Source organism: Sapajus apella, unplaced genomic scaffold (genome assembly GCF_009761245.1).
Source record: "Sapajus apella isolate SASKATOON/1434 unplaced genomic scaffold, GSC_monkey_1.0 scaffold228, whole genome shotgun sequence".
NCBI classification, from domain to species: domain Eukaryota; kingdom Metazoa; phylum Chordata; class Mammalia; order Primates; family Cebidae; genus Sapajus; species Sapajus apella.
This window is the reverse complement of record NW_022437168.1, coordinates 119148-191236: the sequence shown is the minus strand read 5'-3', so window position 1 is coordinate 191236 and position 72089 is coordinate 119148. Positions and strand designations below refer to the sequence as shown.

The following is a 72089-nucleotide window of genomic DNA, read 5'->3' as shown; positions in this document are numbered from 1 at the left end:
CCAAGGCAGGGAGGGGTGACGCTTCACCAAGAAAGTGCATCTGACTGGTAAGTCGGAGGCTCCCCCTCTGGCACTCCGGTCCAGATACAGCACTTCCCCAAAGCCTTAGCAATACACAGAACAGGGGATCTTTGCCAGTCAAGCACCAGAAAATACAAGTGCAGAGTTGAATGATAACCCAGGACGGTGTCCTGGATTGGTGCACAGATCTAAGCAAATGCATAAGGCCATAAGGCAGCCGGGAGAGCCTGCAGACCAAGCTATCGCCCCCTCCCCCTGCCCGGAGAGAGAGGGAGCTGAAAGGGGAAAGACAGACAGAGCAGCTGGGTGGTCCCCTCCCCCATGAACAGAGAAAGAGGGAGCTGAAATTGGGGAGACAGACAGTATGGCTGAGTGGGTCTCTACCCTTCCCTACAAACTCCAGAGGGTGGAAGCACTAACTCTAGTGGATTATGCAGCCAGTGCCTCAGTCTGAGCTGAACCCTGAATGATCCAGCCCTGGGGAGGAAAGACGCAACCCACCATTAAAGAGGAGGGACCAGACTTCATGTTTTAACAAAAAACACAGGAAGCCTACTTAGCAATGGGCGGTGTTCTTGACCACTCAGTAGTGCCTCCAGGTCATAGGATGAGGCAGACCTAACCTCCCAATGTAAACAAAAAAGACACAGGAAGCTTACCTAGCAACCTGAAGGAGTCCCTGGAAACCCAGTAGCACCTCTACAGGCAGACAAGGGAACTCATCAAGAAACTCCTTGAGATCATAACTAGATAAATCAACCAAGATGGGGAAAAAAACAGTGCAAAAAAGGTGAAACCATCAAGAACCAGAACACCTCTTCTCCTTCAAGGGATCACAACTCCTCATCAACATGGGAACACATATGACCAAGAAAGAGTGTGACAAATTGACAGAAACAGTCTTCAGAAGGTGGATAACACCAAACTTTCCTGAGCTAAAGGAACACATTCTAACTCAATGCAAAGAAGCTAAAAACCTTGAAAAAAGGTTAGACGAAATGCTGACTGGAATAACCAGCTTAGAGAAGAACATAAATGACTTGATGAAGTTGAAAAACACAGCACAAGAACTATGTGAAGCAAATATAAGTTTTAATAGCCAAATCGATCAAACAGAAGAAAGGATATTAGAGATTGAAGATCAACTCAATGAAATAAAAACGGAAGGCAAGACAAGAGAAAAAAGAGTGAAGAGAAATGAACAAAGTTCTCCAAGAAATATGGAATTAAGTGAAAAAGACCTAATCTACGCTTGATAGGTGTACCTGAAAAATGATGAGGAGAATGAATCCAAGCTGGAAAACATGCTCCAGGATATGATCCAGGAGAACTTCCCCAGCCTAGCAAGGCAGTCCAACATTCAAATCCAAGAAATATAGAGAACTCCACAAAGATATTCCTCAAGAAGAGCAACCCCAAGGCACATAATCATCAGATTCACCAGGGCTGAATGAAGGAAAAATGCCAAAGGCAACCAGAAGAAAGGTCAGGTCACCCACAGAAGGAAGCTAATCAGACTCACAGAGGATCTCTCGGCAGAAACCCTACAAGCCAGAAGGGAGTGGGGCCAATATTCAACATCCTTAAAGAAAAGAACTTTCAACCCAGAATCTCCTATCCAGTCAAACTAATTTTCATAAGTGAAGGAGAAATAAAATCCTTTACGGACAAGCAATTACTGAGAGATTTCATCACCACCAGACCTGCCTTACAAGAGCTCCTGAAAGAAACACTAAACACAGTAAGGAACAAGTACTAGCCACTGCAAAAGCACACCAAATGGCAAAGACCAAAAATGCAATGAAGAAAATGAGTCAACTAACAGACAAGAAAACCAACCAGTAACAAAATGGCAGGATCAGATTCACACATAACAATATTAACATTGAATGTAAACAGCCTAAATGCCCCAATCAAAAGACACAGGCTGGCAAACTGGATAAAAAGTTAAGACCCATCAGTGTGCTGTATTCAGGAAACCCATCTCACATACAAAGACACACACAGACTCAAAATAAAGGGATGGAAGAAGATTTACCAAGCAAACGGAGAACAAAAAAAGCAGGGGTTGCAATCCTAATCTCTGATAAAATGGACTTCAAACCAACCAAGCTCAAAAGGGACAAAGAAGGGCACTACATAATGGTAAAAGGATCAATCCAACAAGAAGAGCTAACTACCTTAAATATATATGCACCCAACACAGGAGAACCCAGATACATAAAGCAAGTTCTTAACAACCTAAAATGAGATTTAGACTCCCACACAATAATAGTGGGAGACTTCAACACTCCACTGTCAGTATTAGACAGATTGATGAGACAGAAAATTAACAAGGACATCCAGGACTTGAATACAGAGCTGGACCAAGTGGACCTAATAGACACATACAGAACACTCCACCCCAGATCCACAGAATATACATTTTTCTCAACACCACATTGCACGACTCTAAAATTGACCACATCATTGGAAGCAAATCACTCCTTAGCAAATGCAAAAGAATGGAAATCATAACAGTCTTTCAGACCACAGCGCAATCAGACTTGAACTCAGGATTAAGAAACACACTCAAACCTGCACAAACACTTGGAAACTGGACAACTTGCTTCTGAGTTTCGAATGGATAAACAATAAAATGAAGGCAGAAATAAAGATGTTCTTTGAAACCAATCAGAATGAAGACAAAACTTACCAGAATCTCTGGGACATCTTTAAAGCAGTGTCAAGAGGGAAATTTATAGAAATAAATGCCCACAAGAGAAATGAGGAAAGATCTAAAATTGACACCCTATCATCAAAATTGAAAGAGCTAGAGGAGGAAGACCAAAACAACTCAAAAGCTAGCAGAAGACAAGAAATAACTAAGATCAGAGCTGAATAAAGGAGATAGAGACACAAAAAAAAACCCTTCAAAAAATCAATAAACCCAGGAGCTGATTTTTTGAAAAAAGCAACAAAATAGACAGACCGATAGTCAGACTAATAAAAAAAGAAAAGAGAGAAGAATCAAATAGATGCAATAAAAAAGATAAAGGAGGTATAACCACTGATCCCACAGAAATACAAACTACCATCAGAGATTGCTACAAACAGCTCTATGCACATAAATCAGTAAACCAGGAAGAAATGGATAAATTCCTGTACACTTGTACTCTACCAAGACTAAACCAGGAGGAAACTGAAACCCTGAATAGACCAATAACAAGGGCTGAGGTTGAGGCAGCAATCAGTAGCCTACAAACCAAAAACAGTCCAGGTCCAGACGGGTTCACAGCCAAATTCTAACAGACGTACGAAGAGGAGCTGTTTCCATTCCTCTGAAACTATATCAAACAATACAAAAAGAGGGATTCCCCCCAAATATTTTTTATTATACAGATTTAGGGTGTACAAAAAGACATTTTGATATATATATACACATGGTGAAATGATTGCTACATGTACACAACTAAACATACCCATCATCTTCCATAGTTGTTACCTCTTTTGCATGTGAACGCATGTGTGTGTGTGTGTATGTGTGTGTGTGTGTGTGTGTGTGTGGTAACAGCACCTAAAATCTACTCTCAGCAAATTTTTAATATAAAATTTAATATTATTAACTGTAGTCCTCCTGCTGTACATTAAATCTCAAGACTTATTTATCTTACATAACTTCATGTTTGTATTCTTTGGCTTACATCTCCTCATTTTCTCCCCCTCCCTGCCCCTAGGAACTAACTACTGCTCTACTCTCTGTTTCTTTGTATTTGACTTAAAAATATTCCATATGTAAGTGAGATTATGCAGTATTTTTCTTTCTGCATCCGGCTAATTTCACTTAGCATAATGTCCTCTAGCTTCATTCAAGTTGTCACAAATGGCAGTATCTTTTTTTAAGGCTGAGTAATATTCTATTTTGTGTGTGCATGTGTGTCTATGAATCATTATTCATCCATCCACAGACACTATTTTCATATCTTGGTTATTGTGAATAATGCTTTAATAAATATAAAAGTGCAGATATCTCTTTGAGGTATTAATTTCATGTTCATAACCCAGAAAAGGAATTCTGAATTATATGGTAGTTCCATTTTTAAAGTTTTGAGAAACTGTAATACTTTTTTGCATAATGTTTGTCCAAATTATAGTCCCACAAGTAGTATACAAGGGTCTCCCTTTCTCCAAATCCTCGTCCCGAATTCTTTCATATTTTGGTAGTAGCCATCATAACAGATAGTGAAGTGACTTCTCATTGCAGTTCTGATTCCCATTTCTTCAATGATTAATAATATCAAGTACCTCTTCATATACTTGCAGGCCATTTTTATGTTTTCTTTGGAGAAATGTCTGTTCAGGTTCTTTGGCCATCTTAAAATTTGATTATTTGTTTTCTTGCTAGTGAGTAGCATGAGTTCCTTACATGTTTTGAATATTAGCCCTTTTCAGATATATGGTTCACAGATATTTTCTCCCAGTCCATAGGCTGCCTTTTTATTTTTTTTTATTTTTTATTTTTGCTGTGCAGAAGCTTTTTTAGTTTGCTGTAGTTTCACCTGTTTATTTTCATTTTTGTTGCCTGTGCTCTTAGTGTGATATCCAAACATATCATTGGCAAAGTCGGTATTAAGGGGCTTCCCCCTTTTGTTTTCTTCTAGGAGTTTTATGGTGTTCAGGTCTTACCTTTAGGACTTTAGACCATTTTGAGTTGATTTTTGTATATGATGCAAAATAAAGGCCCAGTTTCATTCTTCTGCATGTGGAGATCCAGTTTTCCTAAGACCATTTATAATAAGCTTCTGGTGAATATTTTCCACATAAAGATGAAATCAGCTCTTCTTTCCTCATCTCTTGAAAGCAGATCATCATGAGTGGAGTTTTCAGAACATCCTTATTATTTTCTATGTCACTAATTGTTTCCCTATAAGAGTTTGAAGGAAAGCCAGAAATTGTAGTTGTTTTGGGAAATATGCCATGTGGGAAAAGAGTGGCTCATTTGTGAGCAGATAGTGCAGAAATATTAAAGCTTTCTAAACTACTAATATTTTGTAACATTTTAAATATTGAATATCATAATCTCATTCAATATTTATAAAACTTTATAAGGTAGTTTTTTAAAAAAATTATCATCTTACAAATGAGGAAACTGAGGCTCATGGAAGTATAACTTCCTGAAGTTCACACAGTTAGAAAGTGTCTGGCCAAGGCTGTTAGCTCTGCAGTGTCGTCTCTCCTTCTGGCAAAGAGGCCTCAGACCTTTTCTCATTTTCATAAAGTAGGGGTGATGGCCTTCCCTTTGTACAGGTAAATCAGTTCTCCTTTCTCTGGCCCTAAAAATTTCCAGTATTTGAAAAACAATTTCTCCCAGTTTCTACCACCCTTCACTCTTCCCACTCTAACTCTCTCTCCCCTTAAAGAACACTTTTTTGTACCTCTACCAGTGTTTTTCTAGGTTGGGAGCTTCCACCTAACTGAATTCAGCAATTATTTGACTGTGCCATTCCTCCCAAGTAAATGTGGAGAACTGAGAGGACTCTTGGGGACTGCAAAAGTCCTAGCAAGGGAGATACACCTACTACCTGACTTCCTACACTCTTCTTTGAAGGACAAAGTCTTTGTTCCAGATGATAGGATTCAAATTTAAATATAAATGAATAGAAATATTTTTCCTCCTGGAGCACTTGTTTCAGGTGTTGTGACTGCCCTACTTCCTATAACTTCTCATTTCCTGTTTTCCTCTGAGAAAGCCTATCATGTTAGACAAGGAAACAGGCTCTACATCTTCATGAGGGTACAGCCTTTTCTAATACTTACTCTCTGTGTTTCCAGACCTTAGGAAAAGGTGAATATGAAGGACTATTATCTTCTCAGAAAACTGACATCATTACCTACATAGGGTCACTGAAAAGCATACTGAGAGTTAGTAAAAATGTTAACAATTTTCCTTTTGTTCAGTTCTAGGACAAAAGTTAGAGCAATTACCTCAGCTTGTTGAGCAGAGGTACCTTGAGGCAGTGGCTTTTATCCTCTATAGTTGTGTCTGGAGTTACCACCACATAGCCAGCACACCATTTTCTCTGAGGGCTGACAAAACTGCTTTCATTCATGTACAATTCCCAGTCTGCCTGTGCCCATGGTTGGTCCTACAGGTCCGGTCAACCAAAGTAGACTGTGTTCAGCACCTCTACACAGTCAGGTATCACAAGGTCCTTGAAACTGGGAGTGAGGTCGCTGGGTTTAGGGTATTACAAACTTCTATGGCTATGCATGAGTTTTTACACAGTAAGCCCTGGTACTTGATTAGTTTGGCATTTGTAAGTCAATGGTGGCCCTTTGCATTCATCCAGCTGACTATAGCATGGGGGTCTTTTATTTTTAAATTCTGTACTAGGGTTAGCTTGTCCACTTACTGTGCCAGCAGAGCAGTGGCTGCTATTGCCTGTAGGCACGGAGGCCATCCTTTAGATATTCCATCCAGTTGTTTGGACAGGTATGCCACCGGTCAAGGCCATGGGCCCATTGTCTGAGGACTCCCACTGCCATTTTTTCTCATTCAGACACATACAGGGTGAAAGGCTTTGCTAAGTTCAGCAGCCCAAGGGCTGGGCAGACATTGGTTTTTTGTTTTTTATTTTTTAACTTGAAGAAGGCCTGTTGTTACTCTGGGTTCCATTTAAGTCTTTTCACTACAACCACCCCCACCTCCCCACTTTTGTGGCCTCATACAGAAGTTTGGCTAGGATTGCAAAGTTAGGAATCCAGAGCCTACAAAAGCCTACCTCCCCCAAGAATTCTTATACCTGTCTCTGGGTCTTCAGTACTGGCAGACTGCTGATAATTTATTTTCTTTTTCTGGTCCTAGGATTCACTGTCCTTGCTAGATGGTAAATCGCAGATAATATACCTGTTGTTGGCAGATATGGACCTTTTTCTTGGAGATCTTGTACCCAACAAGTCTCCAGGTGTCGGAGTAATGTGTCAGTTCCCAGGTACATCCAACTGCTGCCGGGTGTCCCAGCAAAAGATCTTTTTTTTTTTAAATGAAATCCAACAATTTTATTTTAATGCGCTGTATTGTCTAAATTTTTTTTTCCTGTTTTCATACAGTAAAGAAAACAAAACACGGCACATTCACATTTTTCCCGAGGAACTGTAAAGATTATCTCTACAGGGATAAACGTTGTAAAGCCTGAAGCTCAATCAATTGATGTTGAAAACTCTCAAAGGGAGTAAAGGCTTGATCTGAATGGTCTAGAACATGTACTGTAATTTAATAGAAGAGATGGTCGTCTTAATATTTAATGATTTAAAAGAACTTCCCAGTCCATGCGAAGAGTACAATCCAAGAATAAATCAAAGTTCTGAACGCATTTTATGCTACATATGTGTATACTTTGTGATCCTCAGGTGTTCATGCCAAATATTCTCTCACAGTAAGTCCTTCAATAGTTTCTTAATAACAACTGGACTTGGTAAGAGTCAAGGCTTCAACTGCTGAGTTACCTCCGCTACTAGAACGTTGTGCTGCATCTTCTTTCTAGATTTCATTATCCAAAAGATCATTTATATACTGAAGCAACACACAGCCTAGGTCTTTGGCAGGAAAGCTGTGGAAGTCTCAGAGTAGTGCTTTCCCAAAAATGGTTGGGGAATTTTAAAATCCCCGGGGAAGCTGAGTCCAGGTGCACTGAGTGGTTACACCTGACCCCGGATCTTTCCAGTGAAATACAAACAGTTTCTGGCTCTCAGGGGCTAGCTGGATACTGAAGAAAGCATCTTTTAGGTTCAAGTAAGTGAATCAGCTATCTTCAGCTGGCAGCAGTTCTAGCAACATATAGGGATTGGGCACCATTGGGTGTAAAGTTACTGTTGCTTGGTTGACCAGATGCAAATCCTGCGCTGGTTGATAGTCCTTGGTGCCTGGCTTGGGTATGGGCAGAAAAGCTGTATTCCAAGGAGACTTACAAAGAACTATGATTCTGAAGGCTTTCAAATGCCTGAGATGGACCTGGATGCCTTCAAGGGCTTCCCTCAGGACTGAGTACTGTCTTTGCTTAACTGGCTGTGCCCTGGCTTCACTTCTATAACTACCAGGGCCTGGTTTACAGTCAGCCCCATGGGGGTGTTTTCTACCCAAATCCGTGTGGCCATTGCTTAGCCAGGGCAGATCTTATTTCCTGGTCTGGTTGAATCAGGAAAAGTCTCTACTTCTCTTCTCTTGGGACCTTGAGAGCCATTATGACTCCTGTTTGAGGCAGTTTCAACTGCAAGGAACCCTGGTTTGTGAAAATGATGGTGGCTTTTAACTTACTTAACAGGTCCCTCCCCAATAGAGGCAGTAGGCGTCTGACATGTACAAGAATGTCCCCATAGAGAGCAGATTCATGGTAAGGAGAAGGCCTGTTTTTCTGAAACTCTGGTTGCTTTAATTATGTCTATTGTTCTGCTGGACAAAGGGTCTATTGGCTGAGTCACTGCCAAATGCTCAGCCCCAGTATTGACAAGGAAATTAATGTCTCTGCCCCCTACTGTCATCCTGACTGTGGACTCCTTGGGGTTGGACAAGCCTAGTCCCCTTCAGTCCAGCAACCCTTTTGCCAGGTTGAACATGGCTACATTTTTCTTTTTCAAGGCCCCTTGCTCTGAGCTTCCCTGCTTTTTCTTCAACTGAGGGCACTTATTTTTCCAGTGTCCTATCTCCTTGCAATAGGCACACTGGTTCTTCTGCAGAGGCAAGTGACTCAGCTGAGTCTTCTTACTTGGGCTCCCCTTCCCATGGCTGTGGCCAACAAGTTGGCATTCTGTTTGGCTTGCCACTCGTTGTCTCTACAGTTTTCCCTGCAACTCACAGTGTGTCTATTCAGAAAAACTTGGTGTGCTATCTCAAGCATTTGGGAGGTGTTTACACCTCCAAACACAGCTTGTTTCTGAAGCTCCCAGCAAAGCTGATCTTTCTCACCTGCTGGGTTCCACTCAAGCTATGAGCATTTTGCAATAAGCTGCCAGACAGGGCGGCAGTGTTTTTTTCTTTTTTATTTTATCTGCACTTTTTCTCTTTTTTCTTTTTGATTAAGTTTGCCATTTCACTTGCTGGTACACTAGTTTAGTAGCTTATTGTTACACTGTTTGCCCTATCTTAGCAGCTGAGCCTGGCAACTCTCACACACAGCTGCACAGCCAGCTCTCCTTTGTCTTTAGGGTTAGCAGTTTAACTTTTTCTATTCCTGATTTTCCTTTTCACATTTTTCTTTGCCACTAGCACTGCTGCAGCTTGTTCTCTCAACCACTGCGGGGGGTTTAACATTAGCTGCAGCCAGCTATCTATGTACTGGAACTGTTCTAGATGTCCTGGTTTGCCTGTAACCTTATGCCATGTTTTACAAACTAAAGACCTGTCTAGATTTATTTCTGCTGGCCACCCTACCTCTAAAGCAGGCCAATCTATTTCACATAGGGTACGTAATTTCCCTGTAGTCATAGAGACTCTATAGTTACCACTGTACCCTTTATTGAAATTCTTTAGCATGGTTCCTAGCAGGGTGGGTTTCCCTTATGCACCACCCATCTACCTCCCTCCAACCAAGTTAAAACAAAATCAAGACCAAGGTGCTGAGACCAGCACACTATGGGTAATTAGGCCATACTTCCATTCAGTTGAAGTGGAAGTTCCCAGAATCAATCCTACCAATGGGGGCCTGCTGGATCTCACTCTGATGAGGCGTTCCACTGAGAAAGTGGATGTGCCTTCTCAGAGGTGCCTTAAGGATCTGCATCATCCAAGCTAGTGAGAATCCCCCTTGGGGATGCTCTGCAAGGCAAGCCAAAGCTGCCTAAGGGGCTTCCCCAGTCATCTGCCAGACCAAATTTCACTTCCCTACAGGGAACTGGAAATACAGGATGAGCTGTAGACAAAAACCCTAAGACACTGAATGAGGAAGGAAGAGACTTTATTCAGCCATGGAGCATGGACAGACTTGCATCCTAAAAACCTAGCTCCCTGAAGAGCCAGCCATTCCTTTCTCTTTTTAAGGGCTTACAACTCTAAAGGGGGAGAAGAGGTGAAACTGTGTCATTGCCCATTGGCTGGGCAGCAGAACTCAGTCTTTGGCTTTCACTGATTTGCTAATTTATATTTGGTGCATGTGGCAAGGGAAGAACAGAAAGGGTTACAGGAGCTGAACAAAGGCAATAAATCACTTGGTGGCAGATGCAACCTGGGGGCGGTTCTAGATTGTGCAAACATGGAGTACCTGACTGGGGGCAGGTTCCTGGGTCAGAGGAAGAACATTCCTCTGCTACATTCTCACGGTTTATAGATAACATAGGCAACAGTTACAGAAGGGGAGTTATTTCCCACCCTCAGGCCTTGCTGTGGCAAGGCCATTGGCATCAGCTAGTTGCTTGACTGATGAATTCAGCTTCTTGCTATTTTACTTTTTCTACCAGCAATCAACAGGCAGGAAATAAATGGCTTCCTCTCACAAAATTACACCTCTATTTGCTTTTCAAAATAATCTAAAATTATTTCAAGTCAAAAAAAGAAAACATGCTTTTAATGTAATTGTAACTCTCCCTAAAAAAAAACCCTCCTTCTCATTTTAAACCTACATACAAATAAATTATGAACTATTTTAACTTTCTGTTATTTTTTAAAACAACATTCTGATTTAGAGTAATGTCTGAATGTTCCAAGGCCTTAATGCTTCCTACTGTGATTCCTCTGATGTTCATTTGGAATTAATTTTTGATTAATTTTTTTTCATATATACTGCATCTGTAAAATGTCTTCCAGTATGAAGTCTATGGGCTTTTCTAAGGTCTATTTTGGAACAAACACTTTTTTCACATTCTTTAAATTCGTAGGGTTTCTATCCAACACACCTTCTCTGATGTTGAAAAAAGTTTGAGCAACTCTTAGAGAAGTTTTTTCCTGGATAAATTATTCTGTGATCAATAAGATATGCAATCTAAGTAACATCACTGTGCCCCTTGCAGTTCTTAAGCAGAAATGCCACATTTTCTTCTTTCTTTTTTCTAGTCAGTTTTTTTCACTTCTTTTAATTACTAGAGCAAAGGATATAAACATCACCTTGAGTAAAATAGTCGTGACCATCATCACTTTCATATTATGTATGACAGTAGAATTTTGTTCAGTAAAGTAAAAAAACTTTTTTTCACAAGCCTCTATAAAAGATACAGATAAAAAAGGCAACATTTTCCAGTCCCCTGTTTTGTCCAGGCATAAAGATGGTTTTTTTTAACAATCAAATTATACAAATCTTTAATTGTTTAGATCAGGCAACTGAGATTAGCCCAAAACATAGTGCATAGTGTTAATGACAGAACTGATACCAGAAAGTAGCCCAGCTCCTGAAGACTTCAGAGTTTAAAGAAGTTCCCTTTTAACAAGTATCCAGAAAGAATACTTGTAATGCAAGACTGGTTTCTGTCTCTCCTGACACAGAGTGCTAAAGGGAATTGTGGTATACATTGAATGACAGGTTCAGCGTGCTGAGACCGAAGGGAAATAACTGCTACAGCAACAGAAAGATGACAGTACCATAGACTGACAACAGGTGTAGCAAGTGACTATAGGCTTCCAAAAAACAAACAAACAAACAAACATAAACCTGGGGAAACCTCTTTAATTGGAAACTAAACACGCGATATCAGAAGACAAATTCAGAAAATAGGTTTTAAAAGCCCCCAGAATCTAGCCTGGCTAATTGGTATTAGATTACCCATGAACAAAGTCATTTTATAAAGGTTGTAATGTGACTGTTTAAGTGGCCAAATCTCAACCAAAGATTATGAAGTACACAAAGTAGCAGAGTAGTATGAGCCAATCAGTACGACAAATAAATATTTAGAATTCACGCTACCCACAGAGATTTATCTTGTAAATAATTCCAAATAGTCAACTGAATGATTTTCAATGAGTAAAATGAGAAGACAACTAAATTAAATTAGATAAATAAGAAAAGAAATAGAAGTCCTAGAGTGGAATAATACCAACCAAAAAAATGCCTGAGAAATTTTTAAACAAGAAAAAAGACAAAATATCCAAAACCTCAATGAACTTCTACTAGGATAAACACAAAAAGGCCCATAATAAGAAGAGAATCTTTTTTTTTTTTTTTTTTTGAGACAGATTCTCACTCCGTCACCTGGCGCCAGGCTGGAGTGCAGTGGTGTAACCTCAGCTCACTGCAACCTCCGCCTCCCAGGTTCAAGCAATTCTCCTGCCTCAGCCTTCCAAGTAGCTGGGACTACAGGCGCATGCCACCATGCCCAGCTAATTTTTGTATTTTTAGTAGAGATGGTGTTTCACCATGTTGCCCAGGATGATCTCTATCTCTTGACCCCGTGATCCACCCACCTTGGCCTCCCAAAGTGCTGGGTTTACAGGTGTGACCCACTACGTCCAGCCCCAAAAAGAGAATCTTGAAGGCAGCAAGATAAAAGTGATTTGTCATTTATAGGGGGTACTTTTATCGCATTATCAGTGGAATTTTCAATAGAAATCTTGCAAGTTAGAAGAAAGTGGGGTGATACAGTCAATGTGCTGAGAGAACAAAAACTTCCAAGCAAGAGTGTTATAACCATCAAAACTGTTCTTCAAATTAAAAAACAGTTTTTCCAAGATAACCAAATGTTGAAGAAGTACATCTCCACTAGACCCCCACTACAAGAAATGCTGAACAGGGTCCCTTCCATTGCAAATAAAATAATCTAGACAGTAACAAAATCACATGAAAATACAGAGTTATATGGGAAAAACATTCACAGACACAAAAATAAAATTCTGCACTATTACCATGATGACACAGACTTTTAATTATGCTATAAAATTAAAAAATTATAAACCTCTGGTAATGAGTATAGAACATAATATAATTGATAACACCAATAACAAAATTGAGGGCAGATGTAATGAGAAAAAATTGTTGTATACCTCTAAAGTTAAGTTGTTGCCAGATTAAAATATACTATTTTAACTGTAAGAGGTTTTAGGTAATCCCTATGTTTTATGTTTAGGTAAACATAAAAAAAATACTTACAGAGATATATGAAAGAAAATAAGAAAGGAATAAAAGCACATCCCTATAAAAAACAATGAGATACAAACAAGACAGAAGGAAAGAAAACAATGGACAAAATAGCTACAAGAGTAAAATAAAATATTTAATAAAGTGTGTTCTGTGCAGGAAATGCATGAGGGGAGAAGAAAAGACACACAGGTAATACCTTCAAAGGTAAACAACCTTTATCCCATGTAAACGGCAATGCAGATATAATAAGCAAATGAAAAAATTAGCAAATTGCAATGGGAAGGGGAGAAAGGAAAAGAGATATATATATATGTTTACACTCACCAGACTATGGAGGATTCACTTCCAGACTGGGAAGCAACAGCCTGGGCTCCAGAGTTGGCCATTTGTTCATGCAGAGATGAGGGAGGTCTCATGAAATTTTGGCACAGTCTGGAACTCTAGCTCTTTTTGTAATGAGTTGTTGGACATGAGGTCCAGTCATGAGGGCCCTTCATGACTGGGGGCAGGGGACACAAAAAGATCAACTTGTTTTTTGTGAATATTTATTGTTTTTCAATAATTAACCTATAGGAATAGATTGAAATAGGTATTTCTCCAAAACAGCACTGGATGAACGCTTCTAGGGACTCACAGGACCTGTTCCAGGACTTGGTAACCATTGTTTGTGTCCATGTTCAATTGAGTCCAAATTTCACATTTAACTTTTTCTCCAAATTTGGCCTTAATTTGATACTCAATTTTAGGAAAATGACTTTAGAGATACATGAGGAAGGCAGAGTTGATATAAATTATAGATACAGGGTAAGCACAGGAGAACTAAAAGCACAAATATATCTAATGCCATTCAATTTTGCAACACAACAGTACACATTGGAGCAAATTCATCTGCTAACAATATAAGTTCAGTGCGACTATCATTAAGAGCTTTTTCTACATGTAAGCTTAATATTTTAGTTAGTTGCTGAAGCAGGATTGTACCAGCAGCAAAAGAAAATACTGTGATAGGGTTCCACCACCGTGGAGTCTGGTGCATTTGCAACCAGCAATGTTTGTAAGCATCTATATTACTGGGGAGGGGAATATTATCCTGGATGGTGAATAAAATTAATGACCACCGCCATGTGCATCTCCCTGTCCAATGATCTAGCAAGTATCACCACCCATAGGATCTGCATACCCAGAGGGCACATCAGGGAACAGGAGAATTCTACTATCATTGTATTGCTGTAATGTGTCATTTAAGTAACAAAGTACTGTGTTTCATTTGGGCTTGGGCAAAAATAGACTATTTGGTTTGGTTAAAAGAAGTCAAGTTTGGATTACAGATGTTATTATCCCACCCTCGTTGGTGTTGCCATATCCATTCAGAAATGTTAACAGGGACAATTCTCCAAAGAGTACATTTCTGGCATCCTCTGACAACTCGAGGCATAGCCAGCACTGACTGCAGTTGGCTTCTGTTACAGTGGTAGCTACCCAGTTGATGAATTCATTCTCAGCCTCAGACATGGTGACCCAGGTACTGATTACTGGCAGACAGGTTATTCTCTGTAATAACAAAAATGGAGGGGAACATGACATTGTTTATCGCCTTCAGGAAATTATACTATGCCTTCATTTTCTGCTCCCATAGCTACAAAGTCATCAGCCTTAGGGGAGGGATCTGATGGACACTGTACCCATATTTTGTCTCCAGGATTTAAGTTGCCCTGTCTGGTGGACCTGAATTCTCTAGTTCTATATGTTATTTCTGTTGGGCCAGCAATTTCTTTGGGGGTTAATTATTGACAAGGTATCACTAAAAATTGAGCAAACCGCACCTGCATTTTTATAGTAAAAGAATCTGGAGTGGCATTGTATAAAATAACCTTTAACTCTCCCCAGTAATCACTCTCAATTATACCACCATATATTATAATGTTTCTCATTGCAAGGCTTGAACATGTTTTAATCCATTCATCTGCATTCAAGTTTGCAGTTATGGTGAAAATTTGGCCTGTTGATCTGCCTGCTGATTAAATAGGCTTCAAGAGAAAGCAGAGACACATGAGCATCAACATGTAAAACAGTGACAATGATAGACATAGGCCAGGATTTAGATATCTTCCCAGCATTGTTTATCCCAAACCTCTTTAGTCCCAATTAACCATTTGTCTCAATGCCATTGGGATATCCAGGTAGTAAGACCATTTACTACTGACCAAGAGTTGGTACACAAATGACTAATCTGGTGTCCTCCTAAATAGCTTGGAGGATGGCTACCAATTTAGCCAGCTGGTTGCTCCCATTGCTTCCTTCATCAAAACCAGTGAGTTTCAGGAAAACTGATGACCGAAGTCATAAGCATAAAGAAATCATGTTGAAGCAGAAGTGTTCTGTTTCCAGCAAAGCCCAATAGCAAGTTAACAGTTGATTTTCAAAATGGGTATAATCTTTTCCAGCCTCTGGCAATTTCCAGGTCCCAAACTTCAAAGATACCCTCTTCCCATCTTGTTTCTTTCTAAGGCTCCAATTAACATGTTGATCTAAGGCAGTTACTTGGGTTCTACTGACCCATTTCATAGGGGCCATAGATCCAGGGCCAGTTACACCACTTGTTTAGCTTTTTCAAAAGCCATGCTCTCTTTCTTTCCCTAGTGAAAGTCATGTTTTCTAGTGACTGCATGAAGAAGTTGTAAAATGTTACCCAAATGGAAAATATAATGTCTCTAGAATTTAAACAAGCCAATAAATTTCTGAACCTCCTTTTTGGTGGTAGGGGTTGCAAATCCTAGTATTTTGGCCTTAGCCTTTGGTAAAATGGACTATTTCCCTGCATTCCATAGGATGCCAAGGAATTTTACAGTTTGTGCAGGTCCTTGAGTTTTACTAGGGTTAATTTCCCATCCTTGAGATAGGAGCTGGATTCTTACCTGCTCCAATCCCTGGCTGACTAGTTCTTCAGTTTTACACTGACTGGGCCACTCAGGCAGCTGCTTTTATGGGCTGATAGCTTCAAGCCTGATCAGTCAAGACATAGATCTGGCACTGGGCCAGGATCGGTCTGGAAGTCAGATTAGCATTTTCCTTTTCCAACTTACATTTCTCTTGTAGCAACCAGTCCCTATCTTGACACATTAACTTATAAGCAGTAAGCAAGCACCATCCATGCCGGGAAATTCCCTTGGCATCCCCTATACCAACTGGGATTCCCTGCAGCACCTCATGCACAGCCAATGGTACAAAATGCAGTAATTTAGATTCCTAATTTTCACAAGGGCCAGTTCTCTTAGACCACTCACTGGCCAAGGGGGAGAACTGGGGGAGTTCCCACCCCAGGATATGGGAAGTCCCTGAGCTCCCAGTCCAGTACTTGCTGCTGAAAAATGGCATGTTTTTGCTTTCAGATCCTGTTCATGATGCCAAAAATATTCAGTGCAGAAAACGTGTGAGGGGAGAAGACACACACACACACAATACCTTTAAGGGTAAACAAACTTCATAAAAAAATAAACAAAATAAGCAAATGATATAATAAGCAAATTGCAATGGGAAGGGGAGACACACACACACACACACACACACACACACACACACACACTCACTCACCAGACTGTGGAGGATTCATCACCAGACTAGAAAACAACAGCCTGGGCTCCAGAGTCTGCCACTCATCCATGCACAGATGAGGAGAGGTCTCATGAAGCTTCGGCACAGTTTGGGACTCGATCTTTTGGTAATGAGTGGTTTGGCATGAAGTCCCATAATGAGGGCCTTTCATGACTGGGCCCAAGGAACACAAAAAGGTCAAATGTTTTTTGTAATTGTCTATTGCTTTTCAATAACTAACATATAGGAATAGGTTGAAATAGAGATTTCTCTGCAACAGCACTGGATGAACACCTCAAGGGGCTCACACAACCTGTTCCAGGACTTGGTGACCATTGTTTGTGTCCATGTTCGATAGAGTTCAAATTTAATATTTAACTTTTCCTCCACAAAGTGTCAAAAGTAATTTCTTTAAATTCAGGAAATTGTGTAACTACTCACAAACTAAACTTTTCAACCAAAAGTCATAAATTGACTGTGGAGACTTAAAAAAGGGAAAGAAAATCCAACTACATTCTGTCTACAGGAAACTCACTTTATTTATTTATTTATTTATTTATTTATTTATTGTGTTTATTTATTTATTTTAGAGACAGGATATTTCTTTGTTTCCTAGGCTGGTCTCAAACCCCTGGGCTCAAATGTTCCTCCCACCTCAATCTCCTAAAATGCTAGGATTATAGATATGAGCACTTATACCATATAATAACAAAAACAGACTAAAAGTAGGAAGATGCATCAAAAAATTTTAGGCAAATGATAACCAAATGAGGACAGAGTATGCCACAATTGTATTATGCAAAATACATTTTAAATAAAAAACCGTCTTAGTTTGTAAATGTACTATAAATCAAAATTGTCAAAGAAAACAAAGGACAAAATAATAAAAGAGTTTATTATTCACAGGAAACCTATGACAATGATATATATATAAAAAATTGTGTGTGTATATATATATAATTATTTACACATACACATATATATGCACCTCATATGAGGGTTTTTTAATATTTCAATAATATCCCGACAGAATAGAAGCAAAAAACAGCAATATACTAAGAGTAGAATACTTTAATACTCTACCTCTGTAATTAATAATAAAGTGAGATAAAATATTAAAAAGAAAACAGGGAATATAAAAATACCACAAAATAATTAGATGTAACAGATGCATAGAGAACACTACAACAAAACTCACAAATGTAAAAACAATAGAATATTACTCATCTTTTGAAAAGTGGAAAACCTATTATTTACAACAAAAATAAAATCTTAATGACATTATTCTAAACAAAATAAGCCAGTTACAAGACAGATACTTTATAAATCCACATGTATAAAATATCTAAAGTAGTAACACCCTTAGAAGTAAAGAATAAGATGGCATTTGTAAAGCGCTGAACAAAGGGGAACATGAGCAGTTATTTCAGGTGTATTGAGTTTTAGTTTTGTAAGATAAAAAAGTTCTAGAGATATGTCGCATAGTGTCAACATGCATAACAAGACTAAGCTATAATTATTGTCATTGTAAGTTATTGTAAAATTGTAAATAATTGTTAATTTTATGTGTTTCTTACAACAATGTAAAAAAAAAAAACAATAATACCTAAACGAGATAGAGTTATGATGCATTTCAATAATTACCTTCAGGTCCTCAGCAAAACCTGAATCCTGTCCTTTCGCTTTCCTCTCCCGACAGCATGAGCTTTACCATTCACTCCACACCCTCTCCACCAACTACTGGTCCCTGGGATCTGTCCAGTCACCCAACTAAAGTGCCCAGCAGGTTAGCAGCATGGCCAGCTTCTAGGAAGGTGCCAGGGGCTGGGGCTCCGAGAGCTCCGTGTCTTGTTCCATTAGCTTCTAGGACAGCTTGGGGTCTGGGATCCTGGCTGTGGGGGTTCCAGGGGTCTGGTGGGTTAGGGGGCATCCAAAATGAGAAGGAGACAATGCAAGGCTTGAACAACTGCCTGGCCTCCTACCTGGACAAAGTGAGGAACCTGGAGACTGGGAATCGGAAGCTGGAGAGCAGAATCTGGGAGCACCTGGAGAAGGGCCCCCAGATCAGAGACCAAGGGCATTACTTCAAAAGACTACTGAGGACCTGAGGGCTCAGATCTTTGCAAATTCTATGGACAGTGATTGGCAATGTCCATCTTCCTGTTGATGACTTCAAAGCGTGAGACAGAGCTTGTGATGTGTCAGTCTGGGGAGGGCGACATCCATGGGCTCTGCAATGTCATTGATGATACCACTGTCACTCGGCTGCTGTGGGAGACAGAGATTGATGCCCTTAGGAAGAGCTGCTCTTCACTAAGAACCATGAGGAGGAAGTTAAAGGTCTATAAGCCAGCTCTTGGTTGACCATGGAGGTAGATGTCCCCAAATCTCAGGACCTTGGCAAGATCATGGCACACTTCCAGGCCCAAGATGATGAGATGGCTCAGAAGAACTGAGAGGAGGTGAACAAGTACTGGTCCCAGCGGACTGAGGAAAGCCTCACAGTAGTCACCATGCACTCTGCTGAGATCGGATCTGCTGAGATGATGCTCAGGGAGCTGAGATGTACAGTCCAGTTTTTGGAGATCAATCTGAACTCAATGAGAAATCTGAAGGCCAGCTTGGAGGACAGCCTGAGGAAGATACCTGGAGTCAGAGCTGGCACAAACCTGGGCAGAGGGACACCAGGCCCAGGAGCATGAGGCCCTGTGAAACATCAAGGTCAAGCTGGAAGTTGAGTTCATCACGTACTGCCACCTTCCAGAAGATGAGGAGGACCTCAATCTTGTTGATACCCTGGAAAGTATCAAATACTTGCAAACCATGTAAAAGACCACCCCCTGCAGGATGGTGGACGGCAAACTGGTGTCTGAGACCAACACTGAAGTTTGGAGGCATTAAGCGGGCAGAAGCAAGGTACCTTCTGGGGTTCAGGAGACCAATAAAAGGTTCAGAGGTAAAAAAAAAAATTACCTTCAAATCACAGAAGTGTTTCTCTCACACAAAAGTAATATAGATTGATTAATACATAGATGTGAAAATTAGGACAATTTCCACAACTAGTCACCCAGAGAAAAGTAAAAAAATAATTGATTATCAACTAATAAAACAAGTACACAAGTCATAAAGTATGAGTAATGTTTATACAGACAAACGAATAGAGAAGTATTTTGGCAATAGACATATGGTTGATTCACATTTGACTTTTTTTCTACACTCAAAAGTATACAGAGTTGGATATAGTTATAAAAAATTATATAGGCAAAAACTAAAAACACAATTAAATGACTTAAGGCAGCCTATCCTAACAAGGAAATACAGGAACATGAAATTGCAAAACAAAATTAAATAAACATTAACCTGTGAAATACCGAATAAACAAAGGATACAACTGAAGAAGAATCTTTCTAGGTGACTACAATGTTCGACAATAACTGGGCACCCATAAAGAGAAGATTTTTAATTATTACCATATGGTTAGAGTAACAAAATTTCGCAATAAATGCATTATAACCTTCCATAAGGTGCATTTATGACAAAACTTTAATAAAAATTTCAATGATATTGAGACACTTTTTTATATTCTTAATATATTGCTCCTCTTTTTATACATAATGGGAAGGCTATAATTTATTTTTTTAAAAGCAAAGAAAAGCCTTACATTTTTAAACATAGGAACAACATGAATATTGTAAAATATGGTATGAAATACTACTATATAATAAGAAATTAGAAATAAATTATACTATCATTCAGATAAATGTTGAGGAAAGTAAATGGAAACACTAATGATAAGTTTTTCTATGCAGTAAACTTAGACACACAAACCAAAACTTTTATTAAAGTGCAGGTGCATATTAAGTCTCTAATTCACTTTTTATAGAACACATAAATTCAAGTATGCTATTCTGAAACCTCTGAAACTAAAATTACAGGTCAATTTGGCATACACACAAATCAGAAAGTGAAAACATACAGATCGCAGTCCCACTAAGCTTTACATAAGATTAATTGATAAAATAACACATTAAGGAATAATGTAACAATTAAGAAAGCACTATATTCTGGGAAAGTTTCTAAGTTTTTCTGTGGCATTAAGGTCTTTAAAAATTCTTTGAGGTGAGTAGATAAAATAAACAATTTCACAGGAGAGGCACTTGGCACAGAGAGTTCAGAATTCTAAGTTAGTTCCTACTAAGAAAAAGAAAATGTTTGACCTACATAATCAGAGATGAAAAAAAGAATAAAGTGAAATAGGATATTCAACTTTATCATATGTGCTGAGGTTCCTTTGGCTCTGATAAAATTTTTGTCAGATTTTTTTGTAGGATCACATTTGAAATCATAGGACTGAACATTATAAAGCAGAAACATTTTTCCTTGGTGTTTCTGAAATGTGTGAACCAAACCCCAATGTCTACACTTTTACTCTCACAAACTTCTGACATGAGGCACAGATTTTTACAAAATAGCTTAATATAGAAGTCTCCCAAAATGTGCAGATTTCCCTAGGCCCCCAAAACCATGGAAAAGCATTCAGACCACAAAGCCTTCATGAAAACAAAAGAAAGAAGAGGAGGACTTCAGCTCTCACTGTGAATGCCCTGGAATGTTAATGGAGGGAGAGGAGAAGCCTTAGAAGATTTAAGGGCATAATAAGCATAGGGTAGGAAATTTCTGGCTGTGGCAACAAAAGAAGTAAATCTAGGATTTTCCAGAACCAATTTCATTGCAGCAGAACTTCCCACACCACATTTTTAAAGTTTCCTCCTTGGCCTGTGTACCTGTCACCTTAATTATTTGTTCATTATTTCCTATTGGGGTGTATGCCTATTATTCTTTCTCTTTTTACATTACAAAGATATTTCCTTTACTGTAGAACAGGGCATCCAAGGCAGATAATACAGTCATGAGTTCTTAGTTTCTATGTCCAGTTGAGCCAGTAAGTCCCTTTCCTCATCCCTCTTTTCTGCTTATCAATAGAGACAGAACCTAAAAACCATGGATACAAGCTGCCAAAAGCATAAAACAAAACAATAACAACAACAACAAAGTAAGGTGGGTTAGAAAAGCTTGCTGTAGAAGGCAACCAGGTCTGACTTATATTCACCTCATCCCTTCTTTTTTCCCAGAACAGCAATTGGGCTCAGTGGAAAACATCCAACTTTTAGTATCTCCCTCAGTATAGAATGAGAACAGTGGAATATATGTTCAAAGTTTTGGCTTTTTGGCCTACTGCCTGATGACTAGATCCTGTCTCTCCCAACAGGGAATGCTAAAAAAAATGACAGTAATGAGAATGACAATTTATGACTGCTAAGAAAACATACTTTGGTGAACTAGTCACAGATAATTTCTCAATGAATGTAAAAATGTTTGCTGCTGAGCTGTGGCCTTTTAGTTTCACCTGCATTACCTACTTACTATTCTGCTCGTTTTGGTCCTGACTCAACCTAGCTCTATACATAGTGAGTGCATACTCTATGCAGGGCACTGCGCTAGGTATCCTGGCCTTGATGACCATCATTGTTGGGGGAGGACCATTCTGGGGAAAATTGTATCATAAAAAAAACTATAACTCTTACCAAAATAAGGTAAAAATGGAAAGATCTAGAGGGTCACTCAAGGGTTAGGATATAAAGAAGTCCTTCCAAATATTAAAACATTTTATAATGCCATGAGTGAATGTGTCTTACTTTCAAACAAACAAACAAACAAAAACCTGACATACTGCCCTTAATCTAAGATACTGAGTTCGGATTTTTCTGAAAGCATGTACTATTTAAATTTTTATTGATGTATAACATGCACACAGAAATACATGCACTAAGCATTCATGTAAATCTCAATGAATTGTTGAAAAAGGAATACACTTGTGTAACCAAGAAATAGGACCCACCATACTCATGTCCTGGCAGTCACTTTTTTCCTCCCTAGTCCCCAAAGGTAACCAAGATCTTAATAGCTAATGTTGTAGATAAACTTTATTTTTTTACATAAGCGTTTTATTATAGAACATTTTCAACATACATAAAATACACAAAGCAGTGTAATAGACCTGTCACTCTGCCTCAACAACTACTAATTATGTGCCATTCTTGTTTCATCAATACTTCAACTAATTCCCCACCTCCCACATTAGTATATTTTTAGTCTTTTTTCGGGAGAAGTAAATATTCATATATTGAAAGGCACCAATATTAGCTGGAGTGCAGTGACATGATCACAGCTCACTGCAGACTCAAATTCCTGGGCTCAAGCAATTTTCCCTCCTCAGCCTCCAAGTAGCTAACACTTTAGGCGTGTGCCACCACAATCAGCTATTATTTTTTAAATTTTTTTAAGAGAAGGGGTCCTGCTATGTTGCCCAGGTTGGTCTCAACTTTCTAACCTCAATTGATTACACTGTCTTAGCCTCTAAAAATGGTACATTTAAAAAACTTTGTTAAATGTGTTGGCAATTATTCTGTTGTTTCCTAGATCATGCTGAAGGCTTGGTGTGTGAATATTCACTCAAGAGAACATCTATGAGATCACTAGAACCTTTCAGGGTAAAGTCTTTTTTCTTTGTCTGAGTTGGGAATTTTACTTCTCTTGGGTTTTCTATAGAGATATGATATGATAATCTTACCATGTACATTATGATGACTTACAGAATTTCTTGGTGGGCAACTGTAAAGTGAGAGTTTATTACCCAGCAAGAATGAGTTCAAGATGACATTTATAGATGCCACATTCACTTAAAAACTCTATGTCAGTAAGCATTTTCCCAGGAGAAACACTTTCTTCTTGAAAATAATTGTGAACATGCAATGAAAATAAACCTGAAAATCATGCACGAAAGCTTGTGTCTTTCCACGTGTCCTCTAGGCTCTATTTTGGGGCCCTTGCATTGACTACTTTCACTATCCTTACCTGGTTTTCTAATGTCAACAAGTGAAGAAAAGACTTGTGCACACAGATATATAATAGCCTACAGAAATTCTAAGCACTGTCTATCATTGTGGGATGGTCTTAATGGTTGCATAACCCAGGATTTGAACAGGTACATTTTATAGTGGACTTTCCTGTGGTCAGAAATGTGAAACACACATGGAGAGGTCACAAGCTTTTGCTTTTGTGATCAGGTTATTCCTCAGGTCCTGTTTAAAAGCTGAGAACAGACTGGGTGTGGTGGCTCATGCCTGTCATCCCAGAACGTTGGTAGGCCAAGGTGGGTGAATTACTTGAGGTCAGGAGTTTGAGACCAGCCTGGCTAATATGGTGAAACACTGTCTCTACTAAAAGCACAAAAACTAACTGCCTGTGGTGGTGGGTGCAAGTGAACCCAGCTACTTAGGAGGCTGAAACAGGAGAATCACTTGAACCTGGGAGACAGAGATAGCAGTGAGCCTAGATCATGCCACTGTAGTCCAGCCCCAGCAATGGAGTGAGACAAGGAGGATGGGTCTTCAGCTCTGTCTGCTGTAACTCACCTTCTTCACAAATGTCAGCCTCATGTCCATACTACCCAATATAACCCGAGGGATTCCCTCAGCAGAATCCATGGGGTGGTACTCACCCTATGTCTCCTAGATCGTCAAGAGTACCCAGGGCCTGAATATTCCTATGTGGCACCCTTTCACAGCATTCTGTCCATTATCATAGTAAGTTCTTTCTTTGTCTGAAAGGGGAATTTTATTTTTTCCTATGTTTCTTTTTATTTTACTTGAATAATAAAGATATGAAAATCTTACCATGTATATCATAGATGACTTAGGGAATTTCTTGGTGGGAAAACATAAAATGAGAATTCATTACCAACTAAGAACTGATTGAAGATGGCATTCCTGGATGACAGCTTCAGTTATAAACCATGTCAGCAAGCATTTTCTGCAGGAGAAAACCCTTCTTGAAAATTATCAATTTACAACCAAATAAACTTTAAAATTGTGCACAAAAATCTGGTGCATTTCTAAAAATGTTTTCTAGGCTTTATGTTTGGGGCCATTGCCTCCAGCACAATTTCCCATCTGGTTTTCTAATAGCACTAAGTTAGGAAAAAGACCAGTGTACACAGGACACGGCATGATCTTACCCTCAGTGTTTTTCTTTCTCTAAATGCAGGAGTAGTCAGCAAGTGACAAAAGTGATACATATTCTTGGATCACTGTTTTGCTAAGGAAAAATCTTAGTGTTGAGAAAGGTGACACTTTCATGCCTACTTTTTCGAGACAGCCACTCATTGGAGCTTCCTACTGGAAAATGAGGTTTGGGCAGAAATTACAAAGACTGTACTGAAGAGTGGTGATTATCCTACATAGTTGCTGTTAGCTGCTGTGTCATTTTTATGAAATAGAATGGGGTGCATCAAGGTGGGGGGTATAAGGAGAGAGTCTGTGTGTAGTGATTGTGAATGTCTTTGGGAGTATGTGTACATTTCTCCAGAAAGCATGCTTCCATGTGCACACCTCAACACAAAGGTGAATGTTGCAAATAAAAATTTTATCACCACTGCACAGCTTATGTAAATAAGCCCATTTATCCTCCACTACAGCTGTAGCTGGAGGGAAGTTTAATATCTCCAGTACTCAGATGAAGATAGTGCAGAGATGAGTTTGCCAAGCTCTTTATCTCTTCAGTGGAAGAGGCAGAGGTGGAAGGAGTGGGTGGAAGGTTGTGGGTGGAAGGTTGATGTTGCGGGCTACTCCTCTGAAGTAATCACATGGTTCTGGTATAATTTATCATTATGCCAGAGAGTTTTAGCACGTAGGTGTGCATATGGAAGTTTGATAGCCTTTCCAAAACCCAAACACTATCTCTCATATAGGATTGGAGAGGGTCAGCGCCCCCATCCGCTGTCCCAGTGCTGGAGCCAGTGTGAGCAAGAGCAGCATCGGGACCCATGGCACACACACATTGTGTTAAAAGTGAGAGCAGAAGGAAAAATATCACATGTCAAGTTGGGGTCATCTTTAAATGGTAGAATAATTGAGTGTTTTCAACTCTTGATCTGGTCTTTAAAACAAAAGGTTAGTGAATACATAGAATATTTGTGCTAGAATTAAGTCACCTCTTTGAAGAAAGGTTGCTTTTTATCTAGTACAAAATGATCTAAGAAGGACAAAAAACACAGTAGTAGCATATGTGGACCCTGAGGAAGGAATGACCTTGAAGGGATCAAGGAGGAAGAGCAAGTTAGCTCAGGTCGTATTAGGAAGAGGAGCCCTGAAATGCTGCAGGGATACACGGCCTGCCCTGTGTGGTGTGTCCTGCTCGAGATGGGCTATTTCACATTGAGGAGCTTGCCTTAGCTAGAGGACCAATGCTCCATTGTCCATGGCTCTTCTCATGGTCTCACTTGCCTGCCTTTACCTTCAAGGAGGATGGGCCAGCAGCTCAGCCTGCTTCTCCACACAGGCCAGCACCCTCTTCACAGCACCCAAGGCCACAAGAGTGGCTTCTTCAGTGGAATCAATGTGCTGATTGTTACTCTGTTTTCTAGATGACCAGCTCATATCAGTCTTCAGAGTAAGTAATTGCCATCTATCAGGTAAAGTCTTCTTTCTTTGAAATGGATATTTTGTTCATTTTAATTAAAATATAGAAATTTTATAATGTACATTATAGATGACGCTTTCTTGGGAAAACGCAAAGTGAGTTTATTACCAACTAAGTGCTGATTCAAGATGGCATCCATAGCTGACAGCTCTTTACAAACTGTGTGGCAGGAAGCATATTTTTTCAAAAGAAATACTTTTTTTTTTAAGTGTGAATTTGCATCAGAATAAAGGTGAAATATCATGGCATCATGGACAAAAACATTGTGCCTTTTCACAAACGTCTTCTAGGCATTGGGGCTATTCTCTCTACCACTATTTCCCATCTGGTTTTGTAATGTTTCCAAGCACAGAGGACACAGCATGGCTGACCCTCATAGTATTTCGGTTTTGCTTTTTTCCTAAATGTAGGGGCATGCAGTCATGAGGGAGCAAGGTATGTATTCTGGGATCACCCCTTTGCTAAGCAAAAATCTTAGTGTTGGCAAAGGTGCTACTTTCTAGTCTACATTTGCTGAAAACAAATCTGGTTGGAGCTTCTTGCTGGAAATGAGGTTTGAGCAGTTTGGTGTAAAAAAGATGGAGAGTCCAGTAGAGAACTTGAGATAGTCTCCTCTAGTTTATGGAAGCAGAATCACTTGACTCCCTGACTTCAGCCCCCCTTTTTTTTCAGGGGAATAGGTGGTTCTGTCTCACAGGTGTTCCAGGCACAGCCTAAAATGGCCACGCAGTTTTGTGCTGGAAATCCACCATGCTGGTGTTGGCACTGGCGAGAATCTCCTGGGCACTGGTGGGAATCTCCTGGTCTCTGGGCTGTAAAGACTGTGGGAAAAGTGTAGTCTCTGAGCCGGAGTGCTGGAGTGCCTGGAAAAAGTCCCCAATGGCCTCCCTTGGGTAGGAGGGGAAGTTCTCCAGTCTCTTGTAATTTCTGGATGAGGCAACATCCCCCCCGCCTCAGTTTGCCCTCCTTGGACCAAACCCACTGTCCAACCAGTCCCATTGAGATGAATCTGGTACCTCCATTGAAAATGCGAAAATCACTCACTTTCTGGGTTGTTTGCTGGGAACTGCACTCTGGATCTGTTCCTATTCGGCTATCTTGGCGGAAGTCCATGAAAAAGAATCGTTTTTAAAATAAACATCCATTTTCTAGAACTAAATTTACATAGTTATTTTAATGTATTACAGTATAGGAATTCCTATACTGTATTACAGTATAGGAATCCTAGCATTGACCATAATATTCAATCCGTAGTGTAAGATATTTTTTTCCATATATAGTCTTGAATCTTCTACCTTGTCAGCAGACCAACAACTTTCAAAAGAGTTTTATTTTCCTGCTTTAGTCTGTAATCCCAGCACGCTGGGAGGCAGAGGCAGGCAGATCATTTGAGGTCGGGAATTCAAGACCAGCCTGGCCAACATGGCAAAACCTGTCTCTACTAAGGAATGCAAAAATTAACCGGGTGCAGTGGCAAATGCCTGTAATCCCACTTATTGGGAGGCTGAGGCAGGAGAATCACTTGAACCCAGGAAAAGGAGGTTGCAGTGAGCCAAGATTGCTCCATTGCACACCAGCCTGGGAGACAGAGCAAGACTCTGCCTCAAAAAAAATCCATCAATTCCTTCTTTGAGTTTTTCAGTCATTTCCTCTTTATCTTGCATCAGTCTTGCAAGTCTTAGATTTTCTTGTCTTTCTGTTACTACTTCCTTTTCAAGATCTTCAATTTTCTTTTCCAATGTGCTACTTGAAACCAGATTGCCTGAAACATTTGCATCCCTGTTATACCTGGGGAACTGACTTCTGACTGTTCAAGGATATCTACTTGAGACTTCTTCAGAGACACTGGCTGTACTTTTATATCTGCCTGTATCTGTTCTAGATGGCTCTTGCAGCCGACAGGAAGTGCCTTAAGTTTACGACTTCATTCTGCATTGTGTTCTGTTGTGTAATTGAATCTTCTCTTTGCTCTTTCTGCCCCGCTTCATCATCTTCGTGCACTCTGTGGCGGGGACGCTGACCGTGCCAGTGAAGCGCCCCTTCTCCCCACCTTCCTCTTCTCTATCTTCCCTTGCCTTCCCTGGCACTGGGGCCTGAGCTCTTGCCCTTCTCAGGGGCACCGTCCTGCTCCTCCTGGTCCCCAGGGGATGGCGGTGCAGTCGAGGTGGAGGCAGGGGCGGCGGGGAGTTCGTCCTCCATCCGCCGCTGGCTGGGGCCTCCCAGGTCAGCACTGCAGAATGGACCGCGCCGTTCAGGGCTCACGGGCAGGGCGGCAGGTGCGGCCGGCACCCACCTGGGAGGGAGGTTGTTGAACTGGTTGGCTGCAGCGGTAGCCAAGGTGCCCAGCGCCCCTGTGGGGGGACTGCCCGGCTGTGTCGCTGCTGCCCCCTCCTGGGGCAGCCAGGCTGGGCAGTTCTACCTGGCCACGCATCTTCTTGAATTTCGCCTTCCACTCCTCCAGGGCGCCTGGGGTGCTGCCGCGGCCGCAGCTGGTCCCATAGCCTGATATTCACAAATTCAGTCCAGCACTACAGGGTTCACTCCAGTATTCTCTCTGTTTATTTGTAATTTTTTTTTAAATCACAGTAAGAAACAAACACTATTTATATATATGTGCAATGTATATAATAGGTATGCTAGATCTAGGTATACTAGATCATATTACCTAGATATACATAGATTATATATTATATATCTACTATTAGATATTATATATAATAGACGTGTGTAGTTAGTATATAAGCATACATAGGTATACACTAATATACACTAACATTCAAGGTAGTTTCTGAATTGCTAATCCTTACACTTTCAGGAGGCAAATTAGCTAGAATAAAGTGTTTTTGTTAAGTTCTTGAGTCTTACAGTGTCCAAGCAAAATTCTCTTTTCCAAAGTTGCTTGGGTCAGGACCTTCCATCCCCACACATAGAATGAAATATAATTTATCTTTTAAAAAGAAAGGAAATTTTAACACATGCTACAACATCCAGTTCAATGGAACTATTATATGTGCCCTCATGGAGTCATTTCTCCCTCTGGAATCAAGATTTCTAGGCTAGCATACCATTAAGTTTCAAGAATGGGAAGCAACAGTTTTGCTAGTGGGCTGCCAGGAGAAACAGTGACTGGTGCCACTCCTGTTTCTATTCCCTGATTCCTGGACTTGTAAATCCTGGCTATAAGAGAAACTATATCAGGTAATGGATGCTGATTCAGAACATGTGCAGCCTTATGGAGAACCTTGTCCCAGCCCAGCAGGTACTGTCACCTACCTGGCTCTATAACTGAATCTTCAAATGATCATTCCACCTATGCATCAAGCCAGCTGCTTCATGATGCTTGGGAACCTGGTAAGACAATGAATTCCATGAGTGTGGGCCCTAGAAATTATTGAATATTTCTATTGAGTATTCTAGAAATTATTGAGGTAGAAGATTGATGTATTTTTGTTGGGAGTTATTTTCCTTCTTCTGACATGTGAATCTCTTACTAATAAACTGAGAGTAGTTGCTAACTTTTGCTCACGTCATTAATGTAATGGACCACTGTGATATCTTGTGAAAGGCAACCAAGATTGCTGTGAAATAAATTATGACATAGGCCTAGAGTGTTAATATGTTCCTAAGGTAAGACAGGGAGGTGTGGTCTTGTCAACTGAAAGTGAGCTGTGTCTAGTAGACCTTATAGACAGGTATAAAAAACAATTTCCAGATCCATAGTTGAATGCCAGGTACTAGAGAAGGTGCTATTTTACTCAAGCAATGAAATCACATCTAGTAAAGCAGCTGCAATTGGAGTTACTACCCAGGTAAGCTTATAAGATACTGCCATTTTTTCAAGATTTGTCAGTCATCTGCATAGTCCAAATAGGCAAGCTGAATATAGACATGGTAGAAATTACAACCTCTGTCTCCTCCAAACCACTGATGGTTGCACTAATTTCTCTAATCCCTCCAAGAATACAATACTCTTGTTTTATTATATTACTTTGTAGGGATAGTTCTAGCCACTTGGCCTCTCTCATGATAATAGCACTGAATTCACAGGGTGGAGAATCAATGTGGGAATTCTACTGGCTTTTATGTATGTCTAGTTCAATCGTGAATCTGGAGCTGGGAAATAATCATAGGATGGGTTGAAGGACCCATTGGACCTACTGTGAGTGAGGCCTGAGCCAATACTCCATTGATCACCTGACCTTCATAAGCTTCTAGACTTGAGTGGTGGGCCACAGTGATGTTTTAGGTCTCCTAAAATCAATGTCAGTTCAGAATCAGTTTCCAGTTGCCCCTCCATGTCTGATTCTTTCTTTCCTCCCAATGCATAGTTATCCTGGGTAAAGGCCATAGTCCTTTGGGGAAGTCTGGGAGAATGACAACCAATATGCAAGCGTGCTGGGTAAGGTGATGCACACCTGTACAGCAATACCTCCTTTTATTGCACTCTGCTCTATTGAGATTTTTCAGATACTGCATTTTTTACAAACTGAAGAGTTGTAGCAATTATCCACACCATTCTTTCAACAGCATGTGATCATTTTGTATCTCTATGTCACATTTGGTTAACTCTCACAATATTTCACACTTTTTCATTGTTTTTATATCACTTATGGTGAGCTGTGCTCAGTGATCTCTGATGTAACTATCACAACTATATTTGGGGTGCCACAAACCACATTCATATAAGGCAGCAAATTTAATTGGTAAGTGTTGTGTGTGTTTGGAGTGCTCCATGGACCAGCCATTCCATCATTGCTGTTCCTCTCTTTGGGCCTCACTATTCCACGAAACACAACAACATTAAATTTAGGCCAATTAATGGCTCTATAATGGGCTATAGGTATTTAATTAAAGGCACATCTCTCCCTTTAAATCAAAAGTTAGAAATGATTCAGCTTGGTGAAGGATGCATGTTAAAAGCTGAGATTGGCTGAAATCTAGGCCTCTTGTATGAAAGAGCCAAGTTGTGACTGCAAAAGGAAAGTTCTTGAGAATTTTTAAAAAGCTACTTCAATGAATGCGTAAATGATAAGAAATTAAACCAGTCTTTTTGCTGATATGGAGAAAGTTTTGGTAGTCCAAATAGAAGATCAAACCAGCCACGACATTTTCTTAAGCCAAAACCGAATCCAGAACAAGACGCAAGATGCTAACTACTTTTTTTTTGTTGTTAAACAAAGTCTCATTCTGTTACCCATGCTGGAGTGCTGTGGCATGATTTTGGCTCAGTGCAACCTCCATTGCATAGGTTCAAGTGATTCCCCTGCCTCAGCCTCCTGAGCAGCTGTGATTACAGTCCTACACCACCATGCCTGGCTAATCTTTGTATTTTTAGTAGAGGTGGGGTTTTACTATGTTGGCCAGGTTGATCTCAAACCCCTGACCTCAGGCTAATCTGCCCACCTTGGCCTCCCAAAGTGCTGGAATTACAGGCATGAGCCACTGAGCCTGTAATCTACTATGTACCTAAAGTTTGTTCATTTTTTCAAAAAATTACAGGCATACCACAGAGATATTGCATGTTTGGTGTCAGATCACCACATGGAATGGAATGACATTTTAAAAAGTTAGAGAGGCAACCAAGAAATTCTAAATCCTTCAAGGATACTCTTCTAAAATAAATATATTTTCCAAATAAAGGCTGAAAAAAACTTACAACAGTGCACAACACACAAGAAATACTATAGTTCTTCAGGTTGGAGTAAAATAATACTTAATAGAAGCATAAAACTGAAGGATAGAATGAAGAAACCTGCAAAAGAGATTCAATGCAACCACAGTAAAGTCTATTAGAAACTGACAAACATAAAAATAAAGTATGTCAGAACAGTGGCAAAAAGGACAGTATAAGGGTAAACAAAGTTAAACTGTTTTTGTATTTGAGATGGAGTCTCATGCTGCTGGAGTGCAGTGGAGCAATCTTGGCTTACTGCAACCAATACCTCCTGGGTTCAAGTGATTCTCCTGCCTCAGCCTCCTGAGTAGCTGGGATTTCAAGAGTGCCCCACTATGCCTGGCTAGAGACGGGGTTTCACCATGTTGGTCAGGCTGGTGTCGAACTCCTGACCTTGTGATCCACCCACCTTGGCCTCCCAAACTGCTGGGATTACGGGCATGAGCCACCATGCCCAGCCAAAGTTAAACTGTTTCAAGATTCTTATACTGTCTGTGATGTAGAAAAGTACTAGTTTAATGTAGACAAAAGTAAGTAAAAAATGAACACTGTCATAACCAGAGTGAACACTACAAAAATACAGAATGGTAAACTAAGAAACAACTAGAAATAAAATTAAAATTTATAAAATGCCTGTCAAGAGGGAAATGGAAAAATAAACCATAATATTTTTATGCAATGAAATACTATGTAACAATGCAAGGAATGAACTACTAGTACACTTAACAAGATAAATGAATCTAATGTATGTTAAAGGAAAGAAGCCTGACATAAAAATGTACACACTAATTCTATGCATATGAGTTTCAACAACAGATGACAAAGCAGTTGGAGTTTTTAGTAGGTGGGATGAAAGTAAAAATGGACAATCAAAAGATCTTGATGAATTCTACCAAAGAAACTACAAAACACTGCTGAAATAAATAAGACATGATGCAAGTAAATTCAAAAATGTTTCATGCTTATGGATTAGAAGAATCTACATTGTTAAAATGGCCACACTGTCCAAAGCAAATTATGAATCCAAGGTTATTCCCATCAAATTACCAACATCATTTGTCATAGAATTAGAAAAAAATTCTAAAATTTATATGAAACAAAAAGAGCTCGAATAGCCATAGCAGCTCTAAGCAAAAAGGACAAGTCTGGAGCCATCACATTGCCTAACTTCAAACTATCCTACAAGACTGTAGCAACCAAAACAGCCCAGTACTAGTACAAAAACAGACACACAGGCATATAAGAGAGAGTAAAGAACCCAGAAAGAATGCCACACAACTACAGTCAGCTGATCTTCAATGAGGTTTCCAAAAACTAAGCATGGGGAAAATACTCTCTATTCAATAAATGGTGCTGGGATAACTACCTCTACACAGAAGAATGAAACTGGACCCTTTAATATGACAGTATACAAAAATCGACTCAATATGCATTAAAGACTTAAATGTAAGACCTCAAACTACGAAAATCCAAGTAGGAAACCTAGGAAATACCCTTTTTGACATTGGCACTGGCAAAGAATTTATGGCTAAGTCATCAAAAGCAAATGCAAGAAAACAAGAATTGATAAATGGAATGTATTTAAATTAAAGAGCTACTACACAGCAAGAGAAACTATTAAGGAAGTAAACAGCTATCCTACAGAATAGGAGAAACTATTCACAAGCTATACATAATATCTAATGCAGATAAAAGCCTACTATCCAGAATCCAGAAGGAAATTAAAGAAATCAACAAGTAAAAAACAATCCCATTAAAAAGTGGGCAAAGGATGTGAACAGACACTTCTCAAAAGTAGACATGCAAGCAGCCAACCAACATATTAAAAAGGCTTATCATCATTAATCATCAGAGCAATGCAAATCAAAACCACAATGAGATAACATCTCACACCAGTAAGAATGGCTAGTATTAAAAGGTCCAAATAACAGGTTCTGGTGAGGTTACGGAGAAAAAGGAACACTCATACACTATTGGAGGGAGTGTAAATTAGTTCAACCATTGTGGACAGCAGTGTGGCAATCCTTCAAAGCTAAAAACAGAACTACCATTTGACTCAGCAATCACATTACTGGGTATGTACCCAAAGAAATATAAATTGTTTTGTCATAAAGATGCATGAATGCATTGCCCCACTATTTGCAATAGCAAAAACATGGAACCAACCTAAATGCCCATCAGTAGTAGACTGGATAAAGAAAATGTGCTACAAATACACGATGGAATAGTATGCAGCCATAGAAAAGAACAAAATCATGACCTTTGCAGCAACATGGATGCAGTTGAAGGCCATTATCCTAAGCAAACTAATGCAGAAATAATAAAATACCACGTATTCTTACAAGAGGGCACTAAACATTGAGTCCATATGAACATAAAGATGGAAACAATAGATGCCAGGGACTATTAGAGGAGATAAGGCTGGGAGCAAGGGCCAAAAAACTACCTACTGGGTACTATGCTCCTACCTGAGTGATGAGTTCAGCCACACCCCAAACCTCAGCACAAACCTGCACATGCCTCCTGATTCTAAATGAAAGTTGAAAAAGAAAAAGATATTGATGAGAAAACATTATTTAAAAAGTGTGTGTTAATAAATACAGGCTCAACTGTAATAATTAGTAATAAGTTGATAATCAGAACTAAAAAGCAACAATCTGCCAAATGAAAGAAAAGAAATTTAACCAGCACCACAAATGAAACAGAGAAAGTATGCTTAAAAACTATTGTATAAGGTAAAACAGCCAGGTGTGATGGCTCACACCTGTAATCCCAGCACTTTGGGAGGCCGAGGTGAGCAGATCTCTTGAGGTTGGTAGCAAGATCAACCTGGGCAACATGGTGAAACCCTGTCTCTACTAAACATAGAAAAATTAGCCAGGTGTGGTGGCACATGCCTGTAGTCCCAGCTACTCAGGATACTGAGGCAGGAGAATGGCTTGAACCCAGGAGGTGGAGGTTGCAGTGAGCTGAGATCATGCCATTGCACTTCAGCCTGAGCAGCAGAGTGAAGTGCAATGGCATGCACTTCAAAAAAAAAAAAAAAAAAAAGAAAGAAAAAAAAATTAAGAGGTTGGGCATGGTGGCTCATGCCTGTAATCCCAACACTTTGGGAACCCAAAGCACGTGGATCACCTGAGGTCAGGAGTTCAACACTAGACTGGCTAACATGGTGAAACCCCATTTCTACAAAAAAAAAAAAAAATTAGCTGAGCATGGTGGTGCACCTGTAATCTCAGCTACTTGAGAGGCTGAGGCAAGAGAATGGCTTGAATCCAGGAGATGGAGGTTGCAGTGAGCTGAGATCATACCATTGCATTCCAGCTTGGGCAACAAGAGTGAAACTCTGTCTCAGAAAATAAATAAATAAAACATACATTATATCACTGATACTATACTAAGATATTATCAAAACAAAAATGTTAAGTAAACAACAAAGAAGTAAGCTAAAAGAGTGTCAATGACAGAAATATTTGATTTTATTTACTTATTTTTCTTTTTTTTTTTTTTCTTTAAAACATTTTTTGGCTTTGTTTTTGATACAGGTGGATTCTCCTTATGTTGCCCAGGCTGATCTCAAGCTCCTGGCTTCAAGTGATTCTGATGCCTTAGCCTGCCAAAACCCTGCGAGTATAGGCATGAGCCAACATGCCTAGCCTAAAATATTAGATTTTAAAACAAAACCAGCTATAGGTTACTTTGAAGAAAAGGAAATCTGAAAATAAAGAAATTGACAAATATCAAATTTGTGGCAGAAAATATAAGCAAAATTAAAGTAGGACTCACTATATTTACAATAGATGAGGTAACATTGAGGACCAAATAAAATAAATGACAAAGATAATTCTCCAAGGAGAAATCATTCATATGTATCTTTCTGGGCATAAAATATCAAAAAGCTAAACACATTTGGAATAAACTACTATGAGTATCAGACTACTTGATTAAAACGCACTCACATATTGAAGAAAATATAAGAGGTGGCTGGACACAGTGGCTTACACCTGTGCATAATCCCAGCACTTTGGGAGGCTGAGGCGGGAGGATCACCTGAGGTCAGGAATTTTTGTTTTTCTTAAGACAGAGTCTTGCTCTGTCACCTAGGCTGGAATGCAGTGGTGTGATCTCGGCTCCCTGCAACCTCTGACTCCTGGTTTCAAGCAATTATCCTGCCTCATTCTCCCGAGTAGCTGGGATTACAGGTGTGCACCATCATGCCCAGCTAATTCTTTTTGTATTTTTAGTAGAGAAGGGATTTCACCACATTGGCCAGACTGGTCTCAAACTACTGACCTTGTGGTCTGCCTGCCTCAGCCTCCCAAAGTGCCAGGATTATAGGTATGAGTCACTGTACCTGGCAAGGGCAGGAGTTTGAGACCAGCATGGCCTCATTTCATGGTGAAATCCTGTCTCTACTAAAAAATGCAAAAATTACCCAGGTGTGGTGGTGCACAACTGTAATCCCAGCTATTCAGGAGGCTGAAATGGGAGTGTCACTTCAACTGGGAAGCAGAGGTTGCAATGAGTCATGATTGCACATATGAAATATTCAGAACAGATAAATCAATAAAGACAGAACAGACTGGTGGTTGCCAGGGGCTAAAAAAAGGGGTAAATAGGCAGAAACTGATTTACTTAATATTGAAAGGTTTTATACTTTGAAACTAGATAGAGATGGAGGTTGCACAATCTTGTGAATATACTAAATGCCACTGAATTGCTCGTTTAAAAATGTTACTTCAGTTATACAAATTTGACCTCAATTAATTATTTTGAAAACAAATATTAAGATGAAACTGGGAAAAACGAAATTATAATTACAAAGTAAGCAGTTAATATCAAGCACCAGTAACCACAACAAAGAGAGAATAAATTTCCAATGTAAAACCCAGGGCATTTAATATTAGGCTTGAGATGTCTTAAGAGTTACTTGTTGTTTACCAAAAAATGTACAACGTTTGGAAGTGTTTTATGGTGTTATCACTCAATTTGTGTTTTTGATGATTTTTTATTTATTTTCTAAATTTTTGTGGGTACACAGTAGGGTACACATACTTATAGGGTGTATGACATGTTTTGATACAGGTATGCAATATGAAATAAGCACATCATGGAAAATGGGTATCCATTTCCTATTTTTGATTCTTGAATCAAGCTTTTTGCCCAGAATATTTTTCTCTATTTATAAAAGTATGTTGTTTCCTACTCAAATTTTGTACGCACTCTCCCATAGAATGGACACAGAAGAAATATAACCACACTGCCTTAATCAAATCAGGATAATCTTGATTCCAAATGCAGTATGATTCATTCCATGGAAAGAGAATTGTAGGCCAAGGCCTTCTGAATATGGATGTCTAAATCTGAAACCAAATATTAGAGCAGGCTAAATCCAGAAATTTTTTAGAAAATAAACTAAAATTTTATGGTAGAAAACATAATTTTGCCTAGAATTTTTTAGGGATTTTTTTAAAGAATTTAAAAAATAAATAAATAAAATTAAATAATTATAAAAAGTTAAGAAATAGATAAAATTAAAGAGGTTATAAAAAGTTTATGAAAGTCTTACCTTGTAGTGAAAACTAATTGGGAGCAGAAAGATTTGTTTATAAGGTCTTATTAAAATTAGCTACAATATTGAAAATATACTAATACCAAACTACAATTTTTGTTAAAAAAAAACAGGTTTCTCTTAAGATATTAATTTGTTCTTGATGAGATTACAAGAAGTAATACTTTTTGATTCTCAAATATTTTTCTTCTAAAAACTTCTCGGATTTATATTTCAGAAGTTTAATTTTTACTGTATCCTTTTACATGTAATGTATAGGGCATGCCTCATTGCCTTCTGGTTCTTTTCCCCTTGAAAAGGTGTATCTTTTTACTTGGCTAGGATGATAACTCCCCCCTTCAACTTTTTAATCAGCTCTTTTAACATTTTCCCTGAGTTTCACTCCTGCTGTTACAATGATTAATAATATGATAAAACGTTTATTCCAAAGGTTTAAAAAAATCAATATTTTCTTCAGATGCAACATGATTTTGTACTCCTGTTTTTTTGTATGTCTGAATTGTGACCAGCAAACTTCCCATGCTGTTAGTAAGAGCCACTAAGTTAGTAAGAGTAACTAAAAGGTCCGAGGTAAGAAGTGTTTCCTAAATCTACTTCATCTATGAGGTCCCTGGTACCAGGGTGATTACTTCTATCTTATCTTACCTAAAATGTGGGTCTGGAGACCCCCAATAAATTTATTTGACCCAAGATGCATCTTGATACAAGGAACATAAGCATGTCTTTATTATCCTGACTTGCTCCAGGTTTCAGGAGAAGCCTGGGTGAGGCACTTAACGAATAAATGTTTCATTTCTGGCTTTGGGGTCTGGGCATCGATTTCCCCAGGTTTAATTATTAACTTAATATTTGGGCAAATGCTGTGGAAGTTTGCCTGTACAACTGGTATGCTATGGAGGCCTGTCTGTGTGATTGTCAGGAATAACTGGCCTGCTACATTACCTCTTGTATTTTCAGTTTTGTTTTGTTTGTTTTGAGACAGTCTCACTCTGTTGCCTAGGCTGGAGTGCAATTGTGCAATCATGACTCACTGCAACCTCTGCCTCCCAGCTGAAGTGCACTGAGGGATGTATGGGCTGTTTCCACCTTTCGGCTGTTTTGAATAATGCTGTTGTGAACATCTGCGTGTATGTCCCTTTTACCCACAAAGTATAACACAAAGCAACATGTATAATAGAGGTCCTTTGTAATATTTTCTGGCTAATTTTCCATAATACAAATGGGAAGAGTTAGTCCTAAAACATCTTTTCTCACATCATCTGTTTCTGACCACTTGAGACTGAGCAGAACTGTGATTTTCCAAGTTTCAGTGTCACTCAGAGATATAACTGTGGGCTTCACTCAAGAAGAGTGGCAGCATCTGGACCCTGCTCAAAGGATCCTGTACAGGGAGGGATGTGATGCTGGAGAACTACAGCCACCTCATCTGAGTGGGTAGGTATTGGTTGTTGCCCATGTAGGTGGCCAGAATGCATGCCCTTTCTTATTTACAAAAATTAAAATTTTGTCTGCCCAGGTAGGATTAAACAAGTTGTGGAGTGTGTGTGTGTGTGTGTGTGCGTGTGTGTGTGTGTGTGTGTGTGTGTGTGCGCGCGCGCGCGCATGTATACTGCCTTTCTCCTTCAGAGAAACCCACCCAGCTTGTTCCAAGTCATATAGTTCTGATTTACAGGGTATTGAATTCCTAAAGTAGAAGTGATCCTTGAATTGGAGAAAGGAGAGAAGCCATGGGTATTAGAGGAAGAATTCTGAAGCCAGAGCTACCTACGTAAGTTAGTGAGTATGTGCCAGATGAAATTTAGGAGGAAGGTAGATTACAACAGATAAGTTCAGAGATTAAGACCATTGAAATGTTCTTCATGAATCATGCTTTAGGGGCTCCTTTGGAAGTAGCTAGCTGACATGACTCAAATATACAATGTCTGTGAATCACCCAGCATTTTTCCAGTATCACTCACATACACACGTTGTTCTTTTTTTTTAACCAAGGCATAAATAATATAGAATTAAGTCATAGCTTAATAAAGTTTTACATATATATACACACCCATTTATCCATCATTGAAATGAATATATAGAGCTATTTTTCAGCGCCTCAGAAAACTCTCCGGTGTCCTCTTCCCAGTAAATAACACCCTCCTTCTATTACTGTTGATCCAGTTTGTTTTTAACTTCAGATAAGTGTAATCATATTGTAGGTATTATATGTATACTATATATATGTGTTTATATTTTCTCTCTCTCCACACACACACACACACACACACACAGAAGGTCCCTGACTTAATGAGGGTTGAACTTAGGATTTTTTATACTTTACCATGGTGCAAAACGGATATACATTCAGCTGAAGATGTACTTAAAATTTTGAATTTTGATTCAAAATTTTTATAACAATTATAAAATAGGCTCTGTGGTAGGTGATTTTGCCCAACTGTAGGCTAATGTAAGTGTTCTGAATACATTTAAGATGGGCTAGACAAAGCTGTGATGTTTGGTAGATGAGGTGTATTAAATACATTTTTAACTTAGAGTATTTTCAACTTATAATGGGTTTATTGGGACATAATCCCATTATAAATCAAGGAGCATCTTAATGTCTGTAGACTATGACTGGCTTCTGTGGCTCAGCGTTATGACTGTGAGGTCGTCCATGTCATGTGCTCACAGTAGTTTATTGCTTTACATTTCTGTGTAGTATTCCAATGTATGACTATACCATAGTTTAATTTGTCCTTTTTTTTTTTTTTTTTTGAGTCTAGCTCTGTCACCAGGCTGAAGTGCAGTGGCGAGATCTTGACTCACTGCAACTTCTGCCTCCTGGGGTCAAACAATTCTCCTGACTCAGTCTCCTGAGTAGCTGGGACTACAGGTGCACACCACCATGCCCAGCTAATTTTTGTATTTTTAGTAGAGATGGGATTTCACCATGTTGACCATCATGGTCTCAATCTGTTGACCTCGTGATCTGCCCTCTTCGGCCTCCCTAAGTGCTGTGATTACAGGTGTGAGCCACTGTGCCCAAACATAATCTGTCCATTCTATTACTGAAACACATTTGTGCTGTTTTGAATTTGGGGTATTTTTTAAAAATTGTTATAAATATTTCTGTGGCTTTTTCCCCTTTTTAGTGGCATATAGTAATTGTACATATTTATGGGCTAGAGTGATATTTTGATATGTGTATACAAAGTACAATTATCAAATCAGAGTAATTAGCATATCCAGCAACTCAAATATTTCTCATATCTTGGGCAGTTCCTTATAGAGTGTGAGAATGAACTAATACAGATGTATTCCTAGGTTTTGTTTTGTGGCTATTCTAAATAGGATTACATTCTTGATTTGTCTCTCAGCTTGAACATTATTATTATATTATAGTTTAATAAGAAGTCTTGCCTTCTAGCGATTTTATCTTTAAGACTGGCTGTTTTACAGCATAAATGCAGAATGTCATCGGTGATATCTTTAATCAATAAAATATACTAAAATTTTTTCAGACATATTTCTGGACATTACAGATAATGTTATAGTGCTATAGGCCTTTTGCATTTTCATACAAACACTAGAATCAACTTGTCAATTTTCACAAAAACACAAACACATCCCTACATACCAGGTGGGACTTTTATTGGGACTTCATTGGGGGAAAATTGACATATTAACAATATTTAGTTTCCCAATCTATGAATATGGCGTAATTCAACTTAGGTCTTCTTTTCTATTTCTTTCTTTTTTTTTTTTTTTTTTGAGATGGAGGTCTCACTCTGTCACCCAGGCTAGAGTGCTGTGGTGCAATATCGGCTCACTGCAACCTCCACCTCCTGGGTTTAAGCAATTCTCTGCCTCAGCCTCCCAAGTAGCTGGGATTATAGGCACATGCCACCATGCCCAACTAAATTTTGTATTTTTAGTAGAGATGGGGTTTCACCATCTTGACCAGGCTGGTCTTGAACTCCTGACCTCATGATCCATCTGCCTCAGCCTCCCAAAGTGCTGGGATTACAGGCATGAGCCACCACACCCATCCCACTAAACCTACTTCTTAAAATAATCAATTGTAGATATTTTGAAAATACAATGTCAGGTCTTTTAAAAATACCCACCACTACCCATGTGACAGCTTTGCTTGCAGACTTGCATTTCTATGCCATGTGCTTGCTCCTTGGTCAGGGCATCCCTGCTCAAGCAGGCACTGAGGGTCAGCTCCTTACAGAGGGTGGCATGGACCAGGAGCCAGTGCTATAACCCTGCTGTACAAGGGAGCTATGGTAAGGGAGATGGGCCCCTGACAACCAGGGGTCCTGCCAGTTCTAATTCATCAGGGTTCCTAGGGAGTTCAGCTCACAGAATTTTAATATTTCTGAGGACTTCTTTTCTGGCTTTATTGAGGCATAATTGAAACATTTTTAAATGTGTATATACAGAGTGTACAATGTGATGTCTTGATATAGAATACAATGTAAAATGATGACCACAATGAAGTTAATTAACGTATCGATACTTTACATTGTTACCAGTTGTGTGCATGCATGTGTGTGTGTGTGTGTGTGTGTGTGTGTGTGTGTGTGTGTGTGGTGAGAGTATGGAGGGTGTACTTTCTCAGCCAATTTCAACTGTGTAATTCACCATTATCTTTGGATACCAAGACATGCATCAGGTCTCCAGAACGTGCTCACCATGTCGCTGAAAGCTTGTGCCTTTTCCCCATCTTCCCATTGTCCCCCTTCTCTGACACGACCTTGCCACTCTGTTTCCATGACTTGGACTTTTCACACTAATGGCTGGGTGAAACTCTGTGATATATGCACAGAGGGATGACTTGGCTATGTGAGCACAGAGCCTGCCTGATAGCCATGGGCAGTGTCTGGGACCTCCTTACATCTGGGTGCCTCCAGGCATGTGCACAGGGCTGGATCATCCCTGCACTGGAGCCAGAGAGCTGCTGCCGAGTGATGAAGGCCAACTGGTAGTGGTCCTGAACTTCCCACACAGGGCCACATCCCTCACTCCCACTACGGCCCTTTCTCACAGAGGCTCTGGAGCTTGGGTCATTCTCTGTGCCCCATTTCCTGAGTTAGGGGGCTAGAAAAAGAGTCCCTGGGCAAGGCCATGATGATTGGTGCATGGCTCCATGTGTGGAAAGCACACTATGGAGGTGGGTTCCCTTAGAGAATGCTGATGCAGCACTTTTGCTGTGCAGGTGGGATGCATCTCCTGAGGAGACACACTCCCACCCACACACTCCACACATACAGTCACACCACATGAAACCTACATGGACTCCCCCCCACAAGCCCTGTGCACATAAACCCACCCACCCACCAGGACACTGCTGCTCCAGGCACCACACAACATGGCCACAGTGGTTCTTTACCTGCAAAAACCGCTCCTTCCACCACCTGCAGCCTCATGCCCAGCAGGAAGCTGGAATCTGATCTCCAGACTGAAGCCAGCAAGAGAGCTCTGCCTTTCCATTCAACTGGATTTTTCATAAGCAAGTTGGTGGTCCCAGAAGATAGGCTATTTTCCTAAGGCCACCTACAATTACTGGAGAGAAAAGACCATGAAGACCAGGTCATGCTGTGTAGCATTTCTCAGGCCTTGGTTCCCTCAATGAATGCAGAATTCCAGATGGAAAATAGAGGTGGAGGCCTTGGACAGAAGCCAGCACAGAGGACCTCTGCAGAAGGTGCAGGTTCTCTCTCTAGGTCATTGTGGCTAGCAATCACAACACTTCTAATCCAGAGAGAACTTGCCACTGAGCAAAACCTCCCCTTTCACACAGTTTAAAGCCTGATGTTGCCCCTTCCAACTGCCCTCTCCAATGAGTGTCTTCTGGAAGAGTCAGCCTGAGTCAGTTCAGGCTAGTAGAACTGCTGGGCACAGTGGCTCACACCAGTCATCCCTGTGCTTTTGTGAGGCTGAGGCAGGCAGATTGCTTGAGATCAGGAGTTCAAGACCAGCCTGGGCAACATACTGATACAACTCTTTACAAAAATATATTTTTTTGATTAGCCAGGTCTGTTGGTGTGTGCCTGTTGTCCAGCTACTTGGGAGGCTGGGGTGGGAGGATCACTTGAGCCCTAGAGGTTGAGGCTGTAGTGAACAGTGATTGTGCCACTGCATTCCAGCCTGGACGACAGAGCAAGACCTTGTCTCAAAAGAAACAAACAGCAACTAAAACCACCCCCAAATAGCATAGGCTGGGTGGTTTAAACAGCATACATTTCTTTCTCACAGTTCTGGAGGCTGAGATGTTCAACAGCAAAGTCCTGGCACCACAGAAAAACATGGCCTAACCTTTCATGTCTATTGCTCAGTGAAATAGTTCAGCCTGAAGAAACTATATGCTCTATGATTCAAACTATATGTGATTCTGTAAAAAGAAAAGCTCTAGAGACAATGAAGAAATCAGTTTTTTCCCAGAAATCCAGGGAAAAGAGAGGAGTAACACGTGGAGCACAGGATTTGTCAGCAGCAGAATGATTCTGCATGAGAGTGCGTGCACAGTGGGGCAAGACACTGCAAATGAAAAGCCCTGCCAGTGCACATCAGACAGCGATCCATGATGCCGGCAAAGAAATTTCGTGGTTCATTAACCGTAACCAATGCACCAGACTCATTAAGATATCAGTAATAAGAAACTGTGCAGGAAAGGTGGCACATGCTAACTTTAGCATCTGCTCTATCTTTTTGTTAATCTAACACTTACCTAAATAATAATGCCAATTAATTCAAGAGTCATTTGACCATGATATTTGGGGGACAGATCTATTTCAGAAAATGCTTAATAATCAGTTAATGTCTAAACATGAGCTTCAGACATTATAGCGCTTCAGGTTCACTATTAAATGTGAATAAAAGCTGATGTTTAAATGCATCTTTACTTCTGTCATGGAAACACTACTGAACGGACAGTAACTTAAAATTTTCTTAAATGAATCACAAAAAATATGGCTCAGCATTTTTATTGGTTTGTCTTAAATATGAAAATTTGGAAAAAACCTACAATCGACTTTTGATCCAAGATGGCCATTTAGGAACAGCTCAGGATTGCAGCTCCCAGTGAAAGCGCAGAGGGTGAGTGGACGCCGCGTTTTTATTGCCCACAGACTAGGAAATTCCCGGGCAGAGGTGCTCCATGGTCTCCAGTGCAGCTGTTTCGGCCAGCGCGGCTGTGCCAGCCGGGGCCGCTGCTTTGCCCCGCGCGGCTGCTTTGTCGGTGCCCCGGAGGCGCGGTTCTCCGTACAAAATACACCGGTCCGGGTGCCCTTTTGGCTGGCGATTGGAGCCACGGGAAGTCGCCCATACGCTGGTTCAAAAAGGGGACTGAGCAGAGAACCAGGACTGTAGATTCCAGGGCAAAAAAAAAAAAGAAAAAAAGCACCACAAACCTCAGTGCCGCTGTTTAAGCCAGCGCGGTGAGTGGCCGCAGGGGAAAACAAACAGACCCCGGCGCCTCTTCAACAGGCGACTGGAACACCGACTTAAAAAAGGCTCTGAGGCAGGGAGCCAGGCGATCAGGCTCGGCTGGTCCCACCCCCACAAAAGAACAGCAATCAGAAACTCTGGATTGAGAGTTTCACAGCAAGCGCAGCTGAACCCGGGACGGTCCAGCTCTGTGGGGGAGGGGCGTCCGCCATTACCGAGGCAGCCCGCCGTTGCCAAGGCAACCCGCCACAGCAGAGACTCCGCCCCAACAGTGGCGGGCCACCATTGCCAAAGCAGTTCTAACTACACCCATATAAACAGGATTGCAGGAAAGTTCACTCGGCAGCGGGGCGGAGCCCACAGCAGCTCAGCAAAGCTGCTATAGGCCAACAGTGACTAGGCTGCCTCCTTGCTGGGCTGGGCAGGTCTGAAGGAGAAAAAAAAATAAAAAGAAGGCGGCAGCATAACGGAAACTCATAAATAAAGCCCTAAATCCCTGGGACAGAGCACCTGGGAACAAAAAGCAGTTTATGAGTTCTGCTGCAGCAGACCTAAAAGTACCTGCCCAGCAGCTGTGAATGAACAACAACAGAGCTCACAGCTCACCATTTGAGCTCCTATAAAGAAGAGACCGTCTCCTCAAGCAGCTCCCTGACCCCTATATATCCAAAAAGACACCTCATAAAAGAGAGATCAGATTGACACTAGGCGGGTATCCGTCTGGGACAAAGATAGCAGAAGAAGAAAACTGGTAACAACCCTTGCTGTTCAGCAGCTGCTGCAGGTGAACCCCAGGCAAGCAGGGCCTGGAGTGAACCTCAGCAGACCTACAGCAGAGGGACCAGACTGTCAGAAGGAAAACCAAGAAACAGAAATATCCTCATCACCAACAAACAGAACGTCAATCTGAATGATTTGAGACCCAATCTGAAAGCCAGCAACTACAAAGTCGACAGGTGGATAAATCCTTAAAGATGAGAAGAAACCAGCACGAAAAGGATTAAAACACCCGAAACCAGAACACCTCTCCTCCTAAAAGGGATCACAACTCCTCACCAGCAAGGGAACAAGGTTGGATGGAGAACAAATGTGATGAAATGACAGAATCAGACTTCAGAAGGTGGGTAGTAAGAAACTTCTGTGAACTTAAAGAACATGTTCTAACCAAATGCAAAGAAACTAAGAACCTTGAAAAAAGATTTGATGAAATGCTAACAAGAATGGACAAAATAGAAAGGAATATAAGTGAATTGATGGAGCTGAAAAACGCAACACGAGAACTTCGTGAAGCATGCACAAGTATCAACAGCCGAATGGACCAAGCAGAAGAAAGGATATCAGAGGTCGAAGATCAACTCAATGAAATAAAATGGGAAGGCAAGACTGGAGAAAAAAGGGTAAAAAAGAATGAACAAAGTCTCCAAGAAACGTGGGACTATGTGAAAAGACCTAATCTGCGTTTGATAGGCATACCCGAATGCAACGAAGAGAATGAATCCAAGCTGGAAAATACTCTTCAGGATATTATCCAGGAAAACTACCCCAACCAAGCAAGTCAGGCAAACATTCAAGTCCAGGAAATACAGAGAACACCACAAAGATAATCGTCAAGAAGAGCAACCCCAAGGCACGTAATCGTCAGATTCATCAGGGTCGAAATGAAGGAGAAAATACTAAGGGCAGCCAGAGAGAAAGGTCGGGTTACCCATAAAGGGAAGCCCATCAGACTCACAGCAGATCTCTCAGCAGAAACCCTACAAGCCAGAAGAGAATGGGGGCCAATATTCAACATCCTTAAAGAAAAGAACTTTCAACCCAGACTCTCCTATCCAGCCAAACTAAGCTTTATAAGTGAAGGAAAAATAAAATCCTTTGGGAACATGCAAGTACTCAGAGATTTCGTCACCACCAGGCCAGCTCTACAAGAGCTCCTGAGAGAGGCTCTACACATATAAAGGAACAACAAGTACCAGCTCAACTAAAGGGCAAAACAGCCAGCTAGCACCAAAATGGCAGTATCAAATTCCGACAAAACAATATTAACCCTAAATGTAAATGGACTAAATGCCCCAATCAAAAGACACAGACTGGCAAATTGGATAAAAAGACAAAACCCATCGGTGTGCTGTATCCAGGAAACCCATCTCACATGCAAGGATACACAAAGGCTCAAAATAAAGGGATGGAGGAAGATTTACCAAGCAAATGGAGAGCAAAAAAAAGCAGGAGTTGCAATTCTCATCTCTGATAAATTAGACTTTAAAGCAACAAAGATCATAAGAGACAAAGAGGGACATTACATAATGGTAAAAGGATCAATGCAACAAGAAGAGCTAACGATCCTAAATATATATGCACCCCATACAGGAGCACCCAGATACATAAGGCATGTTCTTAATGACTTACAAAGAGACTTAGACTCCCACACAATAATAGTGGGAGACTTTAACACCCCATTGTCAACATTAGACAGATCAACCAGACAGAAAATTAACAAGGATATCCAGGACTTGAACTCAGACCTGGGCCAAGCAAGCCTAATAGACATTTACAGAACTCTCCACCCCAAATCCACAGAATATACGTTCTTCTCAGCACCACATCCCACCTACTCTAAAATTGACAACATAATTGGGAGTAAATCACTCCTCAGCAAACGCAAAAGAACGGAAATCGTAACAAACAGTCTCTCAGACCACAGTGCAATCAAGTTAGAACTCAGAATTCAAAAACTAACCCAGAACCGCACAGCTTCATGGAAACTGAACAACTTGCTCTTGAATGTTGACTGGATAAACAATGAAATGAAGGCAGAAATAAAGATGTTCTTCGAAACCAACGAGAATGAAGACACAACATACCAGAATCTCTGGGACACATTTAAAGCAGTCTCTAGAGGAAAATATATAGCAATAAGTGCCCACATGAGAAGCAAGGAGAGATCAAAAATTGACACCCTCTCGTCAAAACTGAAAGAGCTAGAGGAGCAAGATCAAAAAACCTCAAAGTCTAGCAGAAGACAAGAAATAGCTAAGATCAGAGCAGAACTGAATGAGATAGAGACACAAAAAACCCTTCAAAAAATCAATAAATCCAGGAGCTGGTTTTTTGAAAAGATCAACAAAATAGACCACTAGCCAGATTAATAAAAAAGAAAAGAGAGAATAACCAAATTGATGCAATAAAAAACGATCAAGGGGATATCACCACAGATTCCACAGAAATTCAAACCATCATAAGAGATTATTACAAACAACTCTATGCACACAAACTAATAAACCTGGAAGAAATGGATAAATTCCTGGACACTTGCCTCCTGCCAAGCCTAAACCAGGAAGAAGCTGAAACCCTGAACAGACCCATAACAAGGTCTGAAGTTGAGGCAGGAATTAAGAGCTTACCACCCAAAAAAAGCTCAGGTCCAGATGGGTTCACAGCTGAATTCTACCAGACATACAAAGAGGAGCTGGTACCATTTCTTCTGAAACTATTCCAAACAACACAAAAAGAGGGAATTCTTCCCAAATCATTTTATGACACCAACATCATCCTGATTCCAAAACCCGGCAGAGACTCAACAAGAAAAGAAAACTACAGGCCAATATCCATGATGAACATAGATGCAAAAATCTTCAATAAAATACTGACAAGCCGATTGCAACAGCACATCAAAAAGCTAATCCACCATGATCAAGTAGGCTTCATCCCGGGGATGCAAGGCTGGTTCAACATACGCAAGTCTATAAACGTAATTCACCACATACACAGAACCAAAGACAAAAACCACATGATTATCTCAATTGATGCAGAGAAGGCCTTTGACAAAATTCAACAGCCCTTTATGCTAAAAACCCTCAATAAGCTAGGTATCGATGGAACGTATCTCAAAATAATAAAAGCTATTTATGACAAACCAACAGCCAATATCATACTGAATGGGCAAAAACTGGAAGCATTCCTTTTGAAATCTGGCACTAGACAAGGATGCCCTTTCACACCACTCCTATTCAATATAGTATTGGAAGTTCTAGTCAGAGCAATCAGGCAAGGAAAAGAAATAAAGGGTATTCAAATAGGAAAGGAGGAATTCAAATTTTCTCCGTTTGCAGCCAACCTGATTGTATATCTAGAAGACCCCATTGTCTCAGCCCAAAAGCTCCTGAAACTGATAAGCAACTTCAGCAAAGTCTCAGGATACAAAATCAATATGCAAAAAATCACAAACATTCCTAATACACCAATAACAGACTTAAAGAGAGCCAAATCAAGAATGAACTGCCATTCACAATTGCCACAAAGAGAATAAAATACCTAGGAATATAACTAACAAGGAACGTAAAGGACCTCTTCAAGGAGAACTACAAACCACTGCTCAACGAAATAAGAGAGGACACAAACAGATGGAGAAACATTCCATGTTCATGGTGAGGAAGAATCAATATCGTGAACATGGCCGTACTGCCCAAAGTAATTTACAGATTTAATGCTATCCGCATCAAGCTACCATTGACCTTCTTCAGAGAACTGGAAAAAACCACACTAAACTTCATATGGAACCAAAAGAGAGCCTGCATAGCCAAGTCAACTGTAAGCAAAAAGAACAAAGCGGGAGGCATCATACTACCGGACTTCAAACTATACTACAAGTCTACAGTAATCAAAACAGGATGGTACTGGTACCAAAACAGATATATAGACCAATGGAACAGAACAGAGGCCTTGGAGGCAACACCACACATCTACAACCATCCAATCTTTGACAAACCTGACAAAAACAAGCAACAGGGAAAGGGGTCTGTGTTTAATAAATGGTGTTGGGAAAACTGGCTAGCCATGTGCAGGAAGCAGAAACTGGACCCCTTCCTGACACCTTACACTAAAATTAACTCCAGATGGATTAAAGACTTAAACATAAGACCTAACACCATAACCCCCCCCCCAAAAAAAAAAAAAAAAACTTAGGCAAAACCATTCAGGACATAGGCATAGGCAAGGACTTCATCACCATACCACCAAAAACATTGGCAACAAAAGCCAAAATAGACAAATGGGACCTAATCAAACTCCACAGCTTCTGCACAGCAAAAGAAACAGTCATTAGAGTGAATCAGTAACCAACAGAATGGGAAAAAATTTTTACAATCTACCCATCTGACAAAGGGCTAATATCCAGAATCTACAAAGAACTAAAACAGATTTACAAGAAAAAACCAAACAAGCCCATTCAAAAGTGGGCAAAGGATATGAACAGACACTTTACAAAAGAAGACATACATGAGGCCAACAAACATATGAAAAAATGCTCATCATCACTGATCATTAGAGAAATGCAAATCAAAACTACGTTGAGATACCATCTCACGCCAGTTAGAATGGCGATCATTAAAAAATCTGGAGACAACAGATGCTGGAGAGGATGTGGAGAAATAGGAACGCTTTTACACTGTTGGTGGGAGTGTAAATTAGTTCAACCATTGTGGAAGACAGTGTGGCGATTCCTCAAGGACCTATAAATAGAAATTCCATTTGACCCAGCAATCCCATTACTGGGTATATAGCCAAAGGATTACAAATCGTTCTACTATAAGGACACGTGCACACGAATGTTCATTGCAGCTCTGTTTACAATAGCAAAGACCTGGAACCAACCCAAATGCCCATCGACGATAGACTGGATAGGGAAAATGTGGCACATATACACCATGGAATATTATGCAGCCATCAAAAACGATGAGTTTGGGTCCTTTGTAGGGACATGGATGAACCTGGAAACCATCATTCTCAGCAAACTGACAGAAGAGCAGAAGATCAAACACCACATGTTCTCACTCATAGGCGGGTGTTGAACAATGAGAACACATGGACACAGGGAGGGAAGCACTACACACTGGGGTCAGTTGGGGGGAAATAGGGGAGGGACGGTGGGGGGTGGGAAGCTGGGGAGAGATAGCAAGGGGAGAAATGCCAGATGTAGGTGATGGGGAGGAAGGCAGCAAATCACACTGCCACGTGTGTTCCTATGCAACAATTTTGCATGTTCTTCACATGTACCCCAAAACCTAAAATGCAATAAAATAAATAAATGGGAAAAAAAAAGATTTTCAATCCAATATTTTGGTTGAGATATCTGGAAAATTAGTTTAGTTGTAGTATTACTTAAATTAGCATTAGTTTTTAAATTACAATATTTTAAATAAGTTTCAAATAAATTAAAAAGTAATTAATTTGCAGTAAAAAAAAAATAGTGCTTTAGTTTATAAAGGTATTTCCTCTTGTTCTCCTACAGCAGTGTTTTCAAATTGTGTTTTTTGACCTGGGTCATGCCTAGCATTACCTCAAATTGAAATAAGAGCAAATATCAGAACACATGGAACATAGTAAGGGTAAGTATTGCTTTATGAAACTTTTCAGTTGTATATACACACAGGTGTATACTTCATCTAAAAATACATTGCTTACTTTGGGTTGCAGTTAAAACACAAACACAGAACACGGTCCTACAGGCTTCATATATTAGATATTATTATCACCCCCTACCCCCATTTTATAGCAAATATTGGTAAGTGCACAGTTAAGACACAAATCTAACTACAAATCACTGCTACCTCTGTCACACTAATCTGACTTTAAGGACAAACCCTGGCACCATGTTTTCACCAGAGGTAATAACTAAATTATCCCATGGAAAAAACTTATGTCCTACGCTTCTGGGTTTTAGTACAGTGAAGCTGAGGAAAGGAAAGAACCTTCCATTCCTCTGCTAACTTTTTCTCAAAAGGATTTTGAAACCGAAATTTTAATTGAAAGTCAATTTAGATGAGGGAAAAGAGATGGTCTCTTCAACTGGGATGCCGGATAGCACTCATTAGAAACCTGAGAAGTTATTTATAAAGCATATTAGTAAGTATAAAGAACAGCAAAACTAAGTCAAACAAATTGTAAACATCTCTTTAAATTACATTTTTATTTTCAAACATACACCAGAACTTTCAGGTGGAATAGTGTTGCCAAATGTTGGAATTATATTGAACACGGAAAAAATTGTGTTTTATATAAGTTTTGTGTAAGCTGATAGTAATTAGAATATTCTCTTTCTTTATTTTCTTGTTGTTGTTTTTTTCTCATTCTTGTTGCCCAGGCTGGAGTGCAATGGCACAATCTCGGCTCACCGCAACCTCTGCCTCCCGGGTTCAAGTGATTCTCCTGCCTCAGTCTCCCAAGTAGCTGGGATTACAGGCATGTGCCACCATGCCTGGCTAATTTTCTATTTTTAGTAGAGATGGGTTTTCTCCATGTTGGTCAAGCTGGTCTCGAACTCCCAGCCTCAGGTGGTCCACCTGCCTCAGCCTCACAAAGTGCTAGAATTACAGGTGTGAGCCATGTGCCTGGCCTCTCTTTCATTCTTTATGTAGTTCATTGTCACTTCCTTACATGTAAATTATAGTTGAATGATTTAGAACTTTACTGACCAATGTCATAACAATAGTTAACAGTACAATTATGGTTTATTTAATATAGTATACATTATCCATCATATACTTCGATAGAATGTTGTAAAAAACTTCGTTTTTCATAATATAGGAAATAAAGTTGGAAAGAACTCTTTGGTGGAAATACTTGAGATAGAGCAAGAGAGCATTCACAGCAAGGCCTGTAAACAATAAGATGTATGAAAAGTTGGGTAGCCACAGGTGTTCATTAAGGATGTGATTCCATTTGTAGAGTTATTTCTATTGTATAACCAGTACAGTATTACTGTTTTGAGGTCAATGTTCTTTTAAAATTTGATTTTGTGTAAAAAGAGGCTTTTTAGCCCTGAAAACCTTACATCTTTCATTTTGTCCATCCCATGAGTTAGAGTTCATTTTGACTCTGCAAGCTAGAATCAAAGGATTATGAAAGTCAGATCATTTAGATTTGATCAAGGGCACCATTAAATGATGTCAGGTTTTAGGCAGCAGACGGGTGTATAAAAAGAATATGAGCAAAGATTTCACTTACTGGGGCTCAGGCATAACTGGATGCCTGGGTTGTCCTGCCACTCCGCTGCCATCATCAGTACTCCTTGTTTTTCTGTTTTCTCTTTTAAGGTAGCTAAAAATGGCAGCCAAAAAAAAAATGTTGAGGCTTTTCTCAAGTATATATTCATGTTATGATGCAAAAGATAGGGTCAGCTTCTTCAGTTGAGTTATCTGAAAGTGTTAGACAGTGACACCATGCCAAACCCTGTTAAATTCATGCCATTAAAAAAGGTGGAGTGTTCTGCAAAGCCAGATTCTCTGCAGCTTTAAGATGGGACAGTATTGAAATATTCACAGGAATCTTCAAAGCCCTGAAAGCATAATATTAAATAGCCCTTTTAATTGCAAAGAAGAAAAACATGGAGAAACTTGTGAAACCTTGCATTCAGAGTGCTGCCACAAAGAAATTAAGGAATTCCAGAATTTCTTCATCTACTTCTGCAGTCTTAACTCTGAATTAATGACTGAATATATCAAACTTCAGATCTTAAAAAACATCAGCTCACCCTTCATTGCTGTTAGTTGAGATGAATCTACTGATGAAGAAAACTGTACTTTGCTTATGCTCAGAATAAGGCTTTCAAAACTGTGGATGTGCTGTTTTTATGAGCCTAGTACTTGACCACCAAACACAATATTTATGAAGCTGTATCAAATGAACTGAGTTGGATGAAATTTCATAGGAGTATATATTAATGGCACTACAGCAAACTGTATTAAATTTGGGTTTTTGGCAAACATTGAAGAAAACCAGCAGTCAAGATGTATTGCAGCCATCATCACCAAACATCAACTTTCATTGATTACCCGTAACCTACAGGTAATCTTCAGTCTGGCTGTCAGCATAGACCATTGTGAGAAATAGTACATTCCATTCCAGTTTGCCCTGCTTTTTGAAGATCTAAATGCCATTCCGTGTTTTCTGTCACATATTGAAGTTTCTTGGCTGGTTGTAAAAGAAAAATGGATTCTGCTGAATTTGTGGACAGAACAACCCCAAGGTTAGACAAACAATGAAAATGAATCCATACCTGAACATTTCCAAAGTTAAAATTTTCAACAGAGTTTTAACACACTGAAGCTTAAAATATATTGACTCTGAAATGTCAAGGGGCAAACACCAATTTCACTGTCCATTATGAAATATTTCAACCAAAACTTGCCAAAATACAGCCATAAAAATATAGCATATGTATGTATGAGCAAACTAATGCTAAAAATGTCTAATTTTCTTGGCTAGTTTTTCAAGGACCAGATTCATGAATGTTATTTCAAGGAAAAAATAGTCAGAATTATTTTGAATGATGTGCTCCTGACCTTGTTCTTAAAATCTACTTGTGGTAGCTTTTGGAAAGAATGTGTTTCACACCAATGTGCAGGCCTCGCTGGAAGAACTTCAAGAGAGGTTTGTGAAACTCAAAGTCTATTTGTTTTGACTAGAAACTTCCAGATAAATACTTTAGAGAATCTTGGGTATAAAATAACTAAAGAGATGAGAAGGCTTTATTCATTATTCCATTTTCTCCTTACACCTTAAAACACTTTTTAATTTTTTGATATATCTAGCTTTTGGGAGAAAACAGTGCAAGTGTTATTAAAAGCAGCTTGTGTTTTCTTGCATCTTCTACACCACCCAGGAAAGAAAAGTTCAGGCTTAACAGTGACATGGTTACCACATCATCTGAATAAATTTTTTCCTTCTAAAATTACTATTGCTTTCATTAATTTTAATCATGATACTTAGGGTTGAAATCTTAAATAACACGGAAGGGGGGGCAAATGTGAGTTTTCAGGTATATGAAAAGTAAAGGTGTGGGTTACAAAAACACTGAGGAAAAACTGGTACAGTTCGTGTTTATTGAATGTCTTCCCTCTTAGGTTTGGCTGTGTCACAAGTCACACTCTTTAAACTCATTCCTCTACACTTCTGTGGCTACACTCTGGATCTTATCCTCACACAGATTGGCTACACATATGAAATCAACTCCCATTGTACTATGACCTTGGCTCTTAGCCTTCTAATACACTCCAATTATACCTGCCCTTCAGCTTTAGGGAGCCCACTGTTTCACTGACTCCACATTTTTTTCCTTCCCAATTTATCAGACATTTAACAGCCTTACTATCCTACTGGGCCTAGATTGCATGATTCATTTTGGCATAAATACTTGATCCATGTTGCCATCTAAACCAGGATTTTTTTTTCTTTCTTTCAATGTTTTTGTTTTGTTTGGGCCAGAGTCTCACTCTCTTGCCCAGACTGGAGTGCAGTAGTGTGATCACAGCTCACTCACTTCCCAGGCTTCAGCGATCCTCCTGCCTCAGCTGCCTATGTAACTAGGACTATAGTCTATAATGCAGCTAATTTATTTTTATTTTTTGTAGAGACAGGGTCTCCCCACGTTGCCCAGGCTTGTCTTGAACTCCTGATGTGCTCAAGTGATCCTCCTGCCTTGGCCTCCCAAAGTGCTGAGGTTAGACATATGAGCCACCATACCTAGTACAGACCAGGATTTCTCAGCCTTGGCACTGTTGCTATTTTGAGTGAGATGATTCTATGTTGTGAGCAGCTGTCCTGTGAATTGTAGAATGCTTACTAGAACCTCTGGACTCTACCTACTACGTGCAGGTAGTTACCCCTCCGCTAGTTATGACAACCACAAATGTCTCTAGACATTACCAAATGTCCCATGAAGGGACATTGCAAAATCATCCCCCGTTGAGAACCACTGCTGTAGACTCAGGGAAAGTGGTCATATCCACTTATCAGCCTTTCTTAGGCCCTATAGCCAGTGCCTGACATAGGTGTTCAAAAGTGGAACACCTCCTCTGGAGTGGAAGAATAGGCTTGCCTAGCTAGAACCTTATTAAAAGTACCCTGAGCATCAGTGGAAGAATGGATATGACACCCACTTCTCCCAACTCTTAGAGTGGGGTGGGAAGGTCAACAAACCTAAACATTAGTGCTGCCTATGTCACTTAGATTTGGGAGAACAAAAACCATGACAGATAAAGCAGTTTACAAAATCAAGCTCTAGAGATTGTGAATAATAACAATCATAATCACTTCAGCTACTCATCAGTTCCAGTGTGGAAGTTGATGATATAACATCAGCTCCTGCCAGGTGTGGTGGCTCACACCTGTAATCCCAGCACTTTGGGAGCCTGAGGCGGGCAGATCACAAGGTCAAGAGATCAAGACCATCCTGGCCAACATGGTGAAAACTGTCTCTACGAAAAAAAAAAAAAAAAAAAAATAGCTGGGCATGGTGGAATGCACTGTAGTCCCATCTCCTTGGGAGGCTGAGGCAGGAGAATCGCTTGAACCAGGGAGGCAGAGGTTGCAGTGAGCCGAGAACATACCACTGCACTTCAGCCTAGCAACAGAGTGAGACTCCATCTCAAAAAAAAAAAAAAAAAAAAAAACATCAGCCCCTAAAGTACTTCTTTAAACCTAATACCTGTAGATTCTATGCCGCTTCCTACCCCAAATTCCTGACCCCTCTGAAAGGAATACTGTAACAGTGAAGTTACTGCAAATATTTGTTGGCTGCTAAAATGGAGTTATAAGAAAGGGAGCTAAGGATGCTAGTCCTCCACATTCAAGCTAATAGAACTTCTTGTAACAATGGAAGTATTCCATATCTGCTGTCTAATACAGTAGTTACCACTAGCTACATATGACATGAGCTCTTGAAATGTGGCTAATGCAACTTAGGAACTCAATTTTTAAGATAGTATTTAATTTAATTTAATTTTAATTAGCCACACGTAGCTAGTGGCTATCAAATCCTATTTAACCATACAGTTCTGTACAACAAAAGTCTAGTTCTTCCTAGGGCCCTTGGGAGTAGCAAATCCAAGAGGGAGGATGAAACCAGAAATGAAACAACTTTTATTTTTCAGCTGAGAGAATAGGCTGTAAGGTAATATTTTTAGACATAAAAGGAGAAAATAGTGTATTTTTAAAATCTGACCAAAATGATCTTGAGCCACCTATCACTTCTATACACATGAAACATGGGCAATGAGACAGGAGAAAACTAGGGGAAACTAATTAGAAAATAAACTGTATTACCTCCTATCAAAAAAGGGCTGGGCTGGAGCTGGAGCCTCAAAATAGGAGGGATATAAATATAAGGTTTTACTTTGTACCTGACTTTTTGAAAATGGGATGGGGGGCAAAATCTAGTATTAAAGCAGGTAAGTGGGTTCTTTCTTTTTTATAACAGATGAGGGTGATGAGATCTTAGAGTCCTGGAAGGAAGAGCAGTCTGTGCTGACAGAGTTAATGAGAGGAGAGGATCTAGGAGTAACAGGGTCAAAGGAGAGGGGATGGCCTCCCAGGCCATGAGAACTAAAGGTTGTGATAAATTTAATTATAGTTTGTCCAAACCAGAGAGTCCTCAGAAGTATGGTATGAGAATCCTGGGTGTGGGGCAGTGAGCTCATCTCTGCTTATGAGGTGTGTAGGAGATGCAGCACAAGGTTCTTGTTACCAGGAGACCTGCAAAGATGGAAGGAAATGGCCAAAGGGCTCTAAAATGGCTGGTCTCAAATTCCTGACCTCAGGTGATCTGCCCTCCTCAGCCTCCCAAAGTGCTGGGATTACAGACATGAGCCACCACACACAGCCATCTTCCCTCATTTTAAGGGACTGAGATTCCAACTTAGAGCCCTTTGGTTGACAATTCCAGCTGGCACTAAGCACAGTCCTACAAAGATAAAGGCTCCAGGTGGCCTGGAGAGGAACCTTTATCTTTGTAGGACTCTGCTTAGTGCCAGCTGGAATTGTCACATGGAGCTCACATCCCCTTTTCCTCTGACATTTCCTAGGCACAGAGACTTCCTTCTATCCCTACAGCAAAGGATGTGATGTCTCAGCAGGTGCTGGCCATTTAGCCTAAGTGTGAGCAGAGAGGACTGACCCTCATCCCTCATAGGCTTCTGAGCTACCCAACCCCAGGGTTCCATTCTGGCATTCTTTCCCACCCTAATTCATATGAAGTTCTCTCTCCAGTACAAAGCTGAGAAAGGGAAACTTGAGTCATCTTTTGTTTCTCCCTACCATCTAATGCAATTAAATCCTTTCACAAGGAGGCCAAAGGCCAGGCACGGTGGCTCACGCCTATAATCCCAGCACTTTGGGAGGCCAAGATCATGAGGTCAAGAAACCGAGACTATCCTGACCAACATGGTGACATTCAGTCTCTACTAAAAATACGAAAATTACCTGGACATGGCGGTGCACACCTATAGTCCCAGCTACTCAGGAGGCTGAGGCAGAAGAATCCCTTGAACCCTGCAGGCAGAGATTGCAGTGAGCTGAGATTACACTGCACTCCACTCTGGTGATAAAGCAATACAACGTCTGAAAAAAGGAGGCCAGAAGCTTGCCTTCTCCCTGCATTTTTTTTTTTTTTTGAGATGGAATCTCCCTCTGTTGCCCAGGCTGGAGTGCAGTGGTGCAATCTCGGCTCACTGCAACCTCTGCCTCCCAGGTTCAAGTGATTCTCCTGCCTCAGCCTCCCAAGTAGCTGGGATTATAAGTATGCACCACCATGACTAGCTAATTTTTGTATTTTTAGTAGAGATGGGGTTTCACCATGCTGGTCAGGCTGTTCTTGAACTCCAGACAAGTGCCTGCCTTAGCCTCCCAAAATGCTGGGATTACAGGCAAGAGAGACCGTGCCAGGCTGTCCCTGCATTTATTATAGTCCTACCTAGACCATCCCCTTTCCACAGCCTCTGACTCTGACAAAGCACCCAGCCCTATCCCATAGTCCATCTCCCAAGGAAGCCCCAACAGACAACCGAATGCTTTCTAGGGACTGCTAGATGTCAGACTTCTGCCCAAAATATATGCTGAATATTTATGGGGAAATAAATATTTTTTATTGCATTTTAGGTTTGGGGGTACATGTGAAGAACATGCAAGATTGTTGCATAGGTACACACATGGCAGTGTGATGTGCTGCCTTCCTACCCATCACCTATATCTGGCATTTTTCCCCATGCTATCTCTCCCCAATTCCCCACCACCCGCTGTCCCTCCCCTATTTTCCCCCGACAGACCTCAGTATGTGATGCTCCCCTCCCTGTGTCCATGTGTTCTCATTGTTCAACATCCACCTATGAGTGAGAACATCCGGTGTTTGATTTTCTGTTCTTGCGTCAGTTTGCTGAGAAATATGGTTTCCAGGTTCATCCATGTCCCTACAAGAGACACGAACTCATCGTTTTTCATGCTGCATAGTATTCCATGGTGTATATGTGCCATATTTTCCCTGTCCAATCTATCATCGATGGGCATTTGGGTTGGTTCCAGGTCTTTGCTATTGTAAACTGTGCTGCAATGAACATTCGTGTGCATGTGTCCTTATAGTAGAATGATTTATAATCCTTTCAATATATACCCAGTAATGGAATTGCTGGGTCAAATGAAATTTCTATTTCCATGTCCTTGAGGAATCGCCACACTGTCTTCCACAATGGTTGAACTAATTTACACTCCCACCAACAGTGTAAAAGCGTTCCTATTTCTCCACATCCTCTCCAGCATCTGTTGTCTCCAGATTTTTTAATGATCGCCATTCTAACTGGCGTGAGATGGTATCTCAACGTAGTTTTGATTTGCATTTCTCTAATGATCAGTGATGATGAGCATTTTTTCATATGTTTGTTGGCCTCATGTATGTCTTCTTTTGTAAAGTGTCTGTTCATATCCTTTGCCCACTTTTGAATGGGCTTGTTTGGTTTTTTCTTGTAAATCTGTTTTAGTTCTTTGTAGATTCTGGATATTAGCCCTTTGTCAGATGGGTAGATTGTAAAAATTTTTTCCCATTCTGTTGGTTACTGATTCACTCTAATGACTGTTTCTTTTGCTGTGCAGAAGCTGTGGAGTTTGATTAGGTCCCATTTGTCTATTTTGGCTTTTGTTGTCAATGCTTTTGGTGTTTTGGTCATGAAGTCCTTGCCTACACCTACGTCCTGAATGGTTTTGCCTAGATTTTCTTCTAGGGTTTTTATGGTGTTAGGTCTTATGTTTAAGTCTTTAATCCATCTGGAGTTAATTTTAGTGTAAGGTGTCAGGAAGGGGTCCAGTTTCTGCTTCCTGCACATGGCTAGCCAGTTTTCCCAACACCATTTATTAAACACAGACCCCTTTCCCTGTTGCTTGTTTTTGTCAGGTTTGTCAAAGATTGGATGGTTGTAGATGTGTGGTGTTGCCTCCAAGGCCTCTGTTCTGTTCCATTGGTCTATATATCTGTTTTGGTACCAGTACCATCCTGTTTTGATTACTGTAGACTTGTAGTATAGTTTGAAGTCCGGTAGTATGATGCCTCCCGCTTTGTTCTTTTTGCTTACAGTTGACTTGGCTATGCAGGCTCTCTTTTGGTTCCATATGAAGTTTAGTGTGGTTTTTTCCAGTTCTCTGAAGAAGGTCAATGGTAGCTTGATGCGGATAGCATTAAATCTGTAAATTACTTTGGGCAGTACGGCCATGTTCACGATATTGATTCTTCCTCACCATGAACATGGAATGTTTCTCCATCTGTTTGTGTCCTCTCTTATTTCGTTGAGCAGTGGTTTGTAGTTCTCCTTGAAGAGGTCCTTTACGTTCCTTGTTAGTTATATTCCTAGGTATTTTATTCTCTTTGTGGCAATTGTGAATGGCAGTTCATTCTTGATTTGGCTCTCTTTAAGTCTGTTATTGGTGTATTAGGAATGTTTGTGATTTTTTGCATATTGATTTTGTATCCTGAGACTTTGCTGAAGTTGCTTATCAGTTTCAGGAGCTTTTGGGCTGAGACAATGGGGTCTTCTAGATATACAATCAGGTTGGCTGCAAATGGAGAAAATTTGAATTCCTCCTTTCCTATTTGAATACCCTTTATTTCTTTTCCTTGCCTGATTGCTCTGACTAGAACTTCCAATACTATATTGAATAGGAGTGGTGTGAGAGGGCATCCTTGTCTAGTGCCAGATTTCAAAAGGAATGCTTCCAGTTTTTGCCCATTCAGTATGATATTGGCTGTTGGTTTGTCGTAAATAGCTTTTATTATTTTGAGATACGTTCCATCAATACCTAGCTCATTGAGGGTTTTTAGCATAAAGGGCTGTTAAATTTCGCCAAAGGCCTTCTCCGCATCAATTGAGATAATCATGTGGTTTTTGTCTTAGGTTCTGTTTATGTGGTGAATTACATTTGTAGACTTGCGTATGTTGAACCAGCCTTGCATCCCCGGGATGAAGCCTACTTGATCATGGTGGATACGCTTTTTGATGTGCTGCTGCAATTGGTTTGCCAGTATTTTATTGAAGATTTTTGCGTCTATGTTCATCATGGATATTGGCCTGAAGTTTTCTTTTCTTGTTGAGTTTTTGTATCAGGATGATGTTGGTCTCATAAAATGATTTGGGAAGGATTCCCTGTTTTTGGATTGTTTGGAATAGTTTCAGAAGGAATGGAACTATTCAGAATGGAACCAGCTCCTCTTTGTATGTCTGGTAGAATTTGGCTGTGAATCCGTCTGGATCTGGGCTTTTTTTTTGGGTGATAGGCTCTTAATTGCTGCCTCAACTTCAGACCTTGTTTTTGGTCTATTGAGGGTTTCGACTTCTTTCTGGTTTAGGCTTGAGAGGATGCAAGCATCTGGGAATTTATCCATTTCTTCCAGGTTTACTAGTTTATGTGCATAGAGATGTTTGTAATAATCTCTGATGATGGTTTGTATTTCTATGGAATCTGTGGTGATATCCCGTTTATCATTTTTTATTGCATCTATTTGATTATTCTCTCTTTTCTTGTTTATTAATCTGCCTAGTGGTCTGTCTATTTTGTTGATCTTTTTGAAAAACCAGCTCCTGGATTTATTGATTTTTTGAAGGATATTTTGTGTCTCAGTCTCCTTCAGTTATGCTCTGATGTTAGTTATTTCTTGTCTTCTGCTAGGTTTTGATTTCTGTTCTTTTGCATTTGCTGAGGAGTGATTTACTTCCAATTATGTGGTCAATTTTAGAGTAGGTGTGATGTGGTGCTGAGAAGAATGTATATTCTGTGGATTTGGGGGTGGAGAGTTCTGTAAATGTCTATTAGGTTTGCTTGGTCCAGGTCTCAGTTCAAGTCCTGGATATCCTTGTTAATATTCTGTCTCATTGATCTGTTTAATATTGACAATTGGGTTTTAAAGTCTCCCACTATTATTGTGCGGGAGTCTAAGTCTCTTTGGAAGTCATTAAGAACTTGCTTTATGTATCTGGGTGCTCCTGTATTCGGTGCAAATATATTTAGGATCGTTAGCTCTTCTTGTTGCATTGATCCTTTTACCATTATGTAATGTCCTTCTTTGTCTCTTTTGATCTTTGTTGCTTTAACGTCTGTTTTATCTGAGATGAGAATTGTAACTCCTGCTTTCTTTTGTTCTCCATTTGCTTGGTAAATCTTCCTCCATCCCTTTATTTTGAGCCTTTGTGTATCCTTACATGTGAGATGGGCTTCCTGGATACAGCACACTGATGGGTTTTGGCTTTTTAATCCAATTTGCCAGTCTGTGTCTTTTGATTGGGGCATTTAGCCCATTTACATTTAGGGTTAATATTGTTATGTGTGGTTTTGATTTTGCCATTTTGATGCTAGCTGGTTGTTTTGCACATTAGTTGATGCAGCTTCTTCATTGTGTTGATTCTCTTTACCATTTGATATGTTTTTGGAGTGGCTGGTACTGGTTGTTCCTTTCTATGTTTAGTGCCTCTTTCAGGAGCTCTTGTAAAGCAGGCCTGGTGGTGATGAAATCTCTGAGTACTTGCTTGTTCGCAAAGGATTTTATTTTTCCTTCACTTATGAAGCTTAGTTTGGCTGGATATGAAATTCTGGGTTGAAAGTTCTTTTCTTTAAGGATGTTGAATATTGGCCCCCACTCTCTTCTGGCTTGTAGAATTTCTGCTGAGAGATCTGCTATGAGTCTGATGGGCTTCCCTTTGTGGGTAACCCGACCTTTCTCTCTGGCTGCCCTTAGCATTTTCTCCTTCATTTCAACGCTGGTGAATCTGACGATTATGTGCCTTGCAGTTGCTTCTCTTGAGGAATATCTTTGTGGTGTTCTCTGTATTTCCTGGACTTGAATATTGGCCTGCCTTGCTAGGTTGGGGGAGTTTTCCTGGATAATATCCTAAAGAGTATTTTCCAGCTTGGATTCATTCTCTCCATCACATTCAGGCACACCTATTAAACGTAGATTAGGTCTTTTCACATAGTACCATATTTCTTGGAGACTTTGTTCATTCCTTTTTACCCTTATTTCTCTAATCTTGCCTTCTTGTTGTATTTCATTGAGTTGATCTTTGACCTCTGATATCCTTTCTTCTGCGTGTTGAAACTTGTGTATGCTTCACGAAGTTCTCGTGTTGTGTTTTTCAGCTCCATCAATTCACTTCTGTTCCTCTCTAAGTTGTTTATTCTCATTAGCATTTTGTCAAATCTTTTTTCAGTGTTCTTAGTTTCTTTGCATTGGGTTGGAACATGTTCTTTTAGTTCATAGTTTCTTATTACCCACATTGTGAAGCCTGATTCTGTCAATTCATCACACTCATTCTCCATCCAGCCTTGTTCCCTTGCTGGTGAGGAGTTGTCATTCCCTTGTAGGAGGAGAGTTGTTCTGGTTTTGGGTGTTTTCATCCTTTTTGCGCTGGTTTCTTCCAATCTTTGTTTATTTATCCACCTGTCATCTTTGTAGTTGTTGATTTTCAGATCAGGTCTCTGAGTGGACATCCAGTTTGTTGATGATGAAGTTATTTCTTTCTGTTTCTTAGTTTTCCTTCTACCAGTCAGGCCCCTCTGCTGTAGGACTGCTGAGGTTCACTCCAGGCCCTGCTTGGCTGGGGATCACCTGCAGTGGCTGCAGAACAGTAAGGGTTGCTGCCAGTTTCTTCTTCTGCTATCTTTGTCCCTGAAGTATACCTGCCTGAGGTCAGTCTGAGCTCTCCTTTATGAGGTGACTCTTTGGATATATGGGGTTAGGGAGCTTCTTGAGAAGACAGTCTGTCCTTTATAGGAGCTCAAGCGCTGAGCTGTGAGCTCTGTTGTTCATTCAGAGCTGCTGTGCAGGTACGTTTAAGTCTGCTGCAGCAGACCTCATAAATGACTTTTTTTCCCCCAGGTGCTCTGTCCTGGGGAGTTAGGGCTTTATTTATGAGTTTCTGTTGTGCTGCTGCCTTTTTTCAGGCCTGCCCTGCCCAGCAAGGTGGCAGCCTAGTCACTGTTGCCTGCAGAGGCTTTGCTGAGCTGCAGTGGGCTCCACCCGGCTGCCATGTGAACTTCCCTGCAGTCCTGTTTATACGGGTATAGTTAGAACTGCCTCAGCAATGGCGGCCCACCTCTATAATGGCCGACTCTCTCTGTAATGGCGGGCTGCCTTGGCAATGGCAAACTAACCCCATAGTGGTGGAGTGCCTCGGTAATGGCAGACACCTCTCCCCCACAAAACTGGACCGTCTCGGGTTCAGCTGTGCTTGCTGTGAAACTCTCAATCCAGAGCATTTCAGATTGCTGTTTTTTTTGTGGGGGTGGGACCCGCTGAGCCTGATCACCTGGCTCCCTGCCTCAGAGCCTTGTTTTTTTAGTTGAATGGTCAAATGTCTCCCGGGTGTTCCAGTCACCTGTTGAAAAGGCACTGGGATCTGTGTGATTTCCTGTGCAGCAACCCACTGCACCAGCTAAACAGCCGCACTGAGAGTCGTGGCGCTTTTTTGCCCAGGAATCTCCTGGTCTGGCTCCCTGTTTCAGTCCCATTTTGAATCAGATGAATGGGCAACTCTGTCTGCCAGGAGCTCCAATCGCCAGCTAAAACGGTGCCCGGACCCATGTATTTTGTACGGAGAACTGCCGCACCAGGGCACCGGCCAAAACAGCCATGCCAGCTGAAACAGCCACACTGGCCAAAACAGCTGCGCTGGCGACCCGCAGGGCTCCTCCGCCTGGGAATCTCCTGGTCTGTAGGCAATAAAAATCCATCTGGAAATGCGGCATCCACTCACCCTCCATGCTTTCGCTGGGAGCAGCAATCCTGAGCTGCCCCTAATTGGCCATCTTGGATCCATCCAAATCACATTTTTTTTAAAGCTAATGACCAGGCTGGCCAATATGGCAAAACCCTGTCTACCAAAAAAGACAAAAATTAGCTAGGCATGGTGGCACATGCCTGTAGTCTCAGCTACACAGGAGACAGGTGGGAGAATTGCCTGAACCCAGGAGGCAGAGGTTGCTGGGAGCCAAGATAGCATTACTACCCTCCAGCCTGGGCGACAGAGTGAGATCCTGTCTCAAAAACGAAAACAAAATAAAGATATCTCTAATCTCTTTGCAAGATTTGTTCCAGGAAATTATCCAATTTCACAGACCACCTCACTATGAGTAGAACAGCACCTACACTTGTACTCCTGTTTCCTGGTCTCCAAATTTTTTGTGCTTAATTTTTTTTCTTTTTTTGAGACAGGATCTTGCCCTGTCACCCAGGCTGGAGTTTAGTGATGTGATCATGGTTCACTGCAGCCTCCAACTTCAGGGCTCAAGCAATCCTCCTGTCTCAGCCTCCTAAGTAGCTGGGACTACAAATGTGCACCACCATGCCTGGCTAATTTTTTTTTTTAAATTTAGAGATGTGGTCTCTCTGTGTTAGTTAGCCTTGGAACACCTGAGCTCAAGTGATCCTACCATCTCAGCCTCCGAAAGTGGTGGGATTACAGATGTGAGCTGCGCTAAACCAAATAGCTCCTGTATACAGAGCCCAATTCTAGACACTGGAGTGAAGGAAGTAGGGTAGCAATGAGAGGACTGGAAGAGGTTCAACCCCTTAATCATAAGGTCTCTAGTAAGTACTCAGTCCCTTTTTTAGTGCCTCTTCATAGGAGTCTTGCACCAATACCCCTGGCTAAATTTAGGTTCCCTCCTACAGACCCTCTTGTACAGCACCTCAGCCTTTGGCTTTACGCATCTGTTTTGATTACTGCAGTAGCTTAACTCTTGTTTCTAGTTTTACTCCTCCAACCTAGCCTCCACCCTGACAATAAATGCTTTTAGCAGGTAGCAAAAAAAATTTGTTCTAAAAAAAAGTAGTCTAGGCAGGAGAGTGCTGAGATCAGACTCTTACGGAAACTACTCTAGGCTTCAGGACAAAATCCAGATCCCTTAGCACCAAGTGCCATCCTGACTAGGGCTCCTTGCCCCTCAGGGGTTTCACTGTCTCCTAAGGGTACCTCTCAAAGCTATCCCTCCCTAACCTTTGCACCTATACTGCCTGGAACACCCTTCCTTTAACTGCTTGACCTTACTTTTCAACCCATGAGGCTGGCCACCAAAATCAGAATCTTCCACAGGCCAAACCCTCTACTGGGTTATGAGAATGCAACACTGAGCAGAAACAGGGCAGTCCTTGTCCTCAGGGCACTGAGAGACCTGAGGGATAGGAAGGACCAGTATACAGTACACCACTATGAAAGCATGGAACAAATCTGACCTAGACCTGGGGGTCCCAGAGGCTTCCCTGAGCAGGCAACCTAAGCTGAGACCCCCAAGGAAGCTTAGATTCAACCAAGAAGGTTGGGGAGGGATGTGATGGGCCTTCCGGGCAGAACAATGTGTGTTCTGCGTGGGAAAGAATGCGTTTGGAGGATAGGGGGAGGGCCTGTATGGCCACAAAACACAGAGTATGGGACATGCCACGGGTAGCCACACTGATTCTGCAAGGAGACAGTAAAGATTTTGGCCATCAACTTAAAGTACATGGGAAAGCCTCCTGCCTGGAATTTTAGCTGGCAGTCAGCAGGCCCCCTGGTCCTGGCCACTTACCTTTCCTTCGGCCTCACCTCAACATTCAAGGGAAAACCTGCCACCCCACAAGCCCTCCAGGGTCTGGAATGCTGGCAGGAGGGGATGGATGCCGCTGCTCCTGGAGAAAAGGGCCTCTGGCAGGGAAGCCTGAAGGGCTGGTTCCAAGTGTACAGGTCCCGTGGACTCCTCCTAGAAAACGAATGGTGAGATGGACTTTCATAGAAGAGTCTCTCCAATTTCTCCTTGGGACACTTACCTTGTGCAGAATGGAAGTGCTGCCCCTGGGGTCCCAGACACGATAGAGAGGAGGCAGCCTAGGGGCTTGGAGAAGTGGTGAGACCCAGAGAAACGGTGGACTCAGGAAGGGTCCTGCCAACAGGGCCAGCCTCGGGGTCTTCCCCAAAAGACAGGTGAGAGCCTCCAGCAGGTTTCCCACCTCTGTGAGGCTGGAGGAGAGGCCTCCTGGATGAGAAGGAAGAGGCCAGCAAGCCTGGTGGGTGCAGGCACGGGTAGACTTCTGGTAGGAACAGCATGGCTGACTCAGCCTCCTTCAGCGGCTGCAGGATGTCCCCCTCGCTGGAAGGGGTCGGGCTCCCTTTGCTGACCCAGAGTCAACCCAGCAATTCCACCTGGAGAAGCAGGAGCCCCCGGCCCCAGCCCACAGAGCATGCCTATGCCTAGAAAACTGGGCGAAGACGGGGCACAGCTGCAGCTGGGTGCCCAATGGGAAAGGTGGCCACTCCACCTCAAGCCCCAGGGTAGAGGCCACTTCTCCTTCTGCTCAGGGTTGACCTTCCGTGACCCCCTGTAGCCTGCGGGTATCCCCTGGCGGGGGCAGTAGGCAGGTGGAGGAAAAATCCGAAGGGAAAGGCCGAATCCTGAATCATTGGAAAGTCCACCACACAGTCCACAGCGGGAGGCATGTGAGGTAGTTCATCTATTTGTGCCCGAGAGCTCAGGGAGGCGCTGGTGTGACCCGAGTCGGGGACAGCAGGCTGTTTAGCGGGTAGGTGAAGGTAAGGGTCTTCCATGACCACCACAGAAACAAAACACCTGGGTCGGGATTTAGTCCAGTATTGGAAAAGCAAAAGAACAGTCAGCTGAGGGTTCCAGGGAGGCAGGTGATGTACAAAACTGGAACCCTTAGGATGGTCCACAGAATGCAGAGGAGCATAGCAAGGACAGCATCCCATGAAGTCCAAGGAAGACTAGGCAGAAGGCAGGGGAATCTGCTAGGGACCAGGCAAGCAAGCTGTTTCAGGGAGGGATCTTGGCCTTCTCTGCACACCTGGATGGCTATAGCCTACTGCAGCTCTGCCACCATACCTCCCCTGTCTTCTGCCTTTCCGCAGGCTTGTTAGCCTACATTGCCAAGGTTCTTCTCCAGGACTTCAAGGCCCTCCATTTCACTGCTGTGTCCTCAGCCCCTCCACACTGCAGCTCGGTACATTGGTACTAACTTTTCCCTCTGATTTGAAACATTTTTGCCCCATATGACTTACCTCCCACAGGAAAGTTATTCTCCCATATACCCACAGGGCTGTTCCTGTGTGTCTGCTGTTGTCGTCTCCTCTCTTCGCATACCATAGGAAGTAAACTGCAAACAAAACAAACAGGGATCCCCCTCTATCTTGTTCACAGCTGTGTCCCCAAGACCTAAAACAAGGCCTGGTACCCAAGAGGTGCTCATTCAGTTTCACAGGATTTACTCTGCCAGACGTTGTTCATGGCGTTTTACATTTGCTTCTTTATTTTCCACGCCACCATGTAATGTAGAGACTAATATTATTTCCAATCTCATTTCACAGATAAGAAATGAAAGTTGACAGATATTACGAAAAGTATATACTTACGTATAATGCCCCCTTTATTTTGCATAGGTGTTGGTGGCTGCTATCCTGATCTGTGCCCCTGTTTAAAACTACTTGAATAGATACGCTGCCAGTACTGTCTCTTATAGTCAGAGATGTGTGAGAATGGAAGGCATTACTTATTTACATTCCCGCAGTTGAGCAGAAGGCAGAAGGACAGCTAGGTACCCATGTTCTACTGCCTCCCTGTCTGGGGCACATCTTTCAGGGCACACCTGGACCCCCAGACTCCTGGGCTTTTGTGTGCTGTGGCTGGGCTCAGAGAGAGCTTTCCACTAGGCATCCCCAGAAGTCAAAACCTTAAGGTCCCCCTTTGAGCATTTCCATTTCTGCGAGAGCTTCCCGCGTTTTGGCCTAGGCAGGAACGGATTGGCACTCTAGCAACACACAGGCCAATTTTTACTTTATTGTTTTAATATGTATTTATTTGAGATGAAATGCCCAGGCTGGAATGCAGTGGCACGATCACGGCTGACTGCAACCTCTGCCTCCCAGGTTCAAGGGATTCTCCTGCCTCAGCCTCCCAAATAGCTGGGATTACAGGCGCACGCCACCCCGCCTGGCTAATTTTTTTTTCTTTTCTTTATTTATTTGGTAAAGAGGTTGCATCACTTTAGCCAGGCTAGTCTCGAACTTCTGACCTCAAGTGATCCACCATCCTCGTCCTCCCAAAGTGGCAAAGATTAAGGGCATGAGCCACCATGCCCGCCCCAGACCAATTTTTAGTTCATCCAGAGTAACCCTCTCCTGCCTTAGTCCAGCCTGGACTAGGACTTAGTGTGCATCAGAACAAAATCTTCTTGGGAGAACAGCTCTTGCGGGAGCACAGTTTTAAAGTTTGTTTAGTTAATTTTTAAAACTTTAATACTATACTTTTTAAATTGCCTATCGCTACCCACGAGGGTGAACTCAAAATTAAGCTCACCCGGGGTGAGCTCGCCACCTCCCCGCACCAAGTGGAACAGGCGGAGCTCGCGCATGCCACACAGGGGCGGGGAAGCCACTAGGCGGTCCTCATGGGAATGCGCCGTACACATAACCTCTTTCCCTTCACATTCTACACATCCTTAAGAAGCTGTTTTAAACACTTAAGTGTGCTTGTTTCAGAATGTATTTGTACAGCGCTTCCAGATTATGTTGTACGGAAGAGGGGACTGTGATGCCGTGCAATTCCCCTTTGCCTTTTTCACTACAGGGCGCCGCCATCTTGAACAGAGGCGTATCAAAGGGCTCGCCATTTTGTGTGGTCGGGCGGGTATTTCCGGTTCCGGCGGGCGTCGGCTCGCTCTCTTTCACTGCAAGGCGGCGGCGGGAGTAGCTGTGGTGCTGGCTTCTCTGAGCCATCTAGTGCCATCCTCGTCGGTGCAGCGGCACACGCGCTCTCCGCCGCCATGACTGAGCAGATGACCCTTCGTGGCACTCTCAAGGGCCACAACGGCTGGGTAACACAGATCGCTACTACTCCTCAGTTCCCGGACATGATCCTATCCGCCTCTCGAGGTACGGACTAAGGTAGCTTGCAGGACCGGAGATTGCAGGGTGGGGGATTCGGCGTGTCGCGTGACAGCCCAGTTGCGCGCGAGTTGGCGGGGACTGGCAGACTTTTCTGTCCCAGTGTGAGTTGGGGGTTGCGGACCGGAGCCTAGGCCTCAGCCCGGGCGAATCACTTTGCAGATGGGGACCTAATCAGCTCGTAGCTGCTAGGAGGGCTGGAGAGTTGGGAACTTTTAAAATATGTTTTGCCTTCCCTTTCCTAATATGGCCAGGGGTCTACGGGCTGGGCGGGGCGGTGATGATTCCAACATGCCATCTGAGTGTCGGTGCTGAAATCCAGAGGCTGTTTCTGAGCTGCCGCCCGGCCCCAAGGCTCTTGGGGAGACGGATGGACTCCAGAAGACCTCGTGGCTCAAGTCTCGGCCTACCCTTTCTCCCCTGGTTCTCCACGTCCCATTCCTGTGTGCCTGACTGCATTTAGACGCTTCTTATTCATTCTGTTTGCTTCTACACTATTAAGAATTGTCTGACCCTTGAATCATGCCTGTCTGTTAATCGTAAAATTTGTTGAGTGGAACAGATTTCAGTAAAAGCATCCAATCCTGTAGCGCTTAAAGTGGCTTTTCCAGCATTAATTACTACATTTCTGTCGTCTCTCAGAGGTAGGCATAGGAGGCCCTCAGCTACTCAATAGCCACAGACTGCTGTGCATTCGGTTGCAGAAAAGACCCTTCTCAGGAAAGGGTGTCTACAATTTCTGGCACCTGGATTAAGTTCTCAGGATACAGGCCGAGGCGGGTGGATCACTTGAAGTCAGGAGTTCGAGACCAGCCTGGCCAACCCTGTCTGTAGTTTTTAAGAAAAAAATAGCGGGGCATGCTGGCGGGCACCTGTGTGATCCCAGCTACGGAGGCTGAGGCAGGAGAATCGCTTGAACCCAGGAGGTGGAGGTTGTGAGCCGAGATCACTGCACTCTAACCTGGGCACAGAAAAAAAGCCGGGTGAGGTGGCTCACACCTGTAATCCCAGCACTTTGGGAGGCTGAGGTGGATGGATTGCCCGAGGTCAGGAGTTTGAGACCAACCTAGCCAACATAGTGAAACCCTGTCTCTACTAAAAATACAAAAAGTTAGTGGGGTGTGGTGGCGGGTGCCTGTAATCCCAGCTGCTAGGGAAGCTGAGGCAGGAGAATTGCTTCAACCTGGGAGGCGGAGGTTGCAGTAAGCCGGGATCCTGAATCATGCCATTGCACTCCAGCCTGGGCAACAACAGTGAAACTTTATCCAAAAAAAAAAGTTATTAGGTACAGTTTAGCTCTACCTGCGTTTTTAGTGTGGAATAGAGCCACTCAATCCTGGCCTAGTAACTGGTCTTGTAGCCTGCTGTTCCCATCCCTCCTTAAGTGTCCTTAGTTGTTGTTAACCCACTGATGACCGTGACACTTAGTGAATTATCCAGTGTGTTAAGAAACGGGCTGCAGGTTCCTCACTGGTTTTTCTGTTTTACCTCCTTTAGACAAGACCATCATCATGTGGAAACTGACCAGGGATGAAACCAACTATGGAATTCCACAGCGTGCTCTTCGAGGTCACTCCCACTTTGTTAGTGATGTGGTTATCTCCTCAGATGGCCAGTTTGCCCTCTCAGGCTCCTGGGATGGAACCCTGCGCCTCTGGGATCTCACAACGCAAGTAGCTGCTCACTTACCTCCGGGGCATTGGGAAAAATCTGGGCAGAAATGAGGTGGATACCATTGGCTGGTTTTCCAGGGGAGATCCAGTCCATTTGGGAACTGGAAAGCAGAGCACACCTACAAAAGATGTTTGGCCTCCCTCACTCATTACTCAGCGTTGCTGAGGAGTGCGGTTGAACGTTGTTGCCAGGGGAAACAGTTTTGAGTAGACGACAGTTTGAACATGTTTTGCCTTGAAAGCTCAGCTAATTGGCAGATGGAATTAGAGGGTCCTGGTGATGACAGACGACATTGTCAGCCAATCCCTATGGGGGAG

The 72089-nt window shown here is 41.3% G+C and overlaps 1 protein-coding gene, 1 long non-coding RNA gene, 2 other non-coding genes and 1 pseudogene across 4 annotated transcripts in view; 3 read left to right on the top strand and 2 right to left on the bottom strand.

Annotated features, from left to right (window-relative positions):
* Positions 1-18408: 18408 nt before the first annotated feature.
* On the bottom strand, positions 18409-44744 carry LOC116544721 (annotated as a pseudogene).
* A 7619-nt stretch (positions 44745-52363) lies between these two features.
* LOC116544711 lies at positions 52364-67623 on the bottom strand. The gene is made up of 3 exons (XR_004266004.1): positions 67461-67623; positions 66972-67232; positions 52364-52745 (listed from the first exon to the last, which is right to left on the bottom strand). It is a non-coding gene; the product is annotated as an uncharacterized LOC116544711 (long non-coding RNA).
* Positions 67624-69578: 1955 nt separating this feature from the next.
* Positions 69579-72089, top strand: part of RACK1 (receptor for activated C kinase 1) — a 6277-nt gene continuing 3766 nt past the window's right edge. The window contains exons 1-2 of the mRNA XM_032271292.1: positions 69579-70086; positions 71596-71767. Of these exons, the coding sequence (XP_032127183.1) occupies positions 69978-70086; positions 71596-71767 (281 nt within the window). The 5' untranslated portion in view covers positions 69579-69977. The remainder of the gene's footprint in view (positions 70087-71595; positions 71768-72089) is intronic.
* Positions 70370-70437, top strand: LOC116544726. Its single transcript, XR_004266011.1, has one exon. It is a non-coding gene; the product is annotated as a small nucleolar RNA SNORD95 (small nucleolar RNA).
* Positions 72042-72089, top strand: part of LOC116544725 — a 79-nt gene continuing 31 nt past the window's right edge. The window contains exon 1 of the small nucleolar RNA XR_004266010.1: positions 72042-72089. This exon is cut by the window's right edge and continues 31 nt beyond it. This is a non-coding gene — a small nucleolar RNA (small nucleolar RNA SNORD96 family).